This window comes from Aythya marila (genome assembly GCF_965140915.1).
Source record: "Aythya marila genome assembly, chromosome: Z".
Classification (NCBI taxonomy): domain Eukaryota; kingdom Metazoa; phylum Chordata; class Aves; order Anseriformes; family Anatidae; genus Aythya; species Aythya marila.
Window position 1 is genome coordinate 243445 of NC_139080.1, and position 68910 is coordinate 312354.

Sequence of the window (68910 nt, forward strand, 5' to 3'; positions counted from 1 at the left end):
GCTCCGCCGGTTCCGGCAAACCCACGGGGCACGAGCACGCGGGCGGCGGGGAGGCGGCCGCGCCTGGCTGCGCCCCGCCGTCCGGACCCGGCTGCTGCCGTGGCAGCGGGCAGCCGGCCGCGGGGCGAGAGGCCCCGGGCAGAGACCGACCCGCGTCAGGCCGCTCGCGGCGGGGCTCCCCGTGCCGGGGGGCGGCAGCGGGCGCGGTGCTGGCTGCGGGCGGCTTCGCAGCGGGAGCCCCGCGGCCCCCTCGGCCGTCCGCGCCTGGGCGGGGCGCTGCGCTCACGGCGCGCCCGTCGCGTGGTGCCGCAGGCGGCGGCCGTAGTGTGGCCGCCTCGCCCGCCCGCTCAGCCCGAGCCCCGGAGCCGCCCGGTAAAACCGGGAGCTGGGCACCGCCGCGGAGCGGGGCCGCTGCGCGTCCCTCGGGCCACAGCGACTGGGCGCAGGGCGATCTGTGTCTGTCACTGCCCCTCTGAGCAGCGGCAGCGTTGAGAAGTAATTAACAAGACAGGCGAGGGGAAGGAAACCGCACAAGAGCAAACCCAAAGGTGGCTAGAAGGTTTCCAAATTTTCTCTGTTTAATTAAGACCTGAATTAAAACACTGTGGAACAGAGGTATTTAATTTTTAAACGGCTGATCTGCCCGCTGTAACGCTTGATAGATTCTTGCCTAGCAAAAAGTTTTTTTAATACCCCTGGAGCAGGTTTTCATAACGTGATACTTACTTAGACTGATTTAAAAAATAACAATAGAGTTTTTCCGGGTATGAATCTGCTTGGATTTTTATTTTTTTTTAAACAAAGATTTAAAATGGTGATTCAGACAACGTGATCATAGATTGCAATCAGTGTAAGGAGGATTAGCAAGTCACAGTCTCTTGCAGGTGATTCTGCTACCCACAAAATCCGTAGCTGCGTATAGGTTTTTGGGCATATTCTATGGTGTATTGAGTCCTTTTGCAGAGGTGTCCATATAAGACAGAGGCAATGAAAGATAAGGTAATAGTTCAGTGAAGCTTTATGAAGAGTTCAAACACCTGTTGGTTACCTTCTGCCCACGATGAAACCATGAGAATTGTTACTGTGAGAGGGTGGTCATAGGGGTTTGGGGTTTTTCATTTGCTCCTCTAATTAAAAACAGTTAATTACTGATTCTCCTAAAAGAGCTCGTGGTGTCTCACACGTTCTCCTTTTTGAAATGAGTCTCTTCATGATGAGTAAACTGTCAGTCACGGCTTCTGACTTGTTGTTAGGTGCATACTGTGATGATGATTTATAATCCATGCCTATTTATGAGCCTGTCCTCCTTCTCAATAGCTGACTGCTCCCATAAATGCATTTCCCAGAAGACTGATAGTTATACAACTGAGAGATGATGATCACAAAGCTACTAATTAAAATATAACACACAAGCTACTTACTGTCTAGTTGCATTTCTCTCCCAGAAAATTGTTCCTTTCAAGGAAAGTAAGTCCAAGTTATACTTGTTTACACCAAAAGCATTTGTACCTGGAGTACATCTGAAAATTTCTTTGAATATACGTTAATTTACACTGAGGCAGCAGAATTGAGTTTAGCATCATAAGTCATAGGCAATGAGAAATCATCTGACAGTTAAGTCTGTTAAATTTACTGTGTGATTGGAATGAAATCTTTACAGTATTTCTTGTGGTTATAGAGGGACTTTTCACTTTAGCTATTAATTCATGGTATTAATGCAGAATATTATATTTGCTTTAAATATGTATATATATATATATAAGAGCTTTTGTTCCAAAATCCTGTGTACCACTCCCAAATTCCTATTAAAGTAGAATAAACTTAAAGCTTTACTTTGCATTTAATTATCTGTTTATATATAATTGTGAGAATTTTGCACTTTTCTGTTACCCATCTCCTCTAAGCAAGTTTAAAACCTTATTTGCAAAGTTATACTGGCTGTGATTTTGAGAGCCATTCAGGTTGGTTAACCACATCTCTTCCAATAAGCCGTTTCAGACTGGTTCAACAACTGAACAGTGCACTGCTGTGATGCATGATTGAAACCTAGCTGGCCAACTGTAAACAAACTCTGCAATCCTCAAATATTGCTGCTGCAATATGAAAAATGGACTGCACAGATACAAGAAAGCATGGCCGATAAGCCATGGGCTAGCTGATGTTTTGCAGTGCTCTTGTAGTTGCTGCAATCCAGAATAAATCGTGAGACTTTTGAAGTTTTGATTTCTTTTTTGATTTTTTTCAGGAATTCACTAATGCAAAGATGACAGCAAGGCTTAGGAGGCTATTGTGCTCTTACATCTCCCTGCAAATGTAGCTCTGTACAGTCTCGCTGCAGTTAAGAGGTCACAAAATGAATGGCTGAAAGTACATGGATGACTTTGCATCCGAGACTAGAGTTGCAATGCTGCAATACGCAGCATGAAGCCAAATGGCTGACAGGAGAATGATCTCTGTTGTTGTTTGTAGGTAGTGCTTTAATTCACAAAACATTCACAAAGCACAAAAAATATTGTTGCCTGTTGTGAATTAGGAATGCATGAATTCTTGCGTTTAAGGACAAGCTATCTAGCAAGGAAATGGCAGCATCTTAGAGGAAATAAATGCCCAGAGACTGGGCAGTGTTAGAATGGTTCTTTGCAGTCATTCTCGGTGAAGAAAATAAAAAAGGAAATTCATGTGGTAAATTCTAATTTGGCAACAAGTAGAAAGACAAAGCAGAGCTAGTCTCTGGAGAATTAAGAAAAGAAAATGCACCTTTGAGTGACCCAGGAGGACTGAAGCCCCTTAGTTGTTGTTGTTTGTTTGTCTGTTTTTTGTTTGTCACAGAAGATGCTACATTCTTTTCTCTAAAGCACAAATCTACACTTAATTCTGAGACCAGAGTACATTTGACAGTACCTTTGGGAAACAACTTGCCGTTGCTTAGCCTTCCAAAGCTCAGAAGACACTTTTGGGCACCCATTGTTCTCAATGAGTCAAGGGAACCATCTCAGGATCACACTTTTCCACAGATGCTAGGATTCACCCACACTTCTGCTGGTGGCTTTGTTATTTTACTGTCTGAATGGTTTTGATTATCAAAGGTTACACGTGTTTTTGAATCTTTCCATTCTCCAGATGTTTGACTTCAATATTTGTACAGCAGATCTTCTGAAGCTCAGCGGCTGGAAAATTATGCTAATTTTTTTAGTCCACAGAAAAATGTAGCTCTTGACATTCTGTCTGTTTTGCCAGACCTTTTCAAACATCCAGGCATTAGTGCTACCTATATATATATATGTATAATATTTGAGTTACAGCTCTTTGTTTTCAAAGAGATTGTTCATGGGCAAATAACTAGCACCTTGCACCTGAGCTGAAAAATGTAGGTTAATAGAGAAAGCTGCAGAAGTCCATTTGCAGCCACTCAGGGTAAAGCACACACACAAAAAAGCAATAACTGACTTCCTGAGTGAGCTCTTTTTTTTTGTTGTTTTTTTTTCAGCATACATTTGGACTTGCCTCCTTTCTGTTCCTCTCACTCAACAGGCTATTAGAGCAGCCAGTAATGCACGCAGAGCTGTCCAAAAGCAACGGGATGCCACTCACACCAATCTCTTCTGGTTCACACTCTCTCCTGGCTCCTCTCTGGCTCCTCATCCTTGGAGCACTAAGTTGCCCAGAGCAGTAGCAGCATCGCAGTGCAATTAAGTGGAAAGCCACCTTTGCTATGAAAGAAGCTTCCGCTATATCTGCCCAGGAACAACTCTGAAAGGGAAAAGATGCATACCAGAGAAAGGCTGCATTTCAGAAGGAAGGGATTGAACTGTGAACGTCAACAAGCAGCTTGTGTATGCACTAAACAAATCTCCCTTGAACCTGTGCTTTGGAAGTAACACTAGCTCGTGTTTATGCTGCAGACAATACTGTTCATCACCTGCTTGGCCAGCCTCAGTTTGATTTTCTTTTGCTATGTCCATAAGCAGGACCATGATTACTTTTACCCATTACCTTTGGTTTGCTGTCAGAGGAGCTACACAAGACCAGGTGTCTCTGTGTTCAGATCTTTTCATCCAACTTTACATACTTGAGCCAAGCCCTGGAGGATTCCACATCAGCCCCAGTGTGTACTTCTCTTCGGCTTCTCAGTACAATCAGTCACTGGTCACTGTACCATTCTCTGAGGCACAAAGCCGAGGTGATGACAGGGGATGGGCTGGACAGGTTGCTGGAATGTAAGCGTGCCTCAGGTGCCTCCATCTGCATAAAAACACATTTCTGACAAAGACAGGGATGCTACCTGCTCCCCTGCGTCAGCATCCAGGAGCCTTCGGTACCCATTGCTGCTGGCGTGTGGTTTATTGGCTTTGTTATCTTTCATTCATTTTCACATGCACAATATCCATGGACACGCTGAAGGGCTGTTTTTCTGTATATGAGAAATGGTACAGTATAATATGACTCCACATATACATCTTTACTTTCAGAGGTGATTTTGAAGTCATTTCAGATGCCACATCAAGTAGTCTCAGGAAATGCTGCATGTCTTTCCTTTGAAATCCCATTAAAGTTCCTTAAAATTGGACACCCGACAGGCAAGACGTGCAAAATGACCTGTCATTGTTGGAAATGTAGACCTTCATGTTTCGGTTATTAATGGGCCTTTCCGGATTAAGTCTCACTCTTCTGAGAGGGTTTTCTTTCAGTGGCTGAAAATCTAAGTATAGACATTTCCCTGGGGCTTGGTGTAGGTCCTGATTATCTATTATTTTCAGTGCATGCCTCCGAGGGGCATTCTTATTTTGCCATAGAGTCTTATTTTGGTTTTGTATTGCATTTAAATTTATCTGCCCTTTATCTCAATAAAATTCCTTTCTTTGCTTTTAGAATAAATGCTAGGTGGACAGCAACTTTTTTTTTTTTTTTTTTAATTTAAAATATCTCAGCAACAATTCCTTTTTAAATAGTCTTTGAGAACTCCTCTCCTCTCCTCTGTTCTCCTCTGTTTTCCTCTCCTCTGTTCTCCTCTCCTCTGTTCTCCCCTGAACCCCAATGGATTCTTGTGTGCACCTTGCTTTGGAGCCTGCCTGCTTCAGAGCACATACGGCATCTGGCTTGTGTACCTTCTCTCATGAATCTTGCTATCTGTCTCGATAGTTGTCAAGGATCTACTGATAAGCACAGTTTTCAAGCAAAACGTCACTTTGCAAGGTTGTATTTCTAAATGTATAAGTCAACATTTTCATTCTGCTCTGCAACCCATTATCTGGATAGCTAATGTGGTTACAGCTGTGTGGATGTGTTTCAGATTGTTTTGTTTTTGCTGGGTGGGGGGGAGGCAGAGAATAGCGAGGAATCAAACTATCTGAACATTTGATTGAATTTAGCAGATAATAATACCCTCTTTTCCTTCCCCTTCCTCCAAGAACTAGACAAAAATCAGGAATAACTTGAAAAAATTGTTTAGAATTTTTCATGTGAAAAGAGTTATTAATTGTTAAAACTACCCAAGAGTAAATAAGGGGGCAGTAACAAAGTTCCAAAACAAAACACAACAAAACAAAAACAAAACAAACAAACAAACAAACAAACAACAACAACAACAACAAAAAAATGAGGTATTTCATCCTTTTCCATTTTCCAGCAGCAATCTCCTGGTGAGCCTGAGATGTGTGCAACGTGTTAGGTTTCATTTTACTGCTGGGGAAGGGGATGGTGCTGAGCTGGCTTATGGGATTTTTTGTTTCTTTTTCTCACAAAAAAGAAAGCATTAGCAATAAAGCAGTAGCAGTAAGGATTGATGTTTTTGGGGTGCCGTGTGCCCAGGCACTGATGCTCTGACATCCCTGCGTGTCAGGGATGTGATGAGAGTGGCCGGTGCAGGCGCTTGCAGCCGCTGCCCAGGCCCCGGGCAGCTGGGTGCGGGGCTGAGGGCAGCTGGAGGCGTGGGGGCACCTCAAAGCCCCTCTGCTGCCGGGGAGATGCGGCTCTGGTGCGCTGTGAGCCGCAGCTGGGGGCTGCTGCAGAGCTGGGAGGCTGACGGCAGCGTTTGTGTGGAGCAAAGTTCGTGGCACTTCTGGGCCGTCACAGTGCATTTTCATTCCTAAATGGTTTTGACTTCTTTGGCGAATCTCATTTGCAGCTCTTAATTTCTTGTCACCACGTCTTGAACTATCAGTGCCTCTTCCATGATCTCTTCTCCCTTCTGTAACTGTTGTAAAACAGTTGGGAAGATCAGCAGTGTTTCAGGCTGATAATGATACCCATTTACTTTGCTATTTGCTTAACCTGTGCTGAAGGACAGAGGCTAAAGCACTGTCCAAGAAAACAGAAAAGAAATTATACGTGTGATGGCTCCTGGAGGCCTCAGTCATAGCAGCACATAAACTGATCTGATCCATGGTAACTGACTTCACTGGAGATGAATTTGGCCTCCGGCCACAGAGCCTGATATTTGATTTTGCCTTGACTTTTATGAGCATTTAGAAAGCACTTGACATTACATGACTGGAGCACAGCATGTGTGGGAAACATCTCGGTGAGGTAAACCATCTAGTGCTGGAGCTGCCTGATGAAGAGACATTTCTCTGCACATAAAGGGCCCTGCTCGTTTTGCTAACAGCAACAGTATGTAAATGTAATGGTCAAGTGGTATTTTGAGCAAGCAGCTCCTCCAGTTGCAGTCTGATTCCATCAAGAACTGCTCTGCATTTTAACTGGGAAAGTGACAGTCACTTAAAGTAGGAAATATCGTTGTCCTTGACCTCAAATATCAATCTGGCTCACAGTGCTGTGGTGGCATTAGCAGGCACACTCGGGGTACTGCTTACAATGCAGCGCGTTCATATCACCACTATCACATTAGAATCTGTGGATACAAAACGGCAGAATTTGAGAATATAAAATAAACAAACTGGATAAAGGCTTCTGTCAAATCACATTACAGGACACATCTGTGAGGGAGACAACATTCAGATTATTTTGCTAATAGTCACTTTACTGTTCCAAATACATTTTTTCCCTTCAGCGAAGGAACCAGGGTGTCAGAAAAGACAACAGTAGTGCCTCCAGTTCATCTTCCAGAGGAATCCAAGTCATTTCCAGCACCCTGCTCTCCCTGGGCCTTTCACGTGCCCTGTCGCAGCAGAGGCAAGTGCGGTGCTTCGCACAGGCAGCGCCTTCACCCTGCTGCAGAGCTCCCTGCGCCGCTGTGGGTGTGCTCACTGCGCCCAGCATCCTCCGCACGTCTCCCTGCCTGCTGGTGGCCTGCAAAGCTCAAAAATTAATACTGATGAAACAGCTTTTGTGTGGCCGCTGTTGTGGAAACCAAACCGTTGTGGAAATGCAACCGTTTCAGAGGACGGAGACGCATGGCTTCACGTGCACCCGTGCCCAGCCCCAGCTGCAGCGCCCCACTGCGGGTCGGGTGCTGCCCGCTTGCTGTTTGCCGCCTTCTGGCCTCGTTTCTCTTTTCACTCCATTACTCAGTCTTTGCCCTTCTGGGAGCCTGGACGGGTAACCTTTTGGTGATAATCTGAAATTCAAATATGAGGAGTTTGCTCCTGAACTGCCCTAATATTTGAGAAAGGTTTTAAAATAAAATAGGCTTTTCTGTGTCCCATTATTAGCCTGGCAGCTGTGCGTGCATGCCAGGCGCACTGAGAAAGGTAATATTAACAGAATGAAAAGGTCAGAGTTATATAAAAATCCTTTAAAAACTAAATAGGCCTGGCATGCTGGATTCCCTGTGGATAAGCAGCGGTTAAGAACTGAGAGCATCTGGGCCTTCGGCAGCTTGAGTTCTGCGTCTGCAAATATCCCCCAGAGGCAGGAAGCAGCCAAGCCTGGCACCACAGCAGGAGGAGGTCGTGACAGCATCACAGCCTCCAAGAGAAAACTACAGCTAGGATCGGAAGGAGTCTAAAGCTAACCTGCCCAGATCAGAGCGGAGGTTTGTCCAGCTCCAGCCTTGTCTCTGACAAAGCCTAGACCACCGTCTGCCTGGAGGAGGCTCTAAGGACAGGTGCTGCCCAAGTCAGAGAAGCTCTCTTTGCATTTGAAGATCACTGATTGGGTCTTCCAGGAATTTGTCTAATTACTTTTTGGTGCATATGAACTGTCAAGATCTGCAACATCCTGTTGCAGTTTCCCAGCTTCACTATGCACAGGATGTAGCACTCCTGTAGGAACTCCACGCCTCGTTTAGATGCCACTGCATCTTATGAAGGGAGATGTCATTCCCTGTTCATTATCACTGTGGCTTTGGTAACCTCTGTCACACCTGCTTTGCCCATCCCTTACCCCATTGTGATGTCCCCTGTACAGAAGTCCATCTTGTGTCCATCCCCTCTTCCAGCCCTTCCCTGTGCTGCATGGGTCTGCTCTGTCTTTTGAGTGCTGCTGGGGAATTTAAGCTGTATAAGGCTTGAATTCCCTGGACAGGTGTTCATGGATTTATTCAATGGCACAACTATGTTTTATAATTATGTCTGTATTCCTGTGCTACTAACCTGTTTGCTTTCTTAATCGTTACTGAGTGCCAGGAGGACAACCTCATAGCATTATTAGTCCCTGCTCCAAGTCTTCTCTCCTGATTAGCAACTGCTGGTTCAGGATCTGTCACTTGGTACATAAAGTTGGTCCTGTTTGTTCACTTCTGAATCATGTCACTTTTTTTTTTCCACACTGACTCTCCACTGCCACTTTTTCACCTTTTTCATTACTGTGATATTCTTATGCAATGCTTTGCTTTGCAATCATTCTTCATTTATAAGATCCTACGTAACTTTGTCTCATTAGCAATCTTGTGACTTTGCTATTGCTCCCTTTTTCAGACTGTTTATGAACAGGACAGCCTTCAACCCAGATGCCTCTGGGGACTAATTCACAACTAACCTGCATGGATAGAAGTGTCATTGCTGTGTGATACTTTGGATGTAAGCAGGCGTGCCTTGACACTGAAGAGCTTTGTTCTCTTCTTGTGTTTTCATGACTAAGTCAAATCTTGTTTCAGTTGAGCAACTAAGCAGTGCCAACAGTCCAGCCAAACCTTGTTTGAGGCCCAGCAGAAAAATTAAACTTTGTGACTCTGTATGTGTGCAGCTGAAAAGCAGGTTTCCACCTGCATGGAAATCAAAGGCTTCAAAGGCTTAGATCAGCTGGATTAAATTAGTAGATCAGTTACCCCTAGTGTAGAAACTGCTACCAGACCCCACCCCATCTGTCTCCAGGTTGTGTTAGTCCATGTTCTTGCAATGTGAATGAAGAAAACCTACAGGGCAGACATGCAGTAATCTGGTTTCTTGGAAAGGCATAATTATATCAGAATAAGAGATTGAGGATTCCTTCCAAAATGTTTGTATTTCATATAAATACATTTTTGAACCTTGCTAAACTTTTTTTTTTTTTTTTTTTTTTCCCTGTAGCATTGAGTTCCACACTTTTACTGTTTAACAGAGTTAGAAATACAGCTTTTATTAGTTTTGGCTGTTCTGCTTTTTGCGGGCCATGGTTCCCCTTGTCGCATCCTGAGGTGTCCTCTGCACTGCGCACTGAGCTGTGCTTTCAGCCCGCTCTTTCTCACTGCGCTGCCTCTGTCGGTCTCAGCCCATACCGGTGCTGCACGCAAGCAGGGTGGCTGGGCAGAGAAGCCATCACCAGCTGGAGGCTTCATCGCCTCCTCACACCATTCGCATGCCCGCAGTGCCCATGGTGCCCTGAAGCACGGGGCCCACCGTGGCTGTTATCCAGCACGGGGTGTTGCTTCCAGTGGGGGCTGATTGCCCTGGATGCGGTGGCTCTGGCTGACCCAGTGTCCCACTTCCCATTGCCCATTGTTCTGTCCTGCCTTTCTCACAGCCTTTCTCAAGGGCATTTTGTTGCTGGAAAATTGAACATTTTGATGTCTCAGTGTGGCCCCATGCACAATGTGAAGGGCCAGCTCCACGCTGTGCTATTGTAAACTCACATGCTGTCATTTTCTATCACTTTCCCACTGGTAACTGGATGAGCGTCCCCATGAAGCTGTTTGCATTCAAAACTTCCCCTGATCTTTCTTTTCGCTTAATGTGTACTAGATCCTTGCTGGCCTGCTTCTGTGCTGTTGCCCGAAGACCTGCTGGGCACTGCCCACACACCCACGGCCCTGGGAAAGCCTCGTGCCCATTCAAACCTGCAAACCAGGCATCAAAGTGTGTACGTACTATGAACTGCAAGAGCGGGGGAGAGTTTCACTTTTGAAAGCTTTGCTTTTGACCACTGAAGCATGGTTTGGTGGGCCAAAGGGGTGTGAGGTGGAGAATGAGTTTGAGCACTGCTCAGCAGAGCCCGCTTGGACAGGGCAGCCCTGGGGCATGGCAGCACCTGGGCCCTGCCCTGTGTCCACGTGCAGCCCCTGGCTCTCACTTTTGCCATGGATCCTGCGATTTCTTTATTGAAATGGACAATGACAACAGCATCACATTTCTTGTGATTCAAAATGTAATGCTCACAGTGTTTTAGGGTGGAGGCTTTTGTTTTGTTTTGTTTTGTTTTTCCTTTTTTTTTTTTTTTTTTTTTCTTTAGCATGCTGTGCTGCATGATGTTACAGTCTGAGGGAAAGTGAAGGAACTGGTGAATGGACCAGAGATCCAGAGCTCCCAAAATAGCTTGACAACAACAACATATTTGTGCTGATTTTTCTTAACCAACACAGTTGCTAATGTTAGCATAAAAACAATTCTCTTAACATCTTTCATGAACTCTGTCATGCTCCTTTGGAGTCTCTACTACTGACTCTGAGCCTCGGTTGGAAAATTTTGGGGGCTGAGATAAATGTTCAGGAGGCAGAAGAAGCCAGTGGCTGGACAGGATGGGGACTTCCCAGCCTTGGCAGAGGCACCCCAGAAGCTTTGCTGCCTTTTGAGTGGTGCAGTGTGATAAGCTGAACTTCATCGTTTCTATCTTACCCTTGAGGGAAATACGTGTTTTTCCTACTAAATACCACCAATGCTGTAACAAGTTCATCATAGGAATCAGGAGCACTTGCACCAACACTGTAACGAGACTTTCCCTAGCCCAAAACACACCAGCTTCTCCAGTCCTTGCTCCGATTGTTTGCCAGTGGGTTTGGCCGTTCATCACACAGAGAGCGCTGAACCAGGACATCACCTTCTTTGGCACTCCACGGCCAGTGGCGTAGGACAGACCTGCCCAAGGGACGGCCTGCAGTGGCCCACCGCTGGGACTGGAGGCACCAGCACTGGCCATGCCTGCGCGCCTCTGCCAAGGCTGGGCGGTGGGCATATGGCTGCTGCCCTGCTCTGAACCTGAATGGAAGAGGTGGAACAGGCGCACACTGCTGGGCCACAGCTCCAGTTGGTGGTGGATACGTAGGAAGAGGTCCTAGTGAAATTCCTACCTTGCTGAAGAGCAGAAGGGATTGACTGGGAATGCACATAGCAAGTGGGAGGATACAGCCCCACACACACCCCACCACCCTACCCACCCCTCGACAGGCACTGCCCCTGCTGAAATCGGAAATTCCTGCCTTTTTACTAGATGAATTGAGTGAATCAGCCAAATGCTAACCCCCGACCTGACACTAACCCTTTGTTCTGCCTGCCTAAATGCTCCCTGAAGCCTTAATTAGTATTTCCATTCTAATTTGCTTGGAGAGTTGATGCACAATGCTAAGTACCTTTGTGTTCAACCAAAAGAGTGGCTGCAAAACACTGGAAGCTAAATGATCCCTTTCCTACCTCACAGAGAGGCTCTAGGAGGTTTTATTCATTACTGTTAAGTCCTCAGAGGGAAGCAGATGTAGCAAAGAGGTGTACTAATGTCATCATTATAATTGACTGTCAGTGTCACAACATTAATTAAAAACAAACAATTCAGATGTCAGAACTCAAGTAAAAATATGTTTAAATATCTTCTGTATAGTTTACAAGAGTAAATTATTCTCCTAGCCATGCAAAATGAGTTTTTTTACCATTCCATTTATGCCTCACGTTGCTCTAGGAAGTATTGTTCACTGCCTGGTCTCATGAAATCATCTTCCCTAGGAAGACCTGGCGGGGCTCTGGGGCTCCGTTTGCATGCTGCTGGGGCCTGGCTTCTGCACCCGAGGCTCACTGCAGGGCCGCAGGCCTGAGGGCTGCTTGACCACCCCAGGGGACTGGCTGCAACGAGTTGCCCTCGGCGGGGCCCCCCTGCGTGCTCTGAAAGACGCCTTGCCACTCCTGTCCATCCTGGCGTTCCCATGTTTTCTCTATGGAGAAGTTGTAACTTGGGATTTGCTTCCTTGTCTTGAGGGAAGCACCATAAACTCACAACACACATACACCAGGCCAAGTGACTTCAATTTGAACCCCCAGTGCATGTCATTGCTCGGTTTGCACGCCAGCAGAAGCCTTGGAGGCTAGTCCATGCTTTTCAAAGTACCAACTGGACAACCAAACAGAGAGTACAGAAGAGGGGAAGAGGGCACAAAGTCATTTCCTTTCTTTTCACCCCCTTCCCTTACCATAGCCCTCCAGCAGCTCTCCCCAGGTTCCCAGAGTGCTGTGGCTGCACCTAGCTGATTGCTACTGGTTCCTTGGCATGGAAATGCGGACACCTTCTCTTATGCATTTTCTTCCTTGTGCTGTCCTTGCTGGCTACATAGCGCCATTGTCCCTTAAAATGCTTTCTGTTTGAAAGCCACACACCACAGCAAGGATGGCGGCACTGTCCCCTGCTCTGCAGCAGGGCTCTGCTCAGCCTCTCATCCAGCAGAGAGAGTGAAACCTTCACCCAAGCAGCTGCTGGTAGGGGACAGGGGACCAGCCACACTCCAACTCAGTAAAAACATATTTCATTAATAAGCCACTTTGCTTCCAATGTGCCTGCATTTTGGACACTATTTGGGCACTACTTGCTTTTGCTTTTCCCTCTGTAAGCAAGCGTGACTCCTGAGGGCTGGAGCAAAGATGAGACCAGCATGCACAGGACCGTGACAATCTTGTATTGTGTGGTTTCAACAGCAGAGGAGCCATAACTTTTGAAAAGGGTCAGGCCAAATAAAACATGAAAATTTGCTTTGCCCAAGATCAAGCTAAATACGAAACAGGTTGGTCTTTACCAGGAAATCTCCCCTTGGACAAGATCAACTTCCAAGCAGTAGAGTCACAACAGGAACAGACAGAAACTGTCTTGAGAAGTGTTGGAAACGGGATTGGATTTCCATCTACCCTGGAAAGAGAGAGAAGTACCTAACAGGCCTTTTTCATTACTAATACCTATGAATCTTGATGAATCTTGAATTACTCAGAAGATAGAGACTGAAAATTCCCAGACTCTGTGGGACTAGGTAAGAAATACAGGTGATCAACATCATGAAATTAGTTGTCCTGCTAAACCTTTTATTTCCTTTATTTTTAAATCATTATTATTATTTAGGTCTTTTTTACTGTTTGTTTAAAGAAGCAACATTTCTCTAAGGAACTCCTATCCCCTTATCTAGCTGAGAGGATTTCTGTCTGTCAAAAGGAGACAGTTAGAAGAGTGGACTGCTGGCCTGGAGGAAAAAGCTGTACTTTCCCGGTGTACCCAAGTGGGTAAAAACTCTGACACAGAAGAAACATGCCTAGAGATTATCAAGCAGTTCAAAACCTACCTTCCATTGAACCTTTCACAAGATTACTTAGAGTTAAATCCTTCTTCCACTTAGAAAGGATTGAACAGAGCCCACTGCCAAGAAGCTGAACTCCACTCAACTGCCCAGGCAAAAAGAAATCCCACGTGCCCATTTGGTGCCAATTACAAGGAGCAGGCAGCGTGGGACCTTACACCACACGTCTGACCCAGGAAGAGGCCTGTGACCACTGAATGGTTTCACATAGTCCCCAACAACTTTCAGATGGCTCAAGCACTACTGGCTTGTCAGTGACTTTTGCTTCTCACAGTGACAATGACATAAGTTATTGGTTCACAGCATCCCGTGGAGGTGCAGCACTATGATGTGGTAAAACAAACAGAAGTATTAATAATGGCTGTGAAAATTTAACTTTTATTATCTGTTCACTGTGTACAAAACACCATTCTGCATAGTGATAACTCATTTGTTGTACAGTTGACAGTGCACATCAACAAACAAGTATTAAAGAGGTATACACTTAATGAGAAGGGCAGTGATGGCCAGTGTACATTACACACTAAGATCCTGCATTGCCAGCTGTTTTAGGATGGAGTGCCTCATAACCACTCAATGGGTGAGTCATATAAATGGGATAAGCATTTACCAATGAATCAATTTAAGAATGAGGATGAAGAGACAAAGCAGAATTAACGTATCTGATACACAATTTCCAGAATGATTAAGAAGGTTTACAGAGGTGGCTGAGAAGGATCCGTATTTTTTCAAACACTTCAATCTTTAAAATTGTTAAAATTGTTAAAATTTAATGATAAATAACAGAATCTCACAAATCTTTAGGGGCAAAATGCTCCACATTTATTTACATATGAAATGTGTTTAATACAGTTGTAATGGACATAGTGTATAGTAACATCTGACAGCAGCAAGACTTTTAAGGAACCAAACAATTACTACCATATATCATGCAGCTATCTATATATACATGATTTGTTTTAAAAAAAAGTACAAAAAATTTTATAGGGATACATACAAGGTATAAAATGCAAAAACAAACCAAAAATATAACTCTCACAGAGACCAATATATGAAAGGGACAGTATGGTACCTCTTTGTACTTTGTGAAAGCATAACTAGTGATATTAGATACACTTTTGAAATGGCTGAACTAGCATCGTAAGATCTGTGCTAAAGTTGAAAGCCCCAGTAATACTTACATAGGCTGGTGTGTTAGCTTCTTGACAGTTGTGGCTGTATGTAACACTGAGCACCAGAACATTTGGCATTAGCATACAGAGCTGGGAAACACCAACCCCTGCAGCAAGGGTTAACTATTTTATTTTGATAACCAGAAATTAAGGAAAATACATAATGCTGTGTACTCGCTTCTATATGTTTAATAAATTACATGACAAAAAACATCATAATTATAAACCTATTCCTCTAATTACACCTTATTTATTTAATCCAGAGCAGCCCAGCCCTTTTATAACTATTTTAGCTTTGATCACAAGCACCTGATGGTCTAAAAATTACTTCATGATACATATATAGTTGTGCAATTATACTTTTCAGAAGTACTTTATCATTCTAGGGGGTCTGCACCTGTTTTGGTGTTGACACCTAAAACCAGCACTGCACTTTACACACGCAGTGATAATTTTTTTTCTTTTTCTTTTTTCTTTTTTTTTTCTTTTTTTTTTTTCTTTTTTTCTTTCCTTTGTAGAGAGAAGGTTTAAAAGCTTCCTTACTCATTTAGAAACACTAGTCCTGTAGAATTTAAAATCTCTCCTTGGCTTGTTTTCTTTCTTCATTTTTTCCCCTCCAAGCACTGCCTTCTGATGCACTCCCATTAGCTAAACTTTCTTTCAGAAGCATTCATTTAAGAAACCCGAGAAACTGCCCCAGCATTAAGAACTCTGTTTTAGAGAAACTTACTACAAAAAACAGAAACAAAACAAAAAACAATTTTCCACTAGATACCAATACAAACACGTAACAAAGAGTATAAAAGTTATTAGTTTAAATATATACAAACTCTTTTCAACTCAAATACTGCTTCAATGGTTTTGAGGGTATAGACAATGAGGTGAAGGGGACATTTTTATGCAGAATATATTGCAACAGCCTGAACAGTACTGTTAACACTATTATACCTTGAACTTTCTGTAACAAAAATGTCATTAGTATTCCAATGTGGAGAGAAATTTCTGTGTCCCAAATAATCTGATCATTTTTCTGCTGAACTCATTCTTTTTGACTTAATGAAGGCCATGCCATGTGTTCTCATGTGAGTATTTAAGGCCGCTTCAGTTTCAAAAGTCTTTGCACACACTTTGCACCTTCTGTCTGATACCGTATTGTCAGATGACTCGTCCTCATGATTGGGCTTGTTTTCTTGCTGATTATCTTCCCCAGACCCATTTTGTTTTGACACTGGCTGAGGCTCCTTCAGCTTATGTACAATGAAGAGATGTCTGGAGAGAGACACGTGAGATGTGTAGCAGAGTCCGCATTCCCTGCATTGGTATGAAGAGCCATCAGATTTATGCTGAGGAATATGTTCATGAAACTGGAGAAGATTTTCTGTTGTAAAGCCACAGACAGCACACTTGTGAACCTTAAAAACATTTATTTTTAGCTTCTTCAGTGGTTGTGTGATTGCACCTCGTGGAGGCCTGAATTCCAGTATAGGTTCTTCCAATTTACGCTTTGGACTAGGAACCTAAAAAAAAGCCATAAACAGCATTTTGTGTAAGCATAAATATGCAGTGACTTCCAAGGTTGCAAGGTTTTGTTTTTTTTTAAAACTATTTAAACATATCTTTTTTTTTTTTTTTTTTTTTTTTAATTCTTGTTACTTTTCTGACATGAATATTTCTTTACAATCCTCTACATCCTACGTAGCTTGGATACACTCCATGATATTTCAGAAGACAATGTATATAGCTGCCACATTTTTAACACTTAAATAAAAAGGCAGTATGTTGGGCTGAAAAAGAGTCATGTAAAAGACAAGAATAAATTTTAAAAAACATGTATGTTTGTGTATCTACTATCAGCTCTGGTTGTGCTATCACATGTGAAATTCTTCATCATACAGCGCCCCTAACACTTAAAAAAATATGTATTTATAAAGCTGTTAAACTCTGCACGTAACAAGTCTTTTGACAGTGCTGTCTTCTTATTTTTGCTTTCCTCCTAACGCTCATCATCAGACTGAAAGCAGTTTCACTCTAAAATTTATGTCAAATAAGCTCAAGGCTGGGTACCTGGAATAAGCTCATAATGCTTCTATGCAACCTTTAGCTTTTCTACAGCTATGAGAGGACTTAGTTGCAGAAGTTTTGAAAGGTGCTCATGAAACAAACCACCAAAAGTAGAGTTACATTCTCTATGATTTAGTGATTAAATTAGACTGAAAGTCTTTCAAAAAACATGTTATAGCTTAAGCAGGATAGAATTTGTTGCAGTAACCGTTGAGACATTTTGGGGGCTCTACTTCACAGATCAAAATCTTATGGGATCAAAATATCTGCATCTATTTAAAGATCCTGAATGTATACTCACAAAAAAATCTCACTTTCAGTGAAATCCAAGAAATTACCTTTGTATCTTCTTTTACTTCCCTTTCTTCCATATTGGTCGATTCAGTCATTTCTTTTACATCAGGGTCTTTAATGCCATGCATCAACTGAATATGTTTTTCCAACATCAACCGCTTGGTAAAAGTACGCCTTGAATCTGGGCAGTGTCTATACAAACACAAAGCAGACATGCAGAGATTCAAATATCATGTTTAAAAAAAAAGATGTAATATTCTGAAGAATGAGAACAGAACTAGTAAATAAATCCAGACAACAGGACAATCTATTACAGTGACAATACTTTTCCAATCAATCATATGGGTAAGTATTATAAGAAAAGGAGAACAACTACAAAATAAAACTACAAATGTTTGAGCAACTTGTATTCACAGAAAATGAGAAAGAAGTTCTCTGAAGATAATATCCAAAATGGTAGGAAGCATGGGTCAGAATAAAACTTGTGAGCATATCATCCTTATCATAACATCGAATTTAGCTCCACAGTATGCAAATACAAATATATGTATACATACACATAAAGATAGAGCAGAAAGTTTCTTATTATATGTTTTATCTGATTGACATGGATCTTTTTATTACATTATGTGTTCTCTCTCCAGCCACTTAAATATCACTGAGGACTTTTTGACATTACACACTGTTTTATGCATGAGAAAAATACTACGAATATTGACTTTTGCAGATTAGAAGAGTGGTTTGTATATTTCAGAGACTACTAAACACCAAATTCACCACTGTAAAACTATCAGCCACGGAAACTCTCAGCACAGTAGAACTCCTGACTTGCTTGCTAAAGCTCCTGAAAAGCTGCATACTTTACGTACATGTGTTCTGAGTAGTATGTTATGTTTCATGCAGGCAGAACAGCTCAAATAGTTTGGACTGTTTTTAAATATTTACATATTTAATATAGTATTTAATATAATGCAATTAAAATGTATTTAAATAAATGATTCATTTTAATGAACAAGACACTTGCTTTTATACAGTTAAGAAGATAAATTCAATTAACAATGTTTTTGTTGGCTTATAGTCTGTCTCTAGTATGTTTAATAAATAAATAGAACTTACGAGCATGTATAAACCTTCCTAATGCCTTTGTGCTTGATACGATTGTGACGACATAAACTATGGGACGAACTGAAAGATTTGTCACATTGTCGACAAGGGTGTTTCTTCATTTGCTTTAAAAGAAGAAAAATGCATTAACTAAATAAAGCTAAGTAAAAGTAGTGCATGCATTAAATCCTTTAACAATAGGAAAGAAACATACTTACTAGTGTCTGGCACTGCATCTTCAACTATACACCATTCCTACAGCAACACTGTAGGAGTCAGAGGAATTAAAGCTCTTTCAAAACAATGTGACCAGCATGAATTACACATGCACCTACCAAAATTGTAAACTGGTACCACAAACTGTGGGTGAAGTGAAGTTCTTCCATCAAAGAAGCACAGAAAATCAGTGGATTATTTCTGGACCAGTAAAGGTAGCATGGTCAAAGATCTGCTTTCACTATAAAGTAATCTCACCCTTCCCGTCACCAAATTGCTTCTGCAGCTGCTGACAGGGAGAGATTACCAATCACCCACAAGAAAAGAGGCGAAGGGCACATACTAAATAGTGACCATAGCAAAACATCATGAATACTGATGTGATAATAGGGCTCAAAAAAGTCATGAGGAGAGATGGTCTGATGTCAGCTTGAGGAACATTTACTTGGGGAGTTCTATGGATCTTATATTACTATTAGTTTAGTGTAAGGAGAAAGAAAAGTTAAAAATGATGGAGTGGTCTCCACCCATGTCATTGCAGCTGAACACAGCCACAGGAGCTATAGTATCTGAAGAAATAACATCTCCAAAACTGTCAGCTATAAAAGATCCAAGAACGAATGACATGGTCCTATCCTTTAAATTTACTAGCACATCGTCAATCCTAGAACTCAGTCCAAATGGCCTGTCTTACCAGCCCAAGTAGTTGTAGCAAGGAAACTGAAATATTCCCAAACAAATTAATTAAATGCATTAATCAGTACATTCTGCAGTATGGTTTTGCAGTATGCTTTTGACTGCAGTACTCTGAGAAGAATTTACGGATGCTTAAAGCAGAATGTGAAGGCATATTAAGGATTCAATCAAAAAATAGCCCTGGCCTATACTGTAGAAACTGTAATTAATTGAACAAGCATTATCTATATGGTACTAATATTTTTTTACTTGCCTTCTGTCACTCTGAGGTAGCTTTGATTAGACTGGATGTGATTCCCCAGCTCATTCAGAAGTGACAGTATTATGGGGAGGTGTGTTGCTTTGTGTTGTTTTAAAGAATTGTATCAGTGTAAAATGTAAGTGTATCTGAGCTTGAACCTACTTCTGTTTGCCACTAAAAGCATTGATGAGTTAGTATTTGCACTAATGGGCAAAACGTTTTACATGCTGCTAAAGGGACTGATTTTGAAAGAAAACTAAACTATGATTGTATGAGTGTTACAGGATCAGGAGTAAGTAATTAGTTCAGTCATACTACAGGGACTGTAACATATTTTACGGAGTTTCTTTATAGACGCTCTGTAGCATAAGTGTCACAAATATACTTGCTAGGCTTGAAACTGAAGCAATTAACACTAATTCCTTAGTGACTTCAACAGACAGAAATGCAAAAATGGGCTTCTAAAGCAACAGGAGAAACCAAACAGATGTTTGTCCAACTTTCACGCCCTCAAACTGTAAAAGGAGAACCAGGTAAAAGAAAATGTAGTTCTGTGAATCATAATTATTTGTTTTTGTGTGTTTTGTTCCAAGGGTTACTGGAAATGTAGCTATGCAGCCTGAATACGGCATTCTTTACAGCAGGAAGGCAATATCTCTCAGACGTGGCTGAAAGAACAGAGTGGGAGTTACCGAAGGCAAGGATGAGCATGAAAATGGTCTTTCAGTCAGGCTTGGGAGCTATTTGCTTGAAGTTGTCATAAGAAAATTAGAGATGACACTCAGCAGTCTGGCATTTTCAGCCTTTCCATAAAATGTTTAGAAACAGAATAAAACAATTTGCACAACACAGCTTCAGAGATAAGCACTGAAATTTGAAGAGACACAGAAACCTCTGAAAATGTGCTATCATTTATTGTAGCATATCAGCATCCTGAAAACTACAGATTTTTCCACTCTGGATGATTCTTCATCACTTAGACAAAATAAATCTGCTGTCCCTTCCAGCCCTGCTCTCTCTCTTCAGTGCAGCACAGTACTTTAGTTTAATTCCTTGCTTCTCTGTTGAGGGAAGAATCAGGCCATTGCTCCTGGCACACAGCAAAGGCCAGGACTGGACAGCAGGCGACCGCGGTGCTGCAGTATCGGGCTGCACCTTGCCCTGGCCAGTCCCACCCACAGCTACGCAGGGTCCAGCAGAGGACCCCGGCAGAGCGCCCAGCCCGCTGGGGGGTGAGGAACTGCACTGCTCCCGGCACCACCGCTCCTGGCTGTTCATGACACTGGGTTAATGCTGCCCTGCTACTCCTTGCTCCTTTGTCCAGACTCTGTGGAACTGGCCTTTAATTCCTACTCGCCTGGTTTTCCTTCAGTTCCATGCTCTCCTTGCCCTGAATCCTGCCTACAAGCCCAGCTCCCTGGCATCTTTTCCTCCCATGCAGCCCCTGCTCATTTTTGATGTTTGGGTCAGTGTAATCTTCAGCTTTTGTGTCTCCCAGTCTTGGCTCACTTTGACTTTGATAACCACCTTCTGGTTTCAACCCTTGCTATAGGTGGGTACAACAGTTTTAGTACCATCAGGAGAGCTAATGCAGGCAAGGCAACAGGGGACACAGACACTATTGCAGCAAAACAACAACAACAAAAAACAACAAACCAAACCAATAAAGGAACCGAAATTTACTTTTCCCCTTTTGGTTCTGTGCTTGACAATTAGCACTTTGACCTCACTTCTGTAAATACTCATGCACTTGAGTAACCTCATACAAATCATAAGTGCTACATATACGAATCACTCACTACTTATGTGTTTGCTACAAGCAGTAGCACAGGGTCTGATTCAAACTGAATCAACCCAAAGAATTTCACTGACTTCACTGAGCTTGGTAGCCAAATCCACAATGTGATACTATGTGGAAGAATGAAGTCTGAACTGAAAATGGAAAATTCATCTTAAATAACAAAACTTTTTGCTTTTTTGCTTTACTCTAGCTTGCAGCACTGCAATGTATGAAGATAGACTCCTCAAACTGCACTGTGAAGTTATGTTTTTCACTATTCTTTTCCTTTTTAAGCTAAATTTAAAAAGTCAGTTTTGTTGCTCTCTTCCCTGAAAGCAGTAGCAGAAGAAAGTTGTTCAGTTTCACCACTGTCCACCTGCCAGTCCTTTTAATTTAAGTGGAAACGTTATAGAATGCATCAAGGACATCAGCCTGTCTTTCTGCTGACTTGAGACTACAGCGTTTCCATATTTCACTTTCAGTCAGTTTTAAGTAAGCTATCTCACATCTAGCTGCCTTAAATAAAAAATGCCACCTTGCTCAACTCTGCTGACTTGTTGCCTGAGCCCGTAAGTGTAAGATTAGAGCAATGATTTGATGTTAGAGTGAGTCTAGCTTTAAAATGAAATGCTGTTTGGTGCTCATTGGACCAGCAAATTGAGATTCCATTCCCTAAGTTTAACAGCTAATGAATTTTCAAGACAGAAGGAACTGTGAAATCACAAAGGAAAAAATAATCTGGATCAGATTAGAAGACTTGGATGAAATAGTGGAACATCTTTCATTCTTTCCATCTTCAAGAAATGTTGGTACTGGATGAACAAGCCTACAATTAACTAAGCATGTGTAGATTTTCTCAAAAGAACTATGTAGAAAATGACAAAAACCAAGAAGCAAAAGAGAGAAAGATGACATACATGTAAGAACAGAGGAAAATAATGATGGAACTTAAAGGAATTAATTACAAAACCACAACAATTTGAAAAAAAAAAAAAAAAAGACAATATTTCAGGTTTAACTCACTTTTTGTAATTAGGTATTATTCATTTACCTTTCCATGTTCTTTCCTCATGTGGGAAATGTAAACATCCCTCTGAGTGAAGAACCTATCACATTCCCAACATGTCCAGCCACGACTAGTGACTTTTTTAGGCTCTCCCTTCTTTATAGGAGAAGGAGATTTCTTCTCTAACTTTTCTGTTCCGTTGACAGATTTTGTGTCCTCTTTGTTGTGACTGGTTGAGTTCTGATTTGTAGGTTTCGTACTGAGAGGCAAATTTATCCCCAGGTTTGGTGGCCCTTCCACACTTTTCAAAGTTCCATGCATTGACTACAATAAAATAAAAATATATATATATATAAGCAAACAACTAACACAGTTTTGTACAATTGTACTGACAAAATGCAGAAGACCTACTGAAACATGAGTCTCCATTTACTTCTTTGTCATACTTCATCAGATCACATTTTTAACTTAAAGAAACGATGATTAAATATAGACAATGTCTAGCACAGGCAGAAACTAGCCAACAACACTGACACCAGCCATAGCTAAAGTAGTAATTTTCATTCAGTGGCTGGATATTTTCACAAAAAATGAGACTATGTAGGTTAAGTATAAATTGCTGTTGAATAAAGAGAAAAAAAGGGCTCAAGAAGTACATTAGGTTAAGTTCAGTTTCTTGCTTTACTTACCTAATGTAGTTTATTGAACATCCTCATTTCAAACTGTGTGTCTAAAGAGAGATTTCCAAGAAGGCAGGGTTTTTACTGACAAGTTTTGACTTGGAGCATCGGTAAATAAGACAAGAAAAGGTAACTCTGGAAAGATCAGGCAATTATGTTTTTTAGGATATATTAATGTTTTATGTTAAGCCTGTGCTAAGCCCCGTCTTACTGCATGCTCAGGTTATAACTGCTTAGGGCTACACACTGCTATCGGTTCTTGGAATCAAAGGTGTGCAGGACTGGCGGGAACAGCTAAGTGCCTTACAAGCTGCTCAGCACCCTGCAGCTCTTAGGTAGTGATCCTTCCTCACTGATGTATTTCTAGCCTTTAAGATTAGGTAATTGATTAGTATGATGGGAAAACTTCTGCAGCTCCCCTGTTTATGGAGCCAGTGTCGCATGGTGGCGTGATACCTCAGCCCACAGAGAAGATGACTGTTTCAGGAAGACCTGGACCTCAGCTGTGTGTCTGTTTCATATATGACCATGGACTCAACAGGAATGAATCAGCAGGGTTCTGGGCCAACAAAGATGAGTGCAAACCAGGCTTAACGTATTGTTGAACATGGATCCACTGTCAAGGTCTCTTTCACATCCAAAAGACTTGCCCTTTACATTGACAGCATTCTAATCATCTCATATATTGATCTGCATTATAGCTATTGTGGACAATGTGTCTGGCCACCCTAAACATGCAGGTAACTTCAGAAACAAAAAGCATCTAATATATTCTTGATTTGGACAATGTAAGTATACCAATCTGCTTCTCCAGTGTAACACTATAGTACCAAGTTCTTTGTGAATCGTGTGGCTTTTGGGACTACCTGCATGTTGTACTGCAAATATCAACCTGATCTGTAGAACACGTTCTATTTGAATAGTCGACTGGAAAAGAAAGCCAGTACTTTTAAAAGCTAAGACATTATTAAAAAGCAAAGTGCACAGGATTGACTGACAGCTTCTAAGAATAAATTAAAATTGTGTAGTAAAGGAAGAAGTTTTCTGGGGTATCTCACTGCACTAGGAGATGAAGTACAAGCATTGAGTGCGGGGAAGGAGGGTCCTCTAGTTTCAGGCAACTGGAGATCGATCTGGAGATTCCATCCCATCTTAACTTATCAGCATGTAAGGCATTATTGCTCAACTTTCTTTATGTCTTTTAAATGTAGTATCTGAAATTTAGTTTCTTAAAAATAATCCCAAAGCATTAAAGCGTAAACTGAAGTCACAGTGACAGTATATACCACCACTAGACTTAAGTGTTATGCCTCCAGTCCAGACCTTCACTATCTGTTATCACTGGCTGTTCCTTTTTTTTTTTTTTTTTGTAGCAAGCCATTAGAGGAAAATAAGACATACATTTTGCCAACAAGATACCTTCCCATCTGCAGGAATTACTCTAGGTTATTTTTGTAGCTTTAAATAACCTTCTTCTGAGCCTCTTTCTAACCCTTTCTGTTCTATTTTCATCCAAGTCTTCTCTGCCTTGCTGCTTTATGTCTAGCCATATCAAACAATTATGTTTGTTGCAGCTGGGATGAGCTCTGCCCTTGTTGAGCACTCTTCCTCTCCCTGTGTCCTTTTCTGCTTTTATCTATACCCTGTTACTGTCTTTTTCTTTCCCCCTAGAGTCAAGTCCAATTTACACTTTTCTGCTGTTGTTCCTAATACCATACACACATCCTAAATGTAAAAGCACTAGCAATTCTGAACAAAAGCTGTAATGCTGTTACTGAAAGCCCGTGTTCTAATTCACTAGTTTTGTTCTCAGAATTGTCTGCATCATTTGTAGTGTAACATGCTAAGAATATACTGGACAAAAGTACAAATACTGGCATGGAAAACTACAGCCAAAATCTAAAAAAGTATCCAAAACATAGGTAACTAAGTGTAACTTTATGAGAGATGCTGAGCAACCCTAACATATAAGAATAGCTCCTATCTCTAACTACAGTAACATCATGTCCCAAAGTGGTTTTCAGATCTTAAAGAAATACGTATGTAACATCACTTCCACAAAAATACCTGATTCAAGAAAAACTAATTATGTACATAAGACATACACTCCAATGTATGGAATTTGCCTAACTAGTTAGAAAAGAAGCGATACATGTAGATTGAAGGAATTAGAAAATATGACTTTGCATTGCTGCATTAGAGGACCATTTAAGGTATCTGACATAAGTCTAAAATGATTCTTACTGTTTATATTTATAAACTAGTTCAGAAACAAAGAAAATACATTGTCCTTGCATTTCTGAACATCTTGGGACATTTCCCTATCTCCAACTCATGTTTAAAACTGGCTTTAAAACCAGCTGTTTTTGCAAGAATTCTGATCTTGTTTTCAATGCAACTTTAGTGATTTCTAAGGTTATAAGTACCATAGTTGAGGCTAAAATGCAAAATGATAGTTTTAGCAGGCAAGAAAGATAACTGATTTTTCACTACTCTGTATATAAATTTTACTATTTAAATCACTTCAACAGTTGCCAGGCACCAGATAATGATAATAATGTATAAGAAATTTCAGCACTGCTAACAGACTTGGTGTATTTAAAACAAGGTAACGGAGTACTTAAAGTGTATAGCTAGCAAGTTAGAGCCAGGGGACTGCTGATTCTTAATAACATGATTTGCAAGGATGGCAATAAGTCTTTTCTAGTCAAATTCTTCAAGCAGTTATAAGGATATTGATGAAAAATCCACTTCAGGTTCTTTTTTTTGAAGTGTGCATGTGTTCATGTGCACACACACACACACAGACACCACACACAAAATTTCTACATTTGAGAAACGTATGGGTTCCCCCCAGTTAGTTCTGAATATTAAAAGTTCCATTTTGTGACGTGCTCAGCATTCACAACTACTAACAACGGGAATAATACTTTAAATACTGTAAATAAGGCTCAACAGTTATTAGGATTGGATCAATGTACTCTAATATTATTATTATACATTATTATCTCCTCATTTAATTTTCATAAAATAACATATTGAATGCAATGTACTAAGATATTCCTAGCATATCAAAATAAACAATCACGTAGAAATAGTAAGTGGTTACATCACAGATGCTGAAAACCATATGAAATATAAGACTAACATCTGAAAACAATATTCACAATTTAATCTTTTGGAATTATTAACATCTCTTTCTTTCAGCAGCTTTCTTGTTATTTTGAGCCTTTTTTACAGCATTTTCTCAAAACACATATCGCATGATAAATAGTATCTAAGAATAAAACAAGAGATGCCTACACACCTTGATATGATCCATCATAAGCTGTTTCTGTGCATACAGAAGAGAGCAGTCTGGACACTTGAAAACAGACACCTTCTGGTTTTCAATATGCTGATCAAAGTGGCGATAGAGCAAAGGTTGTAGAGTAAACACAGTGTCACACATAGAGCATTTATATATTATTCTAAAAACAGAAGTACAATAAACAGTGTCAGTCATGTTTATGATCTATCAGCAAGAATCATGATGTTAACTTTTTTCTCAGCAGATACAAGATCTGACACGTTTAAGCAATTATTTTGCACTGCCTGAAAAAAGGTAAAATGAAACTAATTCAGAACATCTTCCAAAATCAAAATAAAGGAGCAGTAGAAAAAGCAGAAAAATAGAAAAAAATTACTAAGCCAGAAAACAATAGCATATGCCAGTTACATATATAACACCAACATCTGCTTACAGTACTCTGAAGTAACAGGTCTTCAGCTCCTGAACCCATGTTGTAACTGAAGGACAAAGAATACACCTGTTTCAGGTTGCAAAGGCAATGTATTTTAAGGGAGTTACTGATTTGATCATAATCAGTACTACACTTCAAGATGCACTTATTTTTTGTCAATGTATATGGCTTTCAACCTCTTGAATGACAAATCTAGACTCTGTTAATGTCCTGAAACTGAGACTTCACAGGGTGATATTTCCCTGTTTTGCAATTACAGGCCTTTAAGAATCTGTCTATCACAGCAATGTAGAGATACCACCAAAACCGCAACTTCCTCTCTCAAAGCATATGCATTTTTTAACTTGGAAAATGAATGAAAGGAAATGACATGTGAAAGAAAAGGAATACAGAAATTTGCCATAGATCATCAGATGAGAGATAAATCAAATCCATTATCCATCTGTAGTGGTACTTCAGAGAAACTTCAGATAAGATAAAGGAAACTCAAGCACAAGTGCTGAGTACCAAGACAGGCACTTCCTCTGTGAAAGCAGTCTTCCTAATCCCATCACTTAGAGGTTGATCTCTGTCCTAAAAAATGGATTTCCATTAAAAAACAATCAAACAAACAAAACCCCTGCTTGTTAGCATGCTAAGTTTTCTCATTGCCCACGTAAGTTCCTGTAAGGAAGGTGTTAAAGAGCTTGCCAGGAATAGAAAATGTTTCTTGATATTAATTGGTAAGGAAAAAAAAAGGTTTCTAAAATGCAGTTTCACCTCATATATCTCACATCAATAAAACCTCACTTATCTTACTAACAGTTTAAACTGAGATTATAAGAGACAACTCCCGGGGAAATAAATCAGCAGATTACCACCCTGGCAGACAAACTGAAGTGAATGCAGACTGAAATGGAGAGAACGTGAATCTGCCCAGGCACAGGGCACTATTACAGACACCCACTCGCTATGGGATGCACTGTTTAAGGGAAACAGAAAAGCAAGAGCGTAAAGATTTACTATGCAATAGATCATCTCCCTCAGCACACAGCTGCTGAGTATCTCAGCACGCTAAACCAACATCTTGGTCTTTTCTCATCGGAACAGTTCAAGATAATCTGAAGCAAAAATTTTACTGCCAGCTGCCTTCGCTACACCCAAGAAAAAATGTAATTTCCTCAGAGAAGTACTTGCTACAATTCTGTAGATAATATCTCAGACCACAAGCTGAGAGCAGATACTAACTGCCTGATGATATTTCCTGGTTCTGGGGTACCAAATACTTTTATTCCATCCTTTAAGTCCTGTCTTCTATAATACTGTTTTACATCTTCCTCAACAACTTTGTCCAAAAGTAATGAAATGTCAAAACCTGATCACTAACTAACAAGGCAAACAACCCGAGGCACGAGACTGTATCAAAGCCTTGCCCCTGGGAGGGAGATTGTCACCCTCCTGGTTCCTTGCTCATGGACCACTGATAACAACCACAATTCCAGAATTTTGGTGCCTCTTACTGAGTACTCAATGCCACTGCTAAGTGCTAATGAAAGATGAGTAAAATTACAGTGTTCTGGATTAATGAGATGTAAATAAGGACTGGCAGAATTAAAAATTACTGCCTGTGTATTTCATGACATCTTTATTCGAACAATATCTTGGAAATAAAACGAGGCAAAAGAAAAGTTGGAAAACCTGCTTTATCATCTGTTGTGGAACTAGACAGTCATCCGAGTTGGAACAATTTCAAGTCTGTAGAACATAAATTTGTTATTGCAGGATTATGTAATTCAATCAAATAAACTATGACCTATTGTATGCCTCAGATTCATAATGTACCTAAAGTAACATAAGACTACAGAATGACTGAGGTTGGAAGGGAGTTCTTGAGGTCATTTGGTCCAGCCCTGCCTCAAGCAGGGTCAGCCAGAGCAGCTGCCTAGGACCATGTCCAGTGAGGTTTTGACCATCTCCACAGGTGGAGACTCCGCAGCCTCTCTGGGCAATCTGTGCCAGTGTTTGACTTCCAACCTCACTAACCTGTAATTTATTGTGTTCAGATGGAATTTCTAGTGGTTTAATTTCTGCCCATTGCCTCTTGTCCTGTGAGTGGGTGCTGATAAAAGGTGTTCATCTTCCTCTTCATTCCTTCCCATCAGGTGGGCATTGATACACATTGATAAGGTCTCCCTGAGCCTTCTCTTCTCCAGGCTGAACAGTCCCAGCTCTCTCACCTTCTCCTCACATGTGAGATGCACCAGGCCCTGCATCACCTTAGTCATGCTGTGCTGAACTCACTCCACTATGCCCACATCTCCCTTCTACCAGGGAGGCCAGATCTGGACCCAGTACTCCAGATGTGTCTCATCAGCACTGAAGAGATAAGAGAAGGATCACCTCCCTTGATTTGCTGCCAATGCTCTTCCCAGTCCCTTAAAGACCTTAAAGTGCACCTTGAGTAATGCACCACTCACTAACACTTACAGGTGCTACTGGCACCAGAAAGTGAATCTGCTACAAAAAAAATCACTTATTTGTGAATTCATCGTACATAAAAAAAAATCTCTCTCTAAAAACACCAGGAGCTGAATACTTACATTTTCTATGAAAGCTAAATGACATTACTCTGTTTTCACAAAAGCACAGGAACTATCTGGTATAGATTGAACTTTAAAACTCAGGCCTCTGTCTTAATTCAAATTCATACCAAGATACCTAACAGTACGTGTTGTGACTATATCCTCCACCAAGTTTTACTTTGACTCACATTTGAAAGCATGACTTTCAATCCTAAACACATGCAACTGAGTGTGCTGATTTGCTTTAAATTGAGGTAATTGGTATTTAACATACATCAGCTTAAAGCCCTGCCCAAAGTTTAAAGGCTGTTATGCTTCTTCAGGACATAATTTACAACAGCTTAAGTTCAACAAGATCCTTGAGAAGGGCAGCCAGTTGTACTGCCACTGCACAACTACTCCTGCTCCACAGTACACACCAAAATAGGCATGATACGTACACTTCTTCATTTTTCAAAAATCTGGGTAATAAATATTCATATATTATCTTTGAATGAACACATGTATATCACAGAAAAATACTTTCATATTGCGTTAAAGATGTCTAGCATTTTGAAAGCTTTTGCAGAGCATGGTATTTCTCCTTCCTGCACATTTTTCCGCAAAAAAAAACACTACTTGTGGGATAATATATTTTGTTCTGAGAGTACAGTATATATTCATCATCTGGCTTCATAAACAAGAATTTCTCCAATATCCAAAAAGAGATCAGCCATGAAAAATACCTTAATGCTGTTTCTATGGACTTCCAATATTTACTGAAAAAACTAAATCACATATAAGCTTAGGTTTCACATCAAAACATCCTAGATATGTTACAGGAGAGAGCTGACAAAGTTGAAAGCCATCCATTTCCCTATATTAAGATAATCTAATTTCAACTGTTAGAGAATCACTGCATATAGACTTCATTTTTCATGCAGCAAATAGTTTACTATATCTGTTCTGAAACAACCATTTTTAATATAATTATAAATCATACAATTCCAGTAAAGGCCAGAGGCACAGAGCCATTTACCCGCTAAGCCTAATTCCTGTAAACAAAAATTGTGTGAACAAGTAAACAGAGCCTGAGCTGGTCTCGGCCCATTTATGAGGGAGAACTAATAAATCCTTCCCAGCTCCCCTGATTTGTTCACACACACAGCCTGATTTCCCGCAGCACCGCCGTGACCAGGGCCTCTAGAAACCAGGCTCTGTGGTCAGACAGGAGTTCAAAAACATTTGCCTATCAGCATAAGGTTTGAAACTCCCATTTAAAAATCTGGGTTAAATGACCTTCAAACACTACATAAAAGCCTGAAAGCTTCCTGTTTTAAAACACAAAAGGGTACTGTACACTGCTTTTCATTTATTTTAAAACGCTTACTTCGTAACAATAAACAATTGAACTTTCATGGTAATATCTCTAGTATTATAATACTGTATTTATTATCTTCCTTCTTTACAACAAATTGTCAAGCTTTCAGAATGTATGCAGGCCTTGTGCAGCGCAGATAGCAGGTAACACAAGACAGGTAAACCAGCAGTGGCACTGGCATATTCATCAAGCAAGAATAAAATTTCTTCTAGTACAATATGGCACACTACAGTAGATAAAAAAGACTTTGAGCTATGAAAACTTGATGTCACTTGACTAAGATATGTGAGAAATATCCTCAGCAAACAATTAATCCAAACAAGAAAATACTTTCCATTTTACATTGCTGCTGAACAGCATAAATACATTAAGTTAATTCTGAGGAAAACCACAGGTCCTGATAGCCTGAAATAGACCTCATTAAATGGTCAGACAGTAATCAATGAGCATCTTGTGCCCTGGTGCTGACACTGTACTACCTACAGGTGCTTGTGAAACAGAAACAAGTAACTCCAAACATTGCAAAGACTGGGAAAACCTTACTAGTCATTCCGCAAGCATGTGAGACAGCATCTTGATTTAAATGGCCAAATTTAAAGAAAACACACCTTCTTATATGGAAAGGAAACTAATGCAAAATACTTAATTCACCAAATTTATGAGGAATTCAACAGATCCAAGCACAACTCAGTAAATCTTCTCTACTTTTCATATGTGGAGTATCTTACACAATTGGTGATCTTAATCTTTCAGTTTTCTGTAATGGAAATTATGGGAACCTTAAACAAGTTTTAGATTAAATGCTGGTATGTCAAAGTCTGTCACTCAGATATTATCCTGAATTAAAACAAGGTATAATTTATCACTGGTGGAAATGTCTGAATTTAGTATCAGACAGTAAGTCTGTTGCTATTTTGCTAAAGAAAAAAAAAACAACAACAAAACCAACAAACAGATCTCCTTTTAATAGGCTAGAAATAAAAGTGTTATGCCAGATTCTTGTGAAATCTGGTTATTACAATGCAGGATACCTTATTTCTTTCATCTGCTCTATATTTTTTCGACTCTGAAATTTGTTAAAATGTACTTGCGTGGTCCAAGCAGTTCAACGGAACAAAACAGAGTTAAACATTTGAGTATCTACTCTGTTCTGCATTCATACCAGCAGAGGAAGAAGAGAGAAGAAAAAGGCCTGTGATTAGAAGGCATTGGGCTTAAGGCCTATGCAGTTTGAAGTCTGATTTTCATATGTGTCGACACCTGCAGCTCCCCCTGCCTTGAATATTCAACATTTTCACAATGAAGACCCTGAATTATGCTCCTTCTTACTGCCTTCAGTAAACCACTTACTGTGTTTATATACAACCAACCTAGGTGAAGAATGGAAACACTTCTGCCTTAATCCAGAAAAGATTTTGTATCAGAAAAAGTCTTATATAAAAATAGCTCTGTATATATATATATTTTGAATTTCAGGGCAAGGCTGGAAAAGGTTTAAAGGCTGGCACCTCTCACTTATCAGATGGGGATTGTTGTCCTTTAGACATGACAGTTTTAGTGAAGCTAAAACCTAGCTCACCATTCCCAAACTTACAGCTTTCACGAGGACACATCTAGCAGATAGCAGCCTGACAAGCGAGCAGCTGCCTGATCAGAACCACCTCTGTGGCACCGCAGGAGGCTGCAGCCCATGAGAGCCGCCTAAGGTCTGCCCAGAGACAACTGCAGCTGCATCTAACGCCCCAGCCACAAGTGTGCACCCCAACCCTTGAGGGCTGATGGCACCAGAAGAACCAATTTCCCAAATTCACCTAGACAACTATTTGTAAACACATAACAGAAAAAAATAAAATCACTTTTTTTCTGCCTTTTCAACCAGACATTAAGAAAATCACTATAAAAGCACTGGCGAGTCTTAGCAGCTGTTTTTGGAATCACATTACATTTAATTCACAGTAAAAATGCATGTGAGGTAAGTGGATTAGAAAACAAGAAGCAGCACACTAGCAGGCTGAATTGTTTTTATAATTACTGCATCACTTTATTGGAGTGCTGTGTTTAAAGAACTGCTATGGCTATGTTCATGGAAATTTAACCTTTGCCTAATAAATTCCTAGCTAAAACCTCCTGAAAATATTAGAAGAATGACACGTATTACCAAATGGATGACAAACTGTTGATTGTTCAGTACTTGACTTAAGATTGTAAGTACAGGACAGAATGCAATTTCAAAGGTTATTAGAATGCAAGCAAGTACAGTAAAAACAGTAATTTTGCTTACTTTGGTTCGCCTATCTTGATACCCGGGTGTTGTGTATAGGCATGGGAATGTGTGCTGGGAGCAGATTTAAATGCCATGGGACAGATAGGACATTTGTAAAAGACTTCACAATGAGAACCTTGAATATGAGACTTGAGTGCCGCCACATCAGAGTATACAACATTGCAATGCACGCAGCTGCAAAAAGAGTGGAAAAGAGTCAGTTCAGCCTAGCATAAAGCAGTATTGAAAGAAATGGAATCAACACTGATTTTCAAGCAAGTGGAAGAGTTAAGCATATGCATATAACCAGTTAAAACTACATTACACTGTCAATTTAAAAGTACAAACAACAGAATAAGAATCACTATAAGCAGAGATTTGCATATCAAAAAGGAGAAAAAAAAGGATTTTCCCAATTTTAACTTGTAAAATCTAAGAGAGATGAAGTCAGAGCATGTTTTATGATATTACAACAGAATAGACAGAAGAGTCAGACAAATATTCTATTGATTATAAAAAGAACGCTTCAATCCTCTGCAAATTTGTAAAGAGCTTTTATAAAATGCATTTTTTTTTCACATGCAGTGGATTATGTAAGGTACACCACAGTAATTTAGGAGCTACCACCAAAATGAAAAACCAGTAAGCAAAACATTTTCACCACTTCCCTTGTTTAGACTTAATGAAAACATAATGGTAATGATTTTCTGTGCTAGTAATCAAATCAATGCTTGGATTAAAACAAACAAAAAGTATATTTAAATTCAGAACAACTAAACTGAATCTCTACAATCACGTCAATATATCAGATTGGAATTCTGAAAATATTTTTCAAAAACGTACTTCTGCAATGTCGAAAATTTGTGACCTTTCCGCATCTATTCTAAAACAAAATGATTAAAAAATTGAATTAAAATTAGCACATGAGAATTTCTACCCACAATGGCCCCTTTTATAGTGCCATGCACCTCCAGTCCAGTCTTAGTATATATACCCAGGAAGTCTGCGAATATACTGCAATAAGCAATTAAAACATAACCTGTCAAATCAACAGATTTCTTAGTGATCCGTGTTTTGCAGTAAGAGTTTTAGTTTCAACTTGGAAGGCCCCTGCTTCTGAAATAATAATTCTGGCATCTATCACATTAGCATGATCATTTTTGTATAAACATCAAATGGATATTGGATTTCGATTTTTGGATACTGTTTTAACGTCTTAATGATACCAATAAAGCATTAGATAGTTATAAATTACACTTAACAATCCTGCTTTCCTTTTAAAATGCATCTTCATGGAATTTTATGAAACGTCACCCTTTCTTTCTTAAGCACTTAATTTACATCCCTAATACTAGTAAATAAGTAAATAACTAGTAAATCCTAATAAGTCCATAGCTATCTAGTCTCCACTTGCCGGTACATTTTCTAAAGTAAATGGTCCTCACCTTTTTGGGTTCTGTTAAGCTGTTCTCTGTTTATATAGAGATGAACATTTCTTCATAGCAGTAGAAAGTGTGACCCTCTCATTGCAGTGAATCCTCAATAGCTCTACTCCTATGGCGTCACCTCAATAGAGCTGGGGCGCATCCCCCCTCTCCCCCTCCATCCCATTCTGCCTGGAATTTATTCTCTAGTGATGCAAAATCATAAATGATCCTCAGCATCCACTGTTGCATATTAAAACAACTCCTAAGGCCCAAGTCTTCCTTTCTTTGACTGTAGCATCACCTTTCATGTTCTCAACACACTAGGATGCAATCAAACTTCAGGTTGACACTTTTAGCTTATTTAGTTCAGAAGTTAGCCTAAACCACTGAAACCAAACTGGCCTTACAAGGTCCATTGGGGAGGCAAGACATACCATGCATTTCACCAGCACATGTGTCGTGGTGATAAAGAGATGCTGAGGAGTTAAACTTTCCCAGATGCTGCTTTTCCTTGCCTAAGTACTTTTGGTTTCTTCTCACCAAATAAATTCTGACTTAGTGTGACATGAGATGTTTATGATAAATCTCAGAAAGCTTAGGAACATTATCATGATTCACTGTGAAGGCTTTATGAATCTTCTGGTGTTACTGGTGCAGGCCAAGAGTCCCTGAAGATGATACAAAGAGGTACAGACTATTGGGAAGGGCAGTAGAGTGGAGGAAGCAGATGTAAGAAACTTAGGACAAGAAAGACCTAAGGATAGGGAGGAAAGGATAAAAGAAAAGAATCCAAAGAAACATGAAGATTTGAGAGTTGTGTCAGGCCATAGGTTCAGTCTGAAAACTGATTGCCACAGCAGCTGCCTTGATGGAGGAAAAATGCTTTCTTCCCTTTGTGGAAGGACGTCACAGCCATCCTAGTAAATGAACTGTGGTACCATGAAGGGGAAGAAGCTTTCTAGTAGGCAGGACTTTAAATCACCCTTCCCCAGTCAGATAGGATGAAATGGAAATGCTTGAGGACTGCTGAGCAAAGAGCAGCTGTACAGGTTGCTCTTCCGATCTCTCGCTGTGCTGCCTGCCACTCAGAGTCAGTAAAATTCTGACGATAAAACAATTTTCAAGCCTTTCAAAAGTTAACATTTTCATGAAATGCCTCTGATCCCCATTTTCTCAGTGAGTTGCCATTACAGGGAAATGAAAGAATAAAAGGAAAACTGAAGAGTAACAATGAACAACCAGAAGAGCAGGCTGTTTGAATGAGGAAGATAATTTTCAAGCAGTATAAAGAGACAAATCTTGACTTCCCACAGCAAATAGAGCAAAAAGGACTTTAAAAAGTTGTTTTTATTATGCTACCAGACCGGTGCAGTATGCCCATCCACATCTTGATAATAAATTCTCTTGATAATAAATACTGAAAATGACTGTTCTACCAGAAAGAACAGCCTAAAATTCAATGTCCTGAAAAAACTCAAGAAGTCTGTTATGAACCTGAAATTAAGAAAATACATCTGAATTTTCTAGACCTTAGAAACTGTGAAGTCCTGAATCTGACATTTTATGGTTGAATGAGATTAGCTAATATTCTGATTTAATAACATACAAAAGCGGATGCCCAAAACAAAGCTGAATTTTAATGCAGTATTTATTCCAAAATTTGTAGTACTAATAGCATTGTTTCCATGACAACCTTAAACCCATGAAGCTGTATTCTACAAACAATGTTTATGAAAATGGAAAATTACTTTTGAAAGCATAAATTACATATAAATTGACAAGAAAGTAATCATTATACTGACCGAAAACCAACTCTTCGGGTATAATGCAGGCAGTTCTTAGTAACATGAGTCTGGAAGTGGACAGATCTGCAGATTGCTCCACATTCAGGACACGTGTATGGAGATTTATGCTGATGAATTCTCTGGTGTGATGCAAAACTGCACTGGTTAGGAAGCAGCATCTGGCAGATATTGCATGTCTTCTAAACGATAAACCAAAATAGATGAAACAAAAGGTTTGGTTCAGCTAGACATAATTTCTCGTGTCAAACACTGCAATACAAACAAAAGGTTAAATGTTGTGACTGTGATGTGAATCAAAAGAAGTAGCCAAGGACTAAATTCTGGACTCTGTTGACTAACCTCATGGGACGGAGGGAAGAATATTGGCCACAGGATATACTGGCATTTTGGGCCAGATTCTGACAAAACAAAGCTCTTTCACATACCATTGACCATAGAAGATGCATGTCAGATTATTTAAATTTTATTACGTGCCTCAAAAGATTACCTTAATAGTGCAAGGAGTCTATGTAAAACTTGAGAAACAAACATAGCAGCTTTATCTAAAAGTACCGTGACAAGAAATAAAAAATAAACACAGAAAAAAAAAAAAGATATATATATATTATCTTCACTTTCTTTGATACTTGCTCTTGATGAATTTTATTGGCAATATCCTTAATACCAACAAAACAGAGTATTATCAATCAAATAGTCTATAAATAATTTCAAAATATATTTCTCAGGCTAGACCACAGCATCTGCTTTGTAAAATATCAAAATATTGTGCATTTGAGTAAAAACTGCAGATATACTAAATACTTCAGAAGCTTTTCTTTGAAGGGCAATCTTAGTGCAGGAACTACTTCCTGTACCAATTCTTTTCTAGTATTTTGTTACACAAAAATAATTAAAAAAAAAAAAAACAAACAAAAAAACCACACAACTTCAACTACATGTTGACCATTTGCCAAATCAGAATCATGGAATTCTTTGGGTACTGTGTGTCATTCTTGGGGTGAAATGTAAATGATGCAACTGAGCTGGAAACACACTTCACTTCTGCTCACAGTTGCTTTCCATTACTGGAGAGAACAAAGAGCAGCACCTGTAAAACCATTTGTGAAAATGTTTCATTTAGAGTATTACATCACAAAGATCTCTAATCAGGTGGTTGACAGTCTCTATGGAGCAATGCTTCTGGTTAAGTTTTATCACAGAAGCTACTGCTTCATTGACTTTAACAGAAACACTGGCTAAAACTCAAGCACAAATAAAAGTCTTTGAAGAACGACTTCATTTTGTACAACTTTGCTTTGTAAGACCTTTTAGATTATTGTTCTCTCTTATGACCTGGAAATTATGAATGTCATCAGTGACTTGTGAAGATTTAAAAGCAAAACTAAGACTTCTTCGTGGTATGGGTATTTTTGAACAAGATATTTACATATTTTTAGAAATGTTATCCGTAAGAGTCTTGCAGATGGAGTAATGTGTACATTTTGCAAGAATATAGAAAAAACAAGATCTCCAAAGTTGTGTTAAAAATGATTTACTAACCTACGTATAAAGAAATCCTCAAATAATTAAGAAATAATCCTTTCCCTCATGATAAAACAGTTTCTTACTGAAAGACAGGGGCTTCACAAAGAGACACCCCCCTTCTTCCAGTTTAGGCCAGTAACCTGTGTCTTTTAAAAAACAGTAGTTTCAGAGCACATAACAGCAGAATCAAAGCTACCATTGCAGAAGAAATACTACAGTGTTACAAATAGGTTTCAAATGAGTTTGCCTTATTACTATTGGCAACTTTGCCAGTACAAAAAATCACCTGTATCCATTTAATCAATGCGAGACAAATACTAACCCCAGTGCCGGAAGCAAAAAGGCTTTACAGTCATACAAACATGACTAAATATAGTCATATTATCCACTCTGAAATGTCAGAGTTTGTCCTCAGTTGACCAAACAACCATGGTCTGAACCACTGACTCATGCCTGTCGACACTGAACAGAACTGGTCTGGGATGTGAATTTTGTATTCAGCTCAGACTGACGGGCTGCAAACGCCTGACTAACCATAACTCTACTTAAAATGTGCTTGCCACATTTACTTGCCTTCTGCACCATTCCTAAAATTTATCTTCTGTCATATATGTATTAACAAGTAGCAATATAACACTGGAGGGCCTGGAATGTTATTCGATTATGTAAGAAACCAACAAAACAAAACTTCTTACTCCAATCACAGAAACATACTGGGTTTTCACAGCCCTTCCCAAGCATTTTGTCTGCAGCACTGCAAAAGGAAACCTGGTGTTATGCCACGTAAGAGCCATGCAACTTTCCAACCCCAGCTAAGTGTATCCCAGATGGTGATTTTGCAACAAGCAGTCTTCAAGATTCATCTGCAATGCCAGTAATTCAGACTGACGAGAAATGCCAATAATGCTATTTGTTAAGGCTACTGGTTTGCTATGTTGACTTGGAAAATATTTAATTGTAACTGATTAGAGTAGATCAAGAATAATCTCCTGCAAAATTCTGAAATTCAGCACTTTTGCTTACCATTTTATTCTGGGCTTAAGGTGGCATTAACTTCCAGTTCTCTCATTCCAACCCATACCAAAATAAAACAGTTTGTGAAAATCATCACCTGCCTGCATTTGAAGTCAAAGTTCCAGAAAAAAAAACGGTTAGAAGAAAAAATGGTGGAGGTGGAAAATAAAGATACACAAGAACTATGAGCATGAAGGTAAATGAACTATGTAGTATCCCCAAGAGCAATACACTTATAGCTAGCTATAAGTAAGACAAACATTAACATGCATTAGTCTGGGTCTGCTACTTCTGTTTCCCCACCAAGTAGGTGAGGGTTACATTCAACCATGAAATCTACCAGTGAGTGGTCTGGTTCCTTTCAATGGGACTACTAACAGAAAAAAGATGCTACAGAAAAGTAAAAACTTTATAGGGAACATTTTTTAATTGCTGTTCAATTGCTGTTCATTTAATTGATGTTTCACTTTATTTTTTATTTTTTAATTATTCTAAAAGAAACATTCTACCTTTATAGCAGGAGTTTAAAAAGAAGTAACAGCTACTTCCTACTTTTACCACAAAGCAGTATGCAATTTCCTTTTCAAGAGTAAGGAGGTAGGCACTAGAAAGAATGATAAGTTGCCAATAATAACTATTTTTTCTATTTTTTTTTTACATCCAAATATTTTTTCCTTCCTTCCTCCTCAAGTGAAAATATCTATTTTATATAACTTTCATGTCTCCTTCCCCCCATATTAATTGTAGTTTCAGAACAAAAACCCAGTGCCAAGCGCTAAAAGAAGTCAAATAAAGCTCTTTTTCAAGCTTTTAAAGGGGTAACATACTATTTTTTATTAATAAACACCTATACACAGACTTTCTTCAGCAAGCACTACTCTTGCAGTGATGCTCATGCTAACTGAAGAGGGGACAAGAAGCTAACCTGTCAAGAAAGCTGGAGGCATTGCTCTCACTGTAAAGCAACTGTTCAGTGAGGCAGCTTCCATGATGTAGCAGTAGCGCGACATCATTACAGTATGCAATATAGCACAACATAAAAAAAGCACACAATTGAAAACTGCTGCTTGATGTATTAAAAGGACCATAAAAAATATTTAAGTCGTTTTTAAGAGGTAGTTCAACAAACATTTAAACAATGTTGATTGTGTTCTTTTAAAATGGAACAACATGAAAATTGCTTCTTTTCCTTTCTGTTTTGCAGCACAAGGCTTTTATTTTATTTATTTTTTTATTTTTTGAAATCTGGAAAAGCATGGCCTAGTAAGCAGGTACTAATGCCTTATTCATACCTCAGCTCTTAAAAGACAGTGGCTTTCCAACAAGAGATAAAAACACATCGGTAGGTTGTAGGCAATGCTATTTTCCGTATCTTCGTAAGCTTTCCTCTTTAAACAGCAGTATCTGTGTACCCATACTTATCTTTCTGCTTAACTGACGCTACATTTTGATGCTGTGTGAAGATCTCATTGCTTTTCCACAGTAAATTCACCAAGGTAAACAGTATCTAAGAGGACATGCATACAGAGCATACTCAGCAGCAACAGAGCACAAGCACCGATAAGAGGTAGCAAGAAAGGCCAAAGGTGTTTCTACAAACCTGTTTACCTGTCCATACCAAAAAAAGGCCCCCACAAAAAGCAAGTACAATACTTTTTTTTTTTTTTTTTTAATATTTGTTGTTCTCTATTTTTTCCATTTTGTCCTGGCCTCATCCTCCCAACCTATTTTCTCTGTCTTATTCACTTGGTTGTTTTGGAGGCTTTCTGCTTATGAACTACCATCTTAATTACTCATTTTCATAGTACCAAACACAACAGGGGTTTCCCAAGGACTACTGCATCTTACCATACCACAAATGATAATTAATGGACCTATTAGGAAAAAAAAAAAAAAAAAAAGATAAACTTAACGTGCACCAACAGAGGAGTTGGCTAAAAACAATTACTGTGTATTGCCCAACTTGAGAGCTGGTGCAGAACATGCTCTTGGTCAGCTATTAGAAAATGTTCAAAACTGCAGCAAGATCTAAGGACAGAATATATTCTGCTAACTTCTTTCTGACATAAGGCTTAAATAAACTGACTTTAGGTAGGCCTGTCTGTAGTACATTACAAACACAAACTTGCTCACATTGCATTTCACTGTGAATCCAGGCAATTTCAGCCTAAGTCTGCTAACCAGTTGGTGAAGTAGGAGCTGAGGCAGAGCCACATAATCCATATAATCAAGATTATCTCCACATTCATATCTCTTTGCATCTCTGCTTGTACTGGTGGGAACAGTGTACCTGCTTCATGGCCACATAACAGGTCTTAAGATCAGTGAAGAGATTCCAGCGGGAACCTCTCTGCACTTCTGTTTCTAGCGGACTTCTTCCTAGCTGCAGGATGTAATCCTTTACTCTGCACTTTACTGTGAGAGTCCCAGGAATATTCCCAGGGCATCCCTGACTTAATCAGTCAGAGCCTGTTTGCAGGCTTTCAGCTTTGTTGCTGATGCGCAGGAACAAACCGCAACATCAACTGAATGCTTTGAAACGTGCCAGAATCCCTTTTAATTGGCACACTCCGATGGAAATTCAGCTATATCATTTAATTAATGATCTTAATTCTTACAGGGTTATAAAATACATGGCACACTGATTAATAGTAACTTTTATTGAATGAGGTGTTTCAGATTAGGCCACACGCAAACCATTTTAGAATTCTTTACTAAAGTAAGTTTAATTCATTAGCAATCATGAGAGGAAAGTAAAACCAATGCAAATATGCAAATGGTCACATAGCAAGTAACGTATGCTAGTGAACACCACTTTCTGTTCAAGAAAGACCTGAAGAACACAGCATGTGTACCCTTTCAGGACAGTGTGCCATTTATTCGCTGGCTAGAGTCCCTGTAGGTAACAGGAATGCCAACCTCACTTATAGTGTTACATGAAAATAACAAAACCCACGGATGGCTCAAGAATGAATCACTTAAAAATATTTCTCAGACTAAAAAGCATGCTGTTAATGAGGGTGCCAATTAAGTGGATTCCATGGGATAATCAAATTTCAAAGCACAAAGATAGTAAAGGCCATTATCAATTGCAGTATTATAATGTTCACCTGTAAAAAAGCTAATGCTAAATTCTAGTTAAAAATAGACAGTGGAAATTTTAGACTTCAATGACCTAAAAAATTCTAAGAAAAGTCTTATTTAAAAATGTTGACGTTCACTATAAAGGTGCGTGCAAGATTTTTTTGTGGTTTTAGTTTGTTTTTCATCATGGAGATTCAGGTAATTAACATCTAAACGAAAGAAAAACATATCCAAAGTCTCCTAGGCTTATAAGTGAAACATTGGAATTTAAACATATGATACTCTACTTGTCCACTTGTGTCTGCAGCCTGCTGGAAATGTGTAGCAAGAGATGTCTCATCTTGGAAAACTTCATTACACTCCAAACACTTTAGACCATGTCTACAGAGTTTTGATGGATCTTCATCTAGTGGCATAGCTGGAATGATGGGAGTACTTGCTGGAGCTGATATTACTGTCCCCGTTATGCCAGACTGTATCTTTGTCACAGTATGCGTGCCGACTCCCACAGGGCTTTGAAGCATAGATGTAGCAGTATTGCTTGAAGGAGATGCTATCATCTGATCTGCTGGGACTGGTTTTAAAATCAGATGGGAACACTGCATTACAACTCCTTTTTCCTTGTGTCCACGAGCATGGGAAAGAAGGCTGCACTTGTTGTAGAAAACTAAATTCTTTGTACAATGATTACATGTCACTTCAATTCGCACGCTCCTCCTGTCATAATGCTGTGTCAGGCTCTTCTCAAGAGCAAACGAGTCGCCACACTCCAAGCACTTGTAACCTCGTGTTGGTAACGTTATTCCGGCATTGGCAGGGGGACTAAGGTTTGGGATGTAAACCGGGACAGGATTGACACTACTCAGCACCTTGTTGAACGCTTCCACTACAGAACTCTGTAGAGATGACACCACCTGGACTCGAGACACCTTTTTAGAAGGCTGTGAGGCTGCTGCAGAAATTATTGCCTGCTTTATTTGCTGCTGAGGTTTCGTTAGCACTTGGCGGAGTTCAGAGGTGGTTTGAGCACCTTGAGGCAGAAGATTAAGGTTGGCAAGATGGACTGTCTTTGGCACAAGTTTAGCACTGGCAAGGCTGGATGCTGGCACCACAACAGTCTGCTGCTGTATAGCATTGGCAGCTTTTATAATGGCGCTACTGGCACTCTGCACTGAAGCAGCAGATATTACAGTGGCTTTCACTGTAGTATTGTTAGCAAGCTTCAAATTAATAACTTGTGAACCTGCTGTTTTAACTGCTGAAACTGGGAGAAAGGCAGTAGCCACAGGTTTGATGGTGACCTGCTTTGGTGCAAGTTCTGCAGATGCAACTGCATTGGTGACAACTGCGGACTGGAGAGGAGCTCTAGGAGGAGAGGAAAGAACAGCAGAAGTTGGAGAGGACAGGAGAGATGTCATGGAAGTTACCATGGAAGCACTCTGCTCTGTCTTTTTACCAGAGTCCAAGTCAACTTCCGGCAACACTCTAGTAACAGTTCTCTTTATCTCCCCAGAGGAAGTCTTGATGGTTTTTATGCGAACTTTAGGAATTGCTGGTGTTGACCCTGCAGGAGAAGATGGAGACCCTTTGCTACTGTTTTCACTTGATACACTCCTGGGACTATCAGGTGGCTTAACAGACGGCTTTTTAGCACCATCAATAAGACTCTGAGATTCGGGTGACTTTTCCATAGCCCGGGGACTTTCGCTCATGTCTTTTGGTAATGGAGAAGACTCTCCTGAATTAGACTGTAAATCCTTACTGGTATCTGTAGCTGCCTTTTTAGCACTCAGTGCTGCAATCGCAGCAATGCACGAAGAAAGCTTTGCTGATGACTTTGCTTTGGACTGTGAAATGCTGGCAAGACTCGTTTCACTTTTTTCTGTGCTCAGTTTTCCATCAAGTACCCTGTTTTCAAGAAGCTTCTCAGAATTGTCTTTTAGCAATTTGTCCTCTGCTTTCCGAGCTTTGAAAGGCTCATAAACACTTAAATTCACAGAGTTTGTCTCTGTCTCTCGTTTAGCTACTTTATTTTTATCTATACTGCTTGAAACAGGGATACCAGATTTAATCAAGTTCTCCCCTCCAAGTGCTTTTAGTTTGTCATATTCCTGCTGAGACACAGATCCTGTCAAGACATTTGCCCTGAAATTTGCACGCATCTCTTCTTTATCTGGAGGGTCATCCACCTCAATTTTTTCATCATCATCAAATTCTTCAGCACTTGAAATTGGGCTAAACTGGTTGAAAGCTGAATCCTTCAATGTACTCTCGGAAGTTGACCCATCATCTTTAAATGACTTGCCTTCATCTTTACTGTAACTATCGAGAGCTGATGATGTTAGAAAGCCATTATGCAAGCCATTGCCTGTGGAATGGTGGCCATCCTTGTCCACTCCTTCAGAAGAATCAATTGTGCGTACATTTTTCACAATGACACTCACACCAACATCAGATGATGATGGTGCATGAGAATCTTCATCTGTATGAGCATTTTGTTTTATGTGGCTTTCATGGTCATCATGTCCAGATTCAATAGCTGCTTTTGGGTCAACCATGTCTGGTATGTCAAAGGCTGCAAGAAGGTCGTCAAAATCTGGGGTCTTCATATCCCCCATGGTCATGTATTTGATTGTAAGCAAGTCTGTAAAATAAGCAGAAAATCATCATCTCAGAATTTTACGTTCTAATAGCACACATACGAAATAAGCATATGTTCACATACGCCATGCAAAAAGTTATTTCACCTCTGAAGTAGTATTTTCAGAAATTACACATTACAGAATAGTATCCAGTGCAGAGGTACAGTTGGATTACAATGCCAAGAGCTACAGCAATCCATCACGTTCACAGACTGTAACCTAGTATTTTTATTCTAGGAGCAAATTTTCTCTTCAAGTAGCTTTCTTCCTGCCCACTCTCCTACACTCCCTGCTACCATCTCCCACCCATGCTACGATTACAGCAAGATACCTAGACTTTCAGAAAAATTAGGTATTTGCAATTCCTCCTAAGTCTAGTTTTGACTTAATATTTGCACTATCAACCTCATGAACCTTCTCAAAGTGAGCAAAACAGATGTATTGCTACTAACAGTTCAAGACTAATGCACTGTTTTCTATAAGCTAAATTGCTTTATATGAATTATGGAATATCTGTCTCCCAGTATCCTCAATGCATTTTTTTTTTCTCCAGTAACTCCCACAAAGGATCTGCTATATCTGCATTGCTTTCCAGGTGTCTCATCAACTTTACAGACCTCCCATTCTACAACCTCCAGTGCAATTTATTCCAGTTGTTCACAATTTCACCATTGTATTTCCTACTGAATAACCTGAATCTCTCTTGATGCAACTACGTGTGGTTCTATTCACCTATACTCTTTGCAACAGCACTTTATGCTGAGACCATTACCTCCCTTCAGTCTACTTTTTAGGGTAAACAATACCAGATCCTTAGGGGTTTCTTTTGTTGTTGTTTGTTTTTCCCCTTTACTGATAACAATTTCCAGATCCCATTCTTTCTGTCCAGCACTGGACACTATCACTGTTTTTTCCTTTCCATTCCAAAACCCAACAGATAACTAAAAACTGAAACTTTGCAAATGCTGTGTAAAAGGAAAGCTAACTTTGAGTGTACTTTTCCTTCATAAATCCCACTACGGTATTTGCCTTTTTCCACATATGTTTCAAGAATTTGCAAAGGTGTGCAAAACAAATCACTTACAGAGGTCTAAAAAGATGAATTACAGAAGGGGGAGGGGATGGGGGGGACAGATGACCTCCAGAGGTCCCTTCTAACCTCAATCATTCTGTGATTTTGTGATAAAAGGAATCCTGCACTGGCATAATTTCCTTTTTAATCTGTTCATGTTTTTAAGTCTATTATTGATTTACTTCAAAAAGCTCCATATACAGAACACACACAGGTTTGATACAAAAGTTACTGAGGAACATTCTTTGGTCCAAGCTTTGCAGAAGTTCACACTACATAAACATAATGGTCCCTTCTAGATTTAAAAGCCATTAAGTTATTCCCTGCAAGACAAAGAGACAAATGAGCATTCCCGAAGTGCAAAGACTTTTATATAATCCATGGATGAAGACTGCAATAATCACTTACTCTACATCAGTGAAGGTATTAACAGAAAAGAACAAGAAATTGAAACCTTTCCAGAATGCCTTCTCTAATTGTCTAACAAAGCACAATAGGGGAAAAACTCCACCCTGCACAGATGTCCCCAAAGAGTAAGTTAGCCTGAATGCACAGTCATGACTGCTTTGTTCTTGGGACTTTAAACTACTCAGCCTAAAACTGGCTTAGGTATCTGTGTACCACTGTGTCATCAGCCCTTACCCAGAGTAGATCCCAGGAGACCAGACACATTTATTACATGACACTGAATTACTCACTAGGAGTAACTTGCAAAGGACAGAACTGACAACCAGAAAGTGGGCCCACTCAAAAGGAGCCCGGCCACAGCACAGCTTCGGAAAGATGCTGTCCTGCTGCCTGCTTCCTCTTTTCAGCTGTCGTAGACATTGGAAGAGGAGCTCTGCCAAGATACTCCTTCAATAGTTAAAATGTAAGAAAAACCACTTTGCTAGTTTGAATACTAAGCTACAGTGAACACCACAGATCAAAACATTTCTGTCTTTGGTGACAGAATCTGGCACGGCAGACAAGGACAAAAGACTATCTAGAGCTGCCAGTCTGATTTTATCCCTTGTTTCCATGTGGATGCATACCTTATCATAAATGAAGCACGAATTAAGAAAACACACTGGATGTACCATAATGAATGTAACCTGAAAGACAAATGTCTAAAATGACCTTTTTTTTCTGCCCCAGTTATGTTTTATTCACAATGCAAATAATCACAACTGTGGTAACATAACCCAGGCACGACAACAATTCAGAGTTAAGTCGCTACCTAGGCTGGTAAAAAAAAATAAAATAGACAGTGGATATTTAGGTAACAGTTCACCTTGACTGAACTGCAACTTTAACACCCTGCTTACAAATTACTGAGCAGAGATTGCCGGGTTGCAAGGTACTTGTTAACATCTTTATGAATTACTTTACTTCTTTTTATTTATTTAACAAAGAGGAAGAATCACATACACATGTAATGTTAACATTACAAAGAAAGTTGTTATAAGATTTAAGTGAAGAAGTTTCTAGAGACCACAGCATGCAAATCCACACAAACCCACAATAACAAAGCCTTAATTGACAGTTTTTAATGATTTGATATACTAACTTGCACTCCAACTGTACATCTATCTATGGATGTCTTTTTGCAGTTACTAAACACACTAAAAAGAACCTTAAAATATTCCTTGTCTAAAACTTCCTCCAATTATATGTAATGGAGTTTCATTAACATTTAACAATAGCAATGAATTAAGTAAAGGCCACTCACACAGTATTTTATCCATGTATCTTTAAGAGCAAAACTACGTAACAGAGGAGGAGACGCATTTGTTCTTTACCAAGAAACTTCATTAAGGCTAATTCCAAAATGGGAAAATATCTCAAAAGAATTCAGAGGTCTGAAGCTTTAAGCTGAGATCATACATTTATCCATAGAGAGCACTCTGCATAAAGCTACAACTGTCTTTCAGGCATCCAGACCGATTCCCGCACTCTACCAGAGCACAAGAACGGAGTGGTTTCGTCTGCATAGGGCACCCAGAACTGCTCTTGACCTTGCAGAGGATCTCTGCCATCCTTCAAACCTGTAAAGCAATTTAAATTAAACAAGAAGGGAGAAAAGGCATGGCAAGTCTTGCTAAACAACTAAACAAAGTTGGAACCTTGACATTTTATTAAATTTTTCCTTGTTATTCTAGAGTATCAATTTAAGACTCAGTATATGAACCATGTTCACTTCACAATTGTCAGGACTCAGTAAAAAAAGAGGAAGGTGGCTTCTACAGACATCTTTCAATAACCCTTCCCCTTAAAGATGAAACTTTGCCTTTTATCTCAGATTGAAATTGACTGTTGCCTTGGCTGCCAGACAAGTTGTTGGTCTATTCCTTCTCTGGGCCGACCCGAAGCCTGTAAATACTTCAGAATGGGAAATGAGGCAAGTTCCTGGTTCCCTAGGAAATGGTGATTTTCCAGGAACTGGAATTTCTTTGACAGCTGCTTTCTTTGAGAATTGCTGTGAGCAAAGCTCAACATCTCCCAAGAGACATACAAAGATGAAAAAGAAAACCACCTTGCATCAAAAGGCTGCCATTAAAATTATCTCTTTTATTGCTAATGACTTTCAAGTGCACTTAACAAAGGAAGATCTTCAGAATTAAACAGAGAAGCAGTCTGCAACACGTCTAACCAAGGATAAGCAAAAAGAAAATATTTAAAGAAACAACCTGCAAGACATCCACCTCCTCAAACATCTTTGTCTGAAATACTTTCTATTTTTATTTTCTAAATAACAGAAATGAAATGCACATCAATACATGGGACTACTAACTTGAAGCATATATTACAAAACACACTGGATAGATTATACCATGAATTAAATATCCCTAATCTGGGGTGCACTTATATAAAGAGACAGTTCTTAGATGTTCTCTCTCTGTCCACAGTACCATTTCATTTTCAGATGGTGGTTGCACTTTGTAAACTCCTTTTACTTCCCTTGGACTAACTCCATTTCCTGCCTCTCCTCCCAGCTGTCTGCTGATTGTTACCAGGAGAATGTCACGGAAGGCCTGCCACATTTGCAATAGAATTCGAATTACTTTATGAAAAATAATAATTTTAAAAGGGTCTTTAAAAATTTAAGCATTACTTTCCCGATTATTCAGTGATAAAAGCAAAAAGGAAAAAAAAAAAAAAAAAAGGATATGTCCAGCAGGAATTGTACAGCTAGAAAGCCACAGTGCAGCGAGAAACGATGCTTTTGGGTTCTGTTTTTTGACGGTGGGTGACTGGACTCCTGGTAAGACTACCAGTGAGTCTTAAGTCCAGAAGATAAAGGACTCTGAGAGTTGTAAGGATATCCTTGCTTCATGGTTTACATCAGTCTCTCTGGGGATAAAGTCCACTGTTACATGCACATCATTATCTTGATGAAATGTAAGGTCTGAATTAAATGCTGGAGGAGACATAAAGATCATTTTGTTTCCCCGTTCAAAGCATTTGTTCACGATGCTAATTTTTTCTTTCTTTGGAAATGCATCTCCTGAATAAGGGCTTCCTATGAACAGCATGGAGAAAACGGCCCAGGTTTCAGCCAAAGGAAGATACTGCTTTGCTGTTCCACTGTCTTATTCTCCCAGTTAGCCTTTTCACTCATCTGGTAACACATTCCAGTGAAGCACTCGCTTGGTAATTATGTCAAAACAAGAACCCCTCTGTGAGAACGCTCTGCCATCAGTGAGGCAGTAAGCGAGCAGGACAAGAATCTGCTGCCTTACCCATAAGGAATAGTTACATTCTTGTAAACCTTTTGGCGCTGTCGTATCCTACCTGTTAAAATGGAAAACCTAAAGATGCATGCAAGGGTTTTCTAAGGCTGATTCCAGAAAAACGGCAGAACATGTGCAAGACAGAGTACATCTGAAAGCTCCTATTCTACTGTCACAGATTCAAGATACCATTTTGAAATACAGCTTTCTTACAGAGATTGTTTGCAGAGATGTGGGGAAGGCTCAAACATGTGATGACATAAATAGCAACTGAAGAAACATTAGGGCCTAGAAGCAAATAGCTGCTTCTGAAGGATTAAAGGCAGTTTTGTTTTACTACAGGGAATTTTTGTCGCTCCTCCTCAAGCCCTGTACCTGTGCTGGTTCCAGGTGGAGGGATTCTAGCCATATGAGAAAAAACAAACAAACCTACCTTTTCACGCACTCTGCCAAGGGGAAAAAACACAGAAGAAAATACTTTTACTCAGTTACTAAGTATGATCCATCTTACAGTTGGGCTTTAGGACTGCTGCAGATGGGGCACATTATTCTCCACAAGACAGACCAAGCTGTCTTTAAATTACTGCAGAAATTAAAAGGTACTTTTTGGTGTAAAGCTAAGCAACTGCAAGCAGTCAGACTTTTGGGGGAAGTTACCACCGTAATGAAGGCAAAAAACAGAGTGATCTGCCAGCTCCCACATAGATCCAAACTGCGCATAACATTGATTTTGTCTGTCAGGTACGAGAACAATTTAAGCTTTTCAGACCCAGCACTGACAAATGATCCAACTGCCTTTCCAGTACTTACCCAGTGAACACTCTCTTTGCATTAATATTTCTAACAACATATTCTTAATCACAAGCATGGTCTAACATATTCAATTTTTATTCTTTTATTCATCATTAATCTGTAAAAAACTGAACAAGTTTTCCTTCTTGACACACGCTCTTGCCCATCCAACTCTTCATTTCTCAACCACAAGTCCAATGGCACCACACAATTGTTTTAACTGCCTGTATCAGCCTTGTCCTTTCTGCTGTATTAAATTCCCAACTTGTGTCTTCAAATCCCACATGACCATCTACACTGGCTGTATGTCTCCATGTTCCTGCTCAAATATGCAACTTAAGTTTCCTTTCAGCAGCAAATCTGTTCACTATTTAAGGAAAAAAAAAAAAAGAAGTTAATTTTCACCTACCTATGGCACTCATGTTATTGTGACTACATTCCTTTAATTTCCCTAAACACTTCCTACTGTTTTTACTTCTATACAATATACAGTTGTGGACTGTGCTCTCTCTAGGGCAGACACATTTTCTTTTGTACATTCTTTAAAGAAAATAAGCATCCTTTTCAGTACCAAGAAACAACAGCACTGAGAAAGCATTTTTTGGTGTCTAGTACATGGTAATGCCTAGTCTCTATAAGAAGATTTATGGAACAGCAACAGCAAAATATTTATAAATTCCCAGTTAGACTTGGTATTCCAGAACAAATATCTGATAATCTGGTGTAATTATTCTGCTTTCAAATGCAAGTAATGACACCTATATAGCAACAAGTTCACTCTGGAACAAAATGCATACACAGAGAGTAATACCAGCCTCACCTGCACGAAAATATATATTTTTTATTTTTGTATCATTATGCCAAGAAATTTCATCATACAGAGAAGAAGTAAGTGATTCAACCAGACTTACAGTAATATATCCCAACCTTAGGCAAATATTAGCCTGACACACAAATTATAAGCAGCTGATTAGTTATCTTGCATATTAGCAATGATGATTGACTAACACTTCTGACTATTTAGTTTGAAAGCTAAGTATCTAAGGAGAGACAAAAGCAATATGCTAGTTCAACCACCAAAACTTTTCCAGGAAATGAGAACCACATCTCAAATCATGACTCAGTGTGGTTTGAAATACTCAGCAGGCAAGAAGGATATGCAAGAGGCCACTTTAACCACAATCAGCAATGCTGATCATATTCACATAAAATACAGGCTCCTTTTGGTTTATCAAGGATCCCATGACTTGTTAGTATTGAAAAAAATCAGGCAGATTCTTGCTTCCAAAAATAAAACCTTCATGACAGGCAGCTGTTGTACCAGTCCTTAGCTTTTTGACCATCTTTTTGAAGTACTAGTGCGTTTTACAGTCAACATTTATACCAAGCAATCTGATATTTCAACATTATACACAGTAGCTCCCTTAAAAAAGGAAAATCCTACTTGTCTCCACATACAACCTTCAATGAGTAAGACAAGTTTGAATTTGCACTTCTATTTTTTTAAGAGAACAGTCTACCAATTTTATTACTTCCTCTTCCACCTCTTCAAAAAAGCTTGGGAAGGCAAGTAGTATCGACATATTTCAAGTATTAACTTTTTTTTTTTTTTTTAAATTTATCAACAGCAACTGTCGATAGTTTCAGAAGGATTTAAAGATTTATTCTTTACTAGCCCCTAGAAGTTTCCAACAGCCATTTCAGAGAAGCACAGAATAACTGAGGTTGAAAGGGACCTCTGGAACTCCAACTTTTCTGCTCAAATCAGAGTCAGCTACAGTAGGATGCTCAAGACATTGTCCAGTCAGGCTGTCAATATTTCTGAAGATGGAGACTCCAAAACCTCTCAGGGCAACATGTTCCAGGGACTGACCACTCTCATCATAAAAGTTTTAAACCAGTAATGAGCATCCAGACCTACCTTGCCCTATTACCCAATCATAACAGTATCTGAACGCATCTTTAGGGTCCTCTATCAAATGGAAGCAAGTTATGGAAGCTTTTTGAAACACTGCCCACAAACTGTTGATCTGGAGCACAATCCCAGCTCCCAGCACTATCACTTAGAATATTTTGGAACTGGCACAAGGTACGATGCTACACAACACCCAGCCAGTACTTGTGATTTATACATCTGTCTCTGCACCCTTCACAATAAACTGCTCTGCCCCTCTAAAATACGACCATTCAAGCACGTGTATCCACTAGTCAAAGGCACAACTTCACTACAGTAAAATGATTAAATGTAGCATTTTGGTTTTCAACAGAAGTTATTTCTACCAACTTAGACAAATGTAGATGTTACCATACATTGCCAAAAGCATACAGACAGAAGCAGATGGCAAAACTCTGTATACATAATGGTTTTTCTTTAGTTTTCTGAAACCATAATTAGCTATACGCAGTCAGGTCCTAACCAAAATAACTTTGGGGAAATGTCCACATTCTCCTCTCTTTTATCCCCAACCTCTGAGCAACTGCAGGCATGTGGTTTCAAGCAAAGACCATCGCTGGCTATGGAAGCCTTGCTTAGCAGCACTGGAGCTAGTTCAGGCTTCTTGATTTTGTTTCTCAAAACTTTGGGCACAATTTGCGAATGTATACAGTGTAACAGGAGGAAGTCAGATTCAGTATTTTAATGGAAAATTCTGAAATTTGAAGTGCAGAAAGAAAATGCTACCACAACAGACGGTACCAGTTCACATTTGATTTGATTTAATTTCATGCAAGTTGTTCAATAAAGACACTTTAAACAAATCTGGATGTCTTAAGGAGGAAAATATTGTCCAGTACTGTATGCAAAAGACGTCAATTTGTAATAACTGCTAAAATACTTAAAAAAGGATTAAAAAAAAAAAAAAAAGATTCCTCCATTCACTCTACTTTTGTTTGCCTAGTTCTAGACTATCCCTGAGGCCTGTTAATCTGCACACAGGCTGCAAGAGCTGTGTTAAACTGGCCAATACTGAAAGCAAACAAGTTGTAAAGCACTAAAGTCAATGTATCACCAAGCATATTCTGTTGGTTTGTACAAAAGTTCAGTTTGGTTACAATTGTTTACAATATTTTTAACTTTTCAATTCTGGAGTGTCTTTCACAAAAAATGTGGAAGTTCAACATCACAGACAGCAGAAATGAAAGCAACCGTAACAAATTACAGTTGGGATAGCAGAACATGAAGTTATGGAAAAATCACACACAAAAAAATCCTGAATTGCACTTGTGCAATTGCACAATGTTCACAGCATATTGCTAAAAACCTGGCATAGACAGACCTACATTGCATGTGTATACACATTGTCTTTTCCCAGTAAACAGAATTATGTGGGAGTCCCCAGAGGCCATGAGGATGATACTTATCTCCACATACAGAATGCAGATGCACTTGCAGCCAGAATGAAGTTTGAAAACTTACACTGCCATTTGTTGTTGATTCGTGCAGGTAGAACTTCTACAAATACAAGATCTCTGCAGAAGAGTCTCTTATTCAGTCTTTAACATGAGGTATGGCAAAGCCTTGTCAAGCCAACAAGTCAAGTATTTATTCTCAAAAGCAGCCTGAGTTGCTTTGAATGTTATCACATTCTTTCAAAACATATCCATTCCTATAACTGGCTATCTAAGAGTGGCTAATTGACTTTGTCCTCTTTTCTACTCTATCCTGTACCTGAATACAGATCCTATTTATCTTACCTTTTAAAATTCTAGTCCTTTTTCCCCCAATAGGTATAATTAAGTAAAGACAGGCTTTAGAGTTTTTATTCACTTTCTTATGCAAAATCCCACTTTTTTTTTTTTTTTTTCCACAGCCAAAATAAAATACCTTGTAATTTACAGCTCCTTGGAAGTCTCATCTTGCAGTCTAACTACTAATTTTTTGAACTTTTTTTTTTTTTCTTTCAAAACGGGTTATCTCAAGTTCTCCTCTTTGAGTAGGACAGTACAGGAAGGGAAAGAGAAGAGCCATCTTCTGAAGTCTAGTCAATGTCTCCTCACACACTGCCACTGAAACACCTCTAGCAGAGTCTGAAGAGAACCACATGCAATGGGTTCAAAGTTCACTATTACCAGCCTCTGGCTGGCAAAAATAAAGGGAGTATTTCAACACGGAGGCAGGTTATCTCTTTTCTCACACCACAGGGAGCCGAACATACCATCTCTATCTACAGCTGTCCAAATAAAAACAACCTACATTTGCAAAGAGATCCTGTTAAAGTTTTGGGCCTTGTAACTTCCTGATTTCTTTTAAAAATAAGATGAATTAATAAAAAGCAGGTAGGTCCTCAAACCATTATTTTTGCACCCCATTTAAAAATGGTTTAGTTTTATAATTCTATATGTGAAGTGGGCTGGTACAGTAATGTGACTAGTGTGGATGTACAACACCAGCGTGAATTCAGAGATTCGCAGTCTGGAATCACAGAATCATCTAGGTTGGAAAAGACCTTCAAGATCATGAACTCCAACCATCAACCTGACCTACTGAGTCCCATCACTAAATCACGTCATTTAATCAACTCTGAACCACGTTCCAAATTACACTTGCTTCCTGTCCATTTCCTTCAATTTTTTAACTGGATGTCAATTTCTGCTTGAGAACTGCATGAAGCAGCTCCAGACGACCCCAGTGAGAGTGCTCCTGCCTGTGCAACACTAGCAACAAACAGGCCCTAAAACGTTAGGGTCAACATTTTTTTTAAAAACAGCCATTCCCAGCAATCTGTGTGCATATTTATATCTTATCACACGTTCATACTTCCAAGAAAAACAAACCTAGTTAATTAATTCAAAAGAGACTTGGAATTTGATAAGTCATTACCCCTGTTCTCAAGATTAAATTCCTGAGACAAGCCTCAACGGAAGATGAGCTCATGATTGCTGAGACAGAGGACCAACCCTCAAACATTAAGCAGCATTTTCTGCTGAGAAGCTGGCCTATGTGCAAAATCAAAATCACACGGTGAAGAGCATTTGCAAACACTTTTAGTCTAAAGAAAAAACAAACAAACAAACAACAACTCACCAAGAATACTGCAGACTCCAGCATCTATTCAGGTTTCTTATCTTAGAGCCTACAAAGTCCCCGCAAATTCAAATCCTTTGCTAAAAATAAAAATTCATAGCACAGATCTTGTTCAAAAATCCAAATAAAACAGATATGTTGAATTTGGTGACCATTCAAGTACTTAAAACTTTACGGACCTTTCTATTCTGGTTGAGGGGAAAAAAAATCTAAAAGGTGCTCTCAGGTTACATGCATTTTAGCTGACACTTGGAAAAAGCATGCATTAAGGGCAGCGACAGATACTATTCCTATCATGCAACAAGAATTCATGTTTGTAAGCATAATTCTGCTACAGATGTCTACAGTCAAATATATATAGAACCTCTGCATACAAATTACAGAAAAAGATGGACACAAATCAGCGCAGTGTTGTTAGGCATTTTGCTCCACCACACAAGCTACTTACTGCCCTATCAAATCTGAGAAACAATACATTGCAGCTGCATTAAAAACCACAAAAACATTAATTTCAAGCTAAACATCGGCATTCTACTTCCACTTTTCTACAGTTAATATCTAAGTATCTTATGTAATCCGCTGCAGTCAGAAACAAAAAAGGTTCTCCTGTATTTGTCACACTCTGATGCAGGCACCCTGCCTATCATCAGCCACCATAAAACTTACCCAATATCCACAATCTCTCAAGGCTTTTAAGACTGTCTACTTTATTCTGCTGAACAGAGGAAAAAAGCATCATTTCACCCTAGACCAGAACATTTTCACCATTTTGCCTCCATATTTATCTTGACTGTAGATTACCAAACCAGCTAACATAGCCAAGGCTGGTCAGATTTTTTTTAAATCACACTGCATAAGAGTCTAGAGCTGCTGATTTCCTGCTATAGGAAGTAACAGCTCTGGCAAAAGAATCCCCAAAGCAAAATGTTTAGTGTTCCAGTGTGCAAGCTCTAACAGCCTTTGTTCTTCCCTTTGCTATATTCATTACTGCTTTCTTCTCTCTCCCCCTCTCCCTCTCTCTGAATCCTCCAGCTTTCACTGTAAGATGCAAACGCCAGCTCAAACCTAAGTACACATTTATTTTTTAGATTAAAAATAAATAAATAAATAAATAATCCTATCCATTATCCATTGCTTTGAGTTAAAAGTAGTCATCCCTCAGGAGCTGATGCACTGCCCATCCGGTTTCCCATTCTTATTTCATTACTGCACAATATTATAATTCATGCAACTAATAATCCACTGGAGCTCCATCAGATCTCTAAAATACATCTTTCCACTTGGCTGCTGCAAAATTCTCCCTGGGTTACAACAGTTTAAGAAACACCATGCTTACAATCTATTTTTTATGTTTTTTTTTTTTTTTTTTTTTTCTATGTCAGATATATTAAGTACATGTTTAACACCGAAGACCTCGATTCAGAAATAAACATCAGGTTACTCACATATGGCCACACAAGCAACCTTTAAATAATTAGACGGCAAAATCTGAATGTGCAATGCTGCAAAGCAGCACAGACGGTTCACTGCCATGTGGTCCACAATTTATGATTGTCACTCAGAGGCCTATGCTTTATCACCACATTGTGAAAAACGTCTAGCTGGATATAAGATATTCAAATGAAAATACTGTATTTAGCTAAGGTATCGGTAAGACTTTACAAACAATAGCTTTAATCCTATTAAACCTGGAGGTTAATAGTATTTCTTTACTAACACTTAAACCATTGTCTCTTTTACTAATGTGCCAAGTGTGCAATCAGGAGCCAGATTTACTTTTCATATACATGTACCTTTGTACTATTGTTATATTCATACCCAAAACACCGCATCTCACCTTGTGAACCTTGACCTTTGAAAGAATTTTTTAGCCAATGCTCAGTTACTGCCACAGATGCATTACCTCTGCAAATATGAAAGGGTTAAAGGCAGCCCCAATCAATAGGCCTACAAGGAGAAAAAAAAAGGGAGAAACGAGTATGCCTTACAGCATCTTTGCAATGCTTTTATGCACAATTCTACAACAATATCGTTTCCTTTTGGCCTTTCAGAAAGGCACGGACCCCCCCCCAACGTCTCCTAAAGAAGAAAACCACAAGACAGCACCCTGTAAATAAAACAGCATGCAAAGCAGCATTCTTCAGTCACAAGCACAACTACAATTACAAATCATTCAATCAATTTTATTTAGTTTAGTTTTAAAATAGACTGCATAACCAGTGTCCCACCCTTGCAAAGCAAAAATATTTTAATAAGGGTCATAAATCTCAGCTCTTGCCCATTCCTTAAGCATAAAAAGGCACGAAAAGCCAAAGTAATCTCAGTTACTGCAAATATGTACATTTATATACAGAATCCTTTATGACTACATTAGCCACATACCAGTGCTGTGTGTCTAAAGTGTGCATTCACATACTGTTTTGGGATGGTATCTTTCTGCAAGCTCCTCTGCTTTTGGCTGCCATGAAGGGAGGAAGCTATCCCACTGTAGCAGCTCAGTGACTGCATTGTGTTCAGGAGCTGATCTGCCTCAAACCAGTTCCAGCCGGTTCTGGTCACCCTACATAAAAAGCTATGGCAACCCTCGCTGAGTTGCCAACAAGTCCCTGGAATTGCAGGGGCTCTGCTTTCTGTGGCGGTGGGGCCGACAGCAGCCGGTCCCCCTGCTCCCGCCGTGCCCGAGCCCGTGCCCGGCCGGCCCGCGCAGCCCCTTGCTCCCCAGTGCCGCCCCACGCGCCCCTTCCTCTCCTCCCCCACTTACCTCCCACAACCTGGCTGAAAGCTGTGAGTGTGTGCGTGCCTGTCTGTAGCTAACAAAGAGACCGCAATAAAAATCCTCACAGGATCTCTCTTGCAGCACCAGGCAGGCTCGGCCACAGCACTGGGAGACGGGCTGCTAACCAAGGGCTGCTCCCCCTCCCCGCTCCCCACGGCACACGGGTGGCCGCAGCTCGGCGGCACAGCTGCCCCCTCATGCCCAGGGCTGATGGGGGTCTGCGCCCACCCGCCCCACTGCTCGCTGCATCTGGGGCCGCTCGAGTGGCATTCTCCCTGCTCCGTGCTGCATTAACTACAAAGATTACCCACACGCGCACCTCCCTCCCCTCAAGAAATCCATTTCCGCAGCAGCGAGATGCCTGCAAAACAGTTCCTTTGCCCCCTCCGAGCAGCACCGAGTTGGCTGCTCAGCCGATTTTTTTTCCTTTGCTCTTCAGCTTCTCCTTGAGGCACCGAAACGAAGGCTGCGGACCCACGCCCCAGCACCCCCCGGCTCCCACAGCCGCAGCCGTGGGAGGCCGGGGCCCACCCCGCAAAGATGGCTGCTGGCCGCAGCCCTGCGCTGCATCCCACGGCTGCACTGGGCCCACGCCTCGCCGTGGCACGGCTCCCCACGCTGCCAGCCCCCTTCCAGAGGAGGGCCCTGCGCCTGCCTTGGCCCGGCGCAGCGCTGCTCGTGGCCCGTGCCCCCCGCTTGCTCTGCCACCCGGGGCCTTTCCTCCTGCGAGGCTGACAGCTGCCCCAGGCCCAGGCATTGTTCGCCCCGCTCCTGTTTGGCTACTCACCCTCGCACTGGCACAACCCGTAACTACCTCCTGCTACGTGCCAAGCCCCATCCTCGCCGGGATGTGCCGCGGGATGGCTCTTCGGCGAGGCTTTTTCCTCCAAGGAGCTGCCACGCCAGGCTACAGCACCTAGCCCCTGCCTCTCTCCAGGCTGCACCTGCAACTGTTAGCAGAGGCCCCGGGCACAACCCGCACCCCCCTTCCCCTGCGGAGAGCGCCGAGAGCCGGCACCTTCCCCGCATCCCTCACCCCACCCCACCCCGGGGACCGCTGCCCTGTTCTGCCGCCGCCTCGGCCCCTCCGCTCCGCACAGGCGGCCCCAGGCGGCCCTCCCTCGGCCCCGCAGCCCGGGCGGGCTGCCCCCGCCTCTGCGGCCTCCGCGGCCGCCGCGGCCCCGGGCACCTCGCACACGGCCCGCGGCCCCCTCCCCTCCCATCCCCTCCCCGCGCCGCCGCCCCCCGCCCCTCGCCGGGCCCGCCGGCTGCACCGACCGACCCCGCGGCGGGGCAGCCCGGGGAGGGGAGGCCGCGGCCCCTCGGGCGGCCGGGCGGGGACGGCGACGGCGACGGGGACGGGGACGGCGGGGGGGGGCGAGGCGCCGGCGGGGCGGCCGCCGGGACAGACGAAGCCGCCGCTCGGGTGGCCGCGGGGCTCCGGCCGCCGCCGTCCTGGCGGCGCCCCGGCGGGCCAGGGCAGGGCCGGGCCGGGCCGGGCCGCGCCGAGCCGAGCCGGGCAGGCCCCGCGGGCCGCTCCCCGCAGCCTGCCCGCGGCGCGGCGGGGCCTGCGCGCAGGCGGTGCGGGAGCCGGGCCGGGAGGAGGCGACCCCCCCGCATGCAAACTCCGCACCCCATGCAAACACACCTGCTGCGGCCCGCGGCTGCCCCGGCTGGGGGGGCCTCAGGCGGGCATGGCTAGGGTCCGCGCCGCCCCGGCCGCCTGCGGAGGGGCCTGGCCGGGAGACGGCGGAGCATAATGGCAGAGAGGCTCTGCGGGACTGCGGGAAGGCGGGGGTGGGGGTGCCTCGGCTCGCACAGATGGGGGAGACGCTCCCGTGTGATTCCTGTGCTACGGCTCCCTGGAGCGTGCCGGGGGCGGGGAGGGCTGCCGCGGCCCCCGGCGCTCCGCGGGCAGGCTCCGGGCCGGGGCCGGGGCCGGGGCCGGGGCCGGGGCCGGGCGGGAGGCGCGGGGCAGGTCGCGGCCTCCCGCCGCCGGCACGCGCCGAGGCGAGGCGGTCACGGAGCCCGCCCCGGGCGGCGACGGCGACGGGGCCGGGGCCGGGGCCGGGGCCGAGCCCTCCCCGCGCTAAGGCCGCGGCCGGGACGGGGCAGGCCCGGGCCCCGCCGTGCCCGCGGGCGGCTCCGGGCGCGCCCGCACCGCCGCAGCCGCCGGCCTGGAGCCGCGGAGTTGGGCCGGGCCGGGCCGGGCCGGGCCGCGGCGCCCTCAGCGGCTGCCAACGGGGCTGCGCTGCCCCCGCGTCCCCGGCCTGCGGCTGGCGCGCGGCCCGGGGCGAAGGAGCGGCGCGGCCCGGCCCGGCCGCTCGGGCCTCGTGCCCGCGGGGCTGCGGAGCGCGCCCTGCCCGGCCGCACGCCGCGGGCGCCCCTCGCACGCCGGCCCCGTGCCCGGCGGAGCGCGCGGCACCTGCGGGCCCCCCGCCTGCTGGCGCCGGGGAGCCATTGGTGCGCGCTGCTGCAGGGAGCGGAGCGCAGCCCGCGGCTCTCCCGTGGCGCGGCTGCTGCGTCTCACGGTAACCAAGATTAACACGAGTTTTCGCAGCCCCTCCTGAAGACGGCCTGTGCTTTTCGGCTGCCATCTCTGTGACAAGCTGCTTTTCGTTTGCTGCAAGGCAGCCTGACGTCACTCCATTGTTGCAATTTTTAATTTAAATGAAATTTTCGTCGAAATGAAATTTCCCCTCTTTCTGTCGTTTTCACAAGTGCGCAGCACGATTCCTGGAATTTAAAGTGTCCCGTGTGAATCGCTTCGTTGGGTGATAGCAATGGCTGTAAGTGCAGGGAATCAGCAACACCCATATCCAGTTTATGATATAAATTGACTTTTTATAGAGTATATAAATAACAACATATCCTATTTGAAACAATGGTGTTGTATTAAGACCTCTTATAAGGCCGTTGTAACGCAGCAAGTCACCAAGAGCTACCGCACTGTTCCTAAAGCAGCCTCTCATGGGCAGATGCCCTGCCAGAAGCTCTGTGTGCAGGCATTGTTGGCCGGGCCGCTCGCGCCCCAGCAGGTGGGACTTCATCAGATACCAGTTCTAACTTGTTTCCAGTCTTGACCAAATCCCAGCAAACTGCTACATTACCAGCTGTGGCAATTGGCGAGTCCAACAAGTTTGTAGGATTTGAATATCATAAATTGATAAATTATATTAAAAATAAATAGATTTGTGTTCTGCACTAGTTATAATGTTCAGGAAGGGCCACAAAATTCAGCTCGCACAAGCCTAGGGCTCATTCTGCAAGTGACGTGTAGAACCAGGCTGTAATACTTCTAACATTTTTTCCCCCTGATTAACCAATAAACTGATAAAGAGGTGAAAAACACAGTCTGTTTTCTTACACTGGATTTCTGTGGTCTGCTTGCATAATAGTATAAAGAAGAAGGCAGCTGCTACTACTACTTTTATATTAATACCTAAAATGTTAATTGCTTTCACAGTTTATACATGGCATAAAGGTCCCCGTGTGTGCTGTCTTTCAGACAGATCTACTTGTTTTCTTTCCAACCAGGTGTCTTTGACGTCTCCGTGGAAGAAAAAGTGTGGCACCCAAAATATTTAACTCTCAAATAATAAAATTAAGAGAATTTAAAGTATCATTTACAAGCGGTGCCAAGCTGACAGCCCTTCTCCAGTAGCCTTTTTGTTCAAGCAGACAAATAAGAGAAAACTGCAATGCAAGTGTCTCCACAGTACCGTTTTGTTTTGTGAGGCTTCAGCACTTTTTTCAGCATGTTGACCATGCATCGTAGATCTGAGGGAGACTCCCCAGCTCACCTCAAGAACATGATGCCTCTGCAGGAAAAGCTTTTTCAGTTGGCTGTCGGGGACAGCGGGTGATTTTAGGTTACAGTGGCATTTCCAGAGGTGGTACCTGGAGCCCCTCTGTCCTGCCTCTGCAGCTGGTCTGTACAGGGACATCACCTGGGCAGTCAGAGAGGAGAGGCTCGGTTCCCCACTTTGCGCAGTTCCTACCTTGAAGCTTCCACCCCAAAGTCCTTCCTCTCACTGCCCTTTATTATCCTGCAATGGTGCGGTGCCACAGTCCCTCTGCGGTGGGGAAGGAAGGAGAAGGCCCCCATCACGGCACGGCTCAGAGGAGGGAGAGGGGCTGCGAGAGCCCATGCCATCAGTGGCGAGGGGCTCTGGCTGCAGGCAGCATTGACATCTAGATTAGAGTAAGACTTGATCTTCTGCTTCAGGTGATGAGTGTCTGGAGCAGAGGTCCTGTTCTCTTCCCCCGCAGACACCATACCACAGAATCCTTGGAACCAGTGGTGGAAGAAATTCTATTTTCTCTTGATGCTGCAGTGAATGCTGATGGTGTGTGCAATAACAACTTCTTTATTACCTAACTTTGTAAAAGTTGTAGGGCTCTTGAAATCCATAACTCCAAAACCTGGAGTATTATTTCCACTTTCTGTATTGGAAGCAGTTTTAATTTTATCATATATAAATAGCATGAAGTATAGCTTTTGTACATCACAAATGTAATGGGTCCAAAGATGATTTTGCAGGTGGATTTACACAATAAAGACAAAGTCAATTTGCATTTTTTTTAAATGTCAGAATAAATGATGCCTTTTTCTTGTGCTCTTCCAGCTTTGTTTGTTATTTTAGTCAGTAACAAAACGTTTCCCTCCTGGCTAGTGAAACATTCTTACTTTAACCAAGAAGGGTAGAATATAAACTCCACATTTTCAATCCTAAATCCTAAATCCTAAATTTATTTTCTTTCTAATAGTTCTACAACATTTGGCAAAAACATAATACTATCTGTCACTTGAGTTGTTTCTTTAGGTTTCCAGCTTAAAGTTTTCCTGTAGCATATTATCCCCAAGAGCACAGCAAAAATGTACATTTCTTGTTCTGTGATACATAGATTTTCCTTTTGTCACTGCTTAGAATGCAATGGCACTACTTTTCATTAAGGACTATACTTAAACATTTAGTATTAAAAGCATAAATGTTGCAACTAAACTTTTCTTTTTCAGATGCTCATATTACAATTCTTTACATATTTTCTGGGCAAAGAATTCAATTTCATTCACTGCTTATTAAAACAAGTCTCCTGTTATGTTTTGGACTAAAAGGTCGAGGATTGCTTTTGGGAAGATCAGATTTATTAAAAGAAAGTGATCTCATACAATGTAAGATGAAGGACTTTGGAAAGGAGAAATCTATAGCCAGGCTCAAAATGCATCTTAGCTAATGCTGGAGTTAAGTAAAAATTAAAATCTAGGACGATTTTCAATGGAAAATGCCTCTCACTCTAGTGAACAGACAGACAATGCACAACAGAAAGGCACAAACCTGCAGCCACATCTGTAGACTCTGGCACAGGCTCCTTGGGGCAGTGGTGGTGGCACCAAGCTGCCGGAGCTCCAGGAGCGTTTGGACAGCGCTCTCAGACACAGGGTCTGGTTTTTGGGCGGTCCTGCATGGAGCCAGGACTTGGGCTTGATGGTCCTTATGGGTCCCTTCTGACTTGGGATATTCTATGATTCTATGACTCTGTTTGGCTAGCTTTGGGCACTGTAAAAGCCAAAATTGCCATGTGCCATGTCTGTCGGGTGCCATGGCACCTGTCTGCCTCGGAGGCTCCTGCACTGATGCAGGGCTGAGGCTCAGTCTCACCTCGCCCTCCCTCCAGGCTCCTGGAGCTACCAGGAGGAGGCCACCGGCCAGCCCCGGGGCTCTTTTGAGTCCTGACCCGGTGCCCAGGCTGCCTCGTGTCTGCTGTCCAGTTCCAGGGCTGAAGTGAGTTTTATTCACAGCAAACATGAGCAGTTTTCCTGCAAATAGATGCGCACTATAGTGTGCAGTCTCAAGCATCTTCTCAGCCAGAAAAAAGGATTTTGCTCAAGATACACACATATCTAAGAACCCCTATTGCACATATACAATGACCAAAAAACAAAACAAAACAAACAACAACAACAACAAACCCCAACAAAATAACAACAATAAAAAAACAGTCATTTAAGGGTAAAACATTACAGTGAAAGGGGTGGGGGTGCCTGTGTGTGTGCAGGAGCTGGGTGATCCAAGTGATTTGCCAGCAGCACAGGAGAGCACTGCAGAAGGCCAGGCCCAGGTTTTCCCAGCTATCGCCTCACAGACTCAATTCTCCACCTGTGTTACCAGCAAATTACACAACGGGACCACATGCAAATTACAAAATGCAAGACTAATGGATTTTCCCATGAGCACCATGGTTTTTTCCGCTTACTAACACCTTCCAAATGCTGGGCCAGAAACCCCTCAGTCAGCTTTCTCTTCAGGCATTAGCCACCTGCATGATTAACATCCAGTATAACGAAGCTCATCAGCATAGGACATTGAAAAATGTCTGTTTTGTTCCCTTAACGTGCCATATGTATGGTTTTTTTTCCTCCCTTCTCCTGATATTTATTCAAGTATACGAGGATTATTTCTGAATTATTCATCATACAATATCTGATTAGACTGTGGCTGTGCTGGCTCCCACTGCTTAATGAATGAGCCATTAGCCTTTTGCAGATGGTGCTATCAACAGCTATTTGAATGCTGTATGTTCACCTGCATTTACCCAGCCCTGTGAGGAAAAGGCTGGAGCTTAACACAGGGCAAGAGAGAGTGTTACTGTAGCAGTAGTAAAGTGTCAGGTACAGCACTCCCCGGCTCGCCCTCCTTGCTGTTGCCCTGCTAACAGCATGCTCAGGGGACCTGGCCGCTGTCCTGTGGGTCTGGGCAGGCTTAGCAGCGCTGGGTGTGTTCACCCCTGTGTCTAAGCCCTGCAGACTGCAATGCCACCACGGCTATGGCTGTTTCCACACTGCTCTCTACTGTCTTTGTGGACGAGGATGCCACCAGCTGCTTAGGCTGGCTGTGGTTGCTGATTTTGAGCAGCTTGTTATGTTCTTCCTACAACTGAAGCAAAAATAAAAGCAAAAATAAAGGAGGCTTGCTGATTTGCAGCCTGCACAGCCTGTGAGCCTTTCAAGCAACCCCAAACTTTCACTGCTGGTGCCTGCTATCTCCTGCTGGAGGAAGGACATCTGATTCATCACCACCAAAGCCTACAGAAGATGAGTCAAGGTTATACAAATTCCATTTAGCTTGTATAATAACACTACTTGCTGTGCTGAAGACATCCTTTTCTGTTGCCATAAAGATCGCCACTGAACAAAACCCTAGCCACACAGCAACGAGCAGTCTATCACCCAGACTGGGGCTGCAGTGCTTGTGCAGCCTATTTATTGGTGTTCGGGGGGTCTCAGCCCTGGGGCAGCGTGCAGCAGAGGGAACAGGGCTGATGAGGAAACAGAACAGAAACACATTGTCAGAAAAATGTCTTGGGCTTATCAGGATGTGTGAAAAGCCTTCCAAGAGCAGTGATGATGGACACCCAAACCCTATGATGAGTGAAATAAAAAGCAGAAATAACTTTGATCAAAATTTTTGATAAGATATGGGAGAAGTGCATGTGCACTTCACATTAAACTCAGCCTGCATTGATATAAAACTCAACCCAGAATATTTAAAATACAGGCAAACTCATATTTATGATAAACAGCTAATAAAAAACAAATTCAAATAAATCCCCTAGACCTCTTACAAGCTTTTCTCTTTTACACATCCTTTTTCTTTAGGAATCATTTTAAGGAAACGTTATTTTTACAAATGGTTAGGAGACATAAATTCCTTGAAATGTACTGGCTGTCGAGAGCTCTGTTTAATTTACCACCCGTGGCACAAGGTTGGAAAATCATCCCTCCCTAGGAAAGACAGTTACTATTATCACCATTTCCATTTCCCTAATGTTCCAACTCTTGCTACCTCTTCTGTGAGTCTGCTACCTGACAGTACTGAATAACTTGCACACATGGCAGCTGAGCTGACTCCTGTGCCAGGTCTCATGGGAAACACATTGTGAGCAAGCGTAACCCTAGCAATTGCAATGACACCTGCTTTGTCCTGAGTTACGGACACCAGGAGGTTACGAGGAAGACTTACAGCCTCTCTGTAGGGTCACCCTTACACCACTGGTGAGCTCATTGTGGGAAATAATTCATGCGTCTGCACTGTGCACTGTTTAGTGTTTCTGTCACAGTGTGAGGTGGGAGCCGAAGAATGCTCGTGGAGTGCCACAGGGCGATGCCAAGCCCAGTGTGTGTGCAAACAAACAGCAAAATATATGCAGCTGTGGGGCAGCACCTCAGTACCGCCATCTGACTGCTTGCTTACTCGGGTGGCCTCTGGCCAGGGCACTTCCCTTGCTCTCGGTGCTTCCTTGGATGGTGCCAGCGCCCTGGGACCCTTCTGGCCTGTGGCATGGTGCAGCCCAGCACTCCTGGAAGGATGCGGCTGTTCTTGCATCCCTCATGAGCCTGGGGCCATGGGCACGGCATGGTCGTATTCCTGCCCCTCTGAGCTCCTCATGGGTGCTCCCCAGCCCTGCCCAAGCCTGCCAGTGCACGCATGATGCTGAGCTCATGCAAGCTCAGGCCATCAGCATCCCCATGCGCAGGGACGCACAGTGCACTGCGACACCCTGGCAGTGCTGCACAGCTGCCTGGGCTGCACACTGACAACACGCGTGTGCAAGCTGCACACACACATAGACACACACACGTATGTATGCACACTTATGTAGCGTGTCTCACGCTGCATGCTCACTAATAGAAACCTAAAATCTTAGGTTTGCTAGCTCTACACTGTACATACCCATTTCAAGGTCTTGAGCCTTCTTCCGAGGAGTTTGCTGGAGCAAAAGGATGGGCCAGGGAGCAACCCTGTCCCCAAACACCGTCCTGTTGAGGGTTTTAGAAGTCCATATCAGAGCTAAATGGTCAGCTACGATTGAAAACAAGGCAAATTTCTTTTTGTAAAAATTTCCAAGGAAAATGAAAAGTCTGTAGCCATCATCTAGAGGGACATTAAGGAAGGTTGCAGGTTTGTACAATTAAACAACAGGAAACCAATAGTATTAATAGCTCTTTGGCTTTCTTCCACCACCATGAGTCCAAGGTCTGCTGCACACATTCCTCTAGCTCAAGCAACACCTGCTGTCTTAGCAGTTAACTCACTGCTGGGCTTTGGCATTACCCGCATGTGCACGCACTGTCCTAGGTAACTTTGCCTGTGTTAGCACGATGAGAGGGAGGGAGGTTGTTCTCTGCCGGAAACGCCTGCTTCCTGCCTGCTGAGTGGCGTGCAGTCCTACAGCAGTCTTAAAAATACCCAATAACCTAAATCACCAAAAATATTGTAAAACACATCTGGGGTAGGGAAACACTTCTGCTTTCATAACATGTCACCTCATAGCATGTCACACCACTAATTTATGTGCCCAGCACTGGAAATGCCCCTCTCTCATTTGACATAAAGGGGGCAGAAGAGGCAGAGGGATCAAGGCCCACAGAAGAGGGAGGGGATGAGCCAGAGGACCCCAAACACAGACCCAGCCCAGAGGTTTTGGTACCCAGGGCAGCCCATACTCATCACTTTATCAGCCTTCTTTGAGATGGATCAGCAGTCCCTGGTGGCTCTCCCTTCTTTGTGCGGAGTGGCAGGTGGTGAGGCCATTTCAGTTTGTTTCACACAAAAGAAACAAATGCAGGGCAGTTATCTCGCTGGAAGGGGTCCCCAGGTGACAGCACGTTCCCGTGGGATGGCGAGGGGGCCGGCTGCGTGCCCCCAGCCCAGCTGCCTCCCACTCGAATGAGCGTTTTTCCATGCAGCAGGACGGCCGAGCGTTATCCGTCGGTGAGGCATCCCTTGCTGTCACTGGTGACAATACTCGGTCTGACTGCACCTGCTGTGGCCCCGATTAGATTGTGTTTAATGTCAGGCTGTTTGGGGAGATTATGAGCAGTTTGTGGGCATCGGCTCCTCCAGCACGTGCACGCATTGTCTGTGGGCCTAATCCACTGCTTCAGACCTGGAGTATCTTGCCTCTTTGTCCGTTCTCTCAGAAACTGCTGCCTCAGAAGTTACGCTCCCACGCAGCCGCTGCTCCCACCAGCACCTGCCCACAGCCCAGGGCTTCGTTGTGCCTGGGGTCTGGGGGAGCTGCTGCTGTCCCAGCATTGCCTCCTCGTCCCCCTCCAAGGTCCTGGTCCCACAGCAGGACCTCCTTTACACAGCTTCTGAGTGTAATCGACGTTTGCAGAAACACTCCCTCCACAGCACAGCCTCACTAGCCCCACACTGGAAGTTTTGCATCCTCTCACAGAGGAAGGAGCCCGCAGCTCGCCCGGCGGAGGGAGGCGCAGGCTCTGCAGAAGAACGTTGACACCTGGTGGCTACCGCAGCCAACTGCTCAGGTGGCCACCGGGGGCCCGGGGGGCCGCTCCCGGGCTGTGCCACGGGAACTTGAGCAATGGAACAAAATAATTACAGAAAATATCAAAGCTTTACTGGCATTAACCATGTGTTATCCTGCATGTTCACGTGCGAGAGAGGGACAGCAGAAACAGAGCTTCTGTCAGTGAGTCTTCATGGAGCTGTCCTCAGCCTCTGTAGGCACGCTGTCTGTGTTCAACAAGTATGCGTGCAGGTTGGAGCCTCAGGCATCAAGAAACCCACATCTAGGAGTGAATAGCTAATGACTAAAATATCACTGTAGGCTTCCTTCATGACAAAAAGTATCATTTGTTCTTTTTGAGCTACTGTGCTACATTTTCCATGAATAATCTTACCTGCAGTGTTCCTACATCAACCGAAGGAAAACCAAACAGTCTCACGGGCAACAAACTGCATTAGCTAACTGAAGTCCTGAACCTGAGCCCAACTGCACAGGCTGGCCAAGGTCATGCCATTCAATCAGCTTCGCTTTTAGAACAGGGTGGGTGCAATGGTCCCTGTGAGGGCAAAACACATGGATCATACTAGCACATTAAAAGCAAAGAAAAGAGAGTTACATGACTCCTTTGTCCTGTTAGGAATCCACGTGTATCCTCATCCTCCTAGGGACAATGTGAAATTTCAGGATCTGTTTGTAGAAAATCCCTCTGACATGAGAAAGGATTTGAACTTGTTCTTTCATTTGTACCACACCTTTCTCCTCCTTCAAAGGCTCCAAGACAAACTTAACTTGCTTCATCAACAGGCACCCAGGTTGAAGGCTGTTGAATTCCAAAGACAGGCAGAGAATGACCAGCATTAGAAATAGACCAGGTGAAAGGCATTGCTAATGAAGGGATTAGAGCTCAAATG

General features: G+C 41.9%; 1 protein-coding gene across 10 annotated transcripts; it reads right to left on the reverse strand.

Annotated features, from left to right (window-relative positions):
• Nucleotides 1-14004: 14004 nt before the first annotated feature.
• On the reverse strand, nt 14005-59649 carry LOC309889879 (zinc finger protein 532). Of its 10 annotated transcripts, XM_082783055.1 has the most exons (11): nt 57289-57581; nt 56744-56853; nt 41952-44308; nt 36040-36221; nt 32829-33005; nt 26627-26672; nt 26191-26280; nt 22249-22527; nt 18277-18389; nt 17205-17352; nt 14005-16322 (listed from the first exon to the last, which is right to left on the reverse strand). In XM_082783055.1, exons 3-11 carry the CDS (start codon nt 44286-44288, stop codon nt 15828-15830), a joined length of 3867 nt encoding a protein of 1288 aa, XP_082639181.1. In that variant the 5' UTR covers nt 44289-44308; nt 56744-56853; nt 57289-57581; the 3' UTR covers nt 14005-15827. The 10 variants fall into 10 exon arrangements, with proteins under 10 accessions (XP_082639181.1, XP_082639174.1, XP_082639176.1 ...); XM_082783048.1 differs by lacking the exons at nt 26627-26672; nt 57289-57581 and adding an exon at nt 58470-58681 and having other exon boundaries at nt 26191-26353; XM_082783050.1 differs by lacking the exons at nt 26627-26672; nt 57289-57581 and adding an exon at nt 58002-58384 and having other exon boundaries at nt 26191-26353.
• Nucleotides 59650-68910: the final 9261 nt, after the last annotated feature.

What these genes read in the sequence shown, in the direction of transcription:
- LOC309889879 (XM_082783054.1), bottom strand. Translation starts at nt 44,288, where the DNA reads ATGACCATGGGGGATATGAAGACCCCAGATTTTGACGACCTTCTTGCA. An exon ending in ACCCGAAGAGTTGGTTTTCG is followed by an intron (nt 33,006 to 36,039) that starts GTCAGTATAATG and finishes CTCTTTTTGCAG; the next exon opens with CTGCGTGCATTGCAATGTTG. An exon ending in TGAGGAAAGAACATGGAAAG is followed by an intron (nt 18,390 to 22,248) that starts GTAAATGAATAA and finishes CTTCTTTTAAAG; the next exon opens with CAAATGAAGAAACACCCTTG.